The following is a 63,715-nucleotide window of genomic DNA, read 5'->3' as shown; positions in this document are numbered from 1 at the left end:
GAGAGGGCTCTGAGTGCCACCTCTGGCACGCGTGCCATAGGTTCGCCACCACTGCTCACCCCACTTGCACCATCTCTTCCTCTGAGCTCCAGTGTTTTAAAGAGACACAGGCAAATGTCACAGCCCATTTCAGCCAAAAGGCAGATGTTTGGGAGCACCCCCCCTTAGGATGTCACCTGATGTGGTCTGCACTCCCCACACCTCTCTAGTGACATCTCAGTTCAGACTCTCCAACAAGACCCCTGAACAATTTGCTCTTAAAAAGAAACTTTCCAAATTCTAATAATATAGTACCTTGGGAAAGCCAGTGTCTGTCCGTTTCAACTAGCCATCTGATATCTGAGGAATAATAGTAATTACTTTTCAGGATTGTTGTAAGATAGGGAAAGTACTACCAAGGGCCTGTATTAACTCCCCACAGGAGCTTCAAGAGTTGCATCACAACCTCCAAGATCTTTTTTTAAAATGTTTCTCCTAAATTTTGCTTCCATACCCCTAGGGGAACAATTTTACCTCTTATCCCCGCAACTAGTTTAAGGCTAGAACAAGACTATTTTAAAACCAAGAAGTCAGCTGGAAGTAGGGATCCGGTTTATTTCCTGATTTTAAAAAGCCATCTCTTCTAGGTCTAAAACAGCTACAGAGGGACATGGCAACATTACTCCTACAATGCATCCCTTTTAGGGGCATGGAGCTTTTTTGAACACACACACACACAAATTAAAATGGAGGTTTTCAATCTTGGAGGCTGCATGTCATCCATGCCTTCCAACATTTTGCAGATGAAAACTGGGATGCATGGACAAGCCACGTCAATGATTTTGGTGGCAAACTTGTAAATGAGAAAATGCATAAGCTAATACAGCTTCAGAAGTTTGCTTTTGCCCAAGCCTACTGAGAAATGCAAGGCTCCCCTTTCCATTCCGTTCCTTTCCTTACTCCACCCACTGAGTTAATTGAGTGTAAACTGCTACTGCACTTTGAACTCAGTTTGCCACAACTAAAATAAGCCAAGGGGAAAATGGGAAAGTTGAAGAAAGAAACTTGAACATCTAAAAGCATGAGATGAAGAGGACTGTCCCAGTTGGGGCAGTTGGAGGGGATGGTGGTCTGCAGAATCTGATATACTCACTTTGGTTATAAGGTTGCTACAGGAGATAAGAATTTAAAACAAATGAAAAGGAAGCAGAGAAGAATCAACCAGCACCTTTAAGGCTAACAAATACTCTAATGTGCTATGCAAATTGTAAAGATTACCTATGGCAGTGATGGCAGGCAACTGTGTAGACATGAGAAATCCATCTAAGGATTCTTTGTGCCCAAATTACCATAGCAGAATCACATCTTATTTTTAATTTGAATAATTTTATAACTCAAAGTAGTTTTAGCAGTATTCATGACTGACAGCTGATCTATTAAAAAGCAGCAGGTTGCCCCAGTTACAGGGGAAACTAATCAGATCTCCATGGACTATCTTGATAAAATCCCTCAGCTCCCTATCTGAGTATATGCTACTATACATATAACCTCCATCTAAGCATGAATCACTGTCTAAAAGCAGCTCATGAGTACCTGTGAAGGAATTAGAAGGACAGGTATATCAACAGCTGTCAGCTAAAACAGATGAATGTGTGTTTGAAGATATTCTGCCTTTGTAGCAGATGATGTGGCCAAACAGTGGGAGATACATGGCCGTTAAGTTTCCAAAAGCAGTTTTGTTACAGATCAGTGCACTACAAAGCTTGATCCAGAAGAGCAATTGTTATGAAAGAAGCTGGTGAAATATCACATCTTATAAACTGAATTAAATTCTATTGCTTCACTATAAATTATATTTTTTGTACATAACAGGTAAGTCCTTCTGCCCATGTGTTCCCATGCCTCTTCTGTATAAAGGTAGTCACTCTTTGGCTTGTTCTTTGAGCAAGCGGATATGTAGTATTAGTTCAGGTTCTCTCTCTGCTTATGGTGTGAGAATTACATCTGCTTGCCCTTAGCTTTGCCATAATCTCCCACTGTGTGTCTTCTGCCACTGTCTCAGTGTGGGAAAAGTGCCAGCCCAATCCTGCTTGCTAACAGAGAGGTGGGCAGCTTTGATAAGGAGGGAGAAGCACAAACAGAAGTTGCAGTAACATGGACCCTCTCAGTGCAGAGTGGTGCAATTTGCCACTCTGATGTTCTGCCATTTAATATAGCCACTGAGGGATTCCCAACCCTGTATGTGAGGGCTGCACCTTTTATAGCAGTAGCAATAGCAATTGCTTTTGGATTCCCCCGCATAATGGGAAATCTGCTTATGTTCACGCACCACTGGAAACAATGGGGTGTGCGTGCATGGCATTGCTTCTATCGGCGCACAGCTTCCGTGTAAACTGGAAACTGCGTATAGTGTGCCCGCGTATGGCGCGGGCACACTGTACATTTCTATACTGCTTATCATTGCACTTAAGCACTCCCTAAGCAGTTTACAAAGTATAAGCTAATTGCCCCCAACAATCTGGGTATTCATTTTAGTGAACTCGGAAGGATGCAAGCCTGAGTCGAGCTTGAGCCCCTGAGCTAGTATTGAACTGTGAGTGAGTGGCTGCACTACAGGCATTTAACCACTGCACCACCAGGGCTCCTTATTTCACCATACTGCCACCAATTGTGGGGTTTTCTATGGCCAACCTGTCATGGGGCTTTCTTGCCAAGATTTGTTCAGAGCAGATTTGTCCTTGCCTTCCTCTGTGGCTGAGAGAATGTGACTTGCTCAGGGTCACTCAGTGGGTTTTCATGGCTCAGTGGGGATTTAATCCCTGGTATCCAGACTCATAGTCCAGCACTCAAACCACTACACCACACTAGCTTACATACACACATAATAAATCAAGCAATACTTTTACAATGGGCCCTCCACATTCGCTGGGGATAGGGGTGCAGGACCCCATGATAGTGAAAAAAAATGCAAATTAAAAAAACACTTTTTTACCTGAGAGAACACATCTCTAGGAATCTCTTGGTCCTCCAGTGCAGCTCTATGGCCAACATCTAGCAGAGGCTGACCATATAACTGCCCTGGAGGACCTACAAATGCCTAGAGTGTTTTCTTTAGGAATCTCTAGGTCATCTGGTGTGACTCTAAAGCAGGGGTAGGCAACCTTTTTGAGCCGGGGGCCGGGTTTCTGTCCCTCAGACAACTGGGGGGCCGAAGCCGGGGGGGTGGAGCTTCCACCCTCTGGGGGCGGTGCCACACACTGGGGGTGGAGCTTCCACCCTCCAGGGGCGGGGCCAGTGCTGGAGGCCTCGCCCTCTTTCCGGGCCCCTGACGGGCCCCAGGCCCTATCAGGGGCCCGCAAAAAAGCCAACGGCGGGCACCAGCACTAGAGGCCTGGCCCTCTTTGCCAGACCTGCCACCCCCCATCTCACATTCATTCTCTTTTCTTCCTCCCTTTTCCTTCTTCCATCTCCTTTTCTCATTCTCCCACTTCCTTCCCTCACTCCCACTCTTTTTCCTTCCATCTGTCTCTCTCTTCCTCCCTTTTCCTTATTCTTCCCTTTCTATTTCCCTTTCACCTTCTTACTACCCTTCCATGCTTTTCTTCCTCCATTTCCTTTATTCCCCCTCTCTCACTCTCCCTTTTACTCTTTCTTTCTTTCCTTCATTCATCTTTCTTCCTTTATTTCCCCTTTCTTCCTTCCCTCCATTCCACCTCTTCCTTTATTTCCCTCTCCCTTTCTCTTCCTCTTTCCTTCTTCCTTCCCTCCTGTCTTCCTAGCTCCCTTCCCTTCCCCCCATCTCTCTCTCCACACCTCTTTCCTTCCTTCCTTCTTTCCCTTCCTGCTGGAGGCAGAGGTCCATCCCTTCTTCCTTCCCATCTCCCCTTCTCTTTCTCCTTCCTTCCTTCCCTATGTCTCCCTTCACATCCCCCTTTCCCTCATGTCTGTCTTTCTCCCTCCCTTCCCCATCTCTCCCTCCACACATCTTTCAATCCTTCTCGCCTTCATTTCCCCCTTCCTTTCTTCTTTCTTCCTGGCTCTCTTCTCTTCATCTCTACCTCCACACAGCTCTTTCTTTCTTTCTTTCTTTCTTTCTTTCTTTCTTTCTTTCCATCCCTTCCACTCTGTCTCCTTCTTTTCATCTCTTTCCTTCTTTCCACCCATCTCTCTCTTCCTTTTCCTTACCCCTCCCTTTCTCATTCTCCCCTTTCCCTTTCTCTCCCTCCCTCCACCTCTCTTCCTTCCTTTCTTTCCTTCCATCCATCTCTCTCTTCCTTTTCCTCCCACCCTTCCTTGCTCATTCTCATTCTCCCTTCTCCCCATCTCTCCCTCCACACCTCTTTCTTTCCTACTCTCCTTCCTTCCATCTCTTCTTTCCCTATCTTTCTCCCTTTCTTTCTCTCCCTTCCACTCTCTCTCCTTCCTTCCTTCCTATCCTCACTTCCCTCACCTGCTGGAGGCAGAGGTCCAGGAAGGAGGAGGCCAGCGGCTCCCCAAAGGCCCCGCCCGCTCATGTGAGAGACCTTTGGCCTCTCGCGTGAGCGGCCGCTTGCGCGACAGGGAGGAGGCCGGCGCCCCCCCAAAGGTCCTGCCCGCTCGCACGAGAGACCTTTGGCCTCTCGCGCGAGCGAGTGGCGCCTTTGGCCTCTCGCGCGAGCAGCGGCTCGCTCGAGAAGGAAGAGGCCAGCGGCCCCCCCAAAGGCCCCACCCGCTCACGCGAGAGACCTTTGGCTTCTCGCGTGAGCGAGCGGCGCCTTTGGCTTCTCGCGCGAGCAATGGCTCGCGCGAGAGGGAGGAGGCTGGCGCCCCCCCAAGGGCCTGGTGCTGCCTCCGATTGCCGCCGCAGCGGCAGCACCGGCCGCGGGCCGGTCCCTTGGCCTTGGCGGGCCGCATGTGGCCCGCGGGCCGGGGGTTGCCGACCCCTGCTCTACAGTTAACCTCTGGCAGAGTCACACTGGCAGACCTAGAGATTCCTAAAGAGAACATATTAATCAAATCCACAAATAATCAAATCTGAAGAAGTCAAAGCTGCAAATGTGGAGAGCCAACATACAAACCCATGACATCACAGCCGCCTTCATTGGCTAATGGTAAGTCTGGTCCTAGATATACAGTATTACTCCAGAGGACACTTGGGCCATACATGTCATATCCCTGCCTTCAATTATATTGTTGTGTGCCTATCACAAAGTTTTCTGGGGCTAGGAGTATGTGACTTGCCCAAGGTCACCCAGTGATTCCCATGGCTAGGCAGAGAATTATATACTTTTGGTTTTGGTTTAGTCTTGCATGAACATGAAAATCTACCTTAGCTCACTGGTCCATGCAGCGCAATGTGTCAGTCTATCTTGATTGGGAGCAGCCTTTCAGGTCTTAGAGGTTTTCCTTCCTTCAGGCTTCTCTAACCTGAACTTTTTCTAATAAGAGATGTCCAGAAGTGAACCGGGCATTATGTGTTCTGCCACTCAACTTTGACTTTTCAAGACAAGAGCTGGAAACCGCCTAGCACCACATTATAGATGTCAACTGATCTGATATGGCCCTTGGCTTTATCTCAAAAGCTCAAGTTTTTGCAAGAGCAACCTGTCTCTTCTCAAGCAGCCTGCCAGATATTGACAGAGAATGAAAAAAGAAAGGGGTGCCTACTTTTGCCTTTCTCTTCAGCCACCATTCCTTTGCCACTCCATTTCTAGCTTGCCAGTAAATTATACCCTACCATGCAGCTCTCAACAACAATGATTGCTCACTCAGCATAAGACAATGAGAGAATTGCAGTGTGTTTAAGTCTCAAATTCCTTTCTATTCCTGTAACACTACAAACTTTTCTTCAACCCTGTAGTAACTTTTGATATCACGAATCCTCCCTTGTCATTGCTTCTTAGAAAACTGTACAGCAATGGAACTCAAGTAATCTGAGCAGGAATATACTGGGACCTTGATATCCATGGGGGATTCATTCTGGAATCCCTCCCCCCTGTTGATACCAAAATCTGTGGATGCTGAAGCCCACATTGTCCTCAATAGTGGTGACTGCACATAGTCATGCTGCCATGGGAGACAACAGGCTGCATGCACGCACCACCACTAGGGACAACTGGGACTATGTGCATGTGCCATCATTGGGGACAACATGGGCTTGCCATCCACAGATGCTCAAATCTGTGGATAGCAAGTCCGCAGATACCAAGGTCTCACTGTATATTCAAACCCTTGTTAGGCAATATGCCAGCAAGCCAAACACTCCCATTAAAAACAAAATTGGTAGTGTATCTGTATTTACAGAACAATCCTTAATATGTCTACTCAGAAGCAACTCCCACTCAATTCAGTGTGGCTTACTCCTTGGTAAGTGGATATAGAATTATAGTTTTAGGCTGTATCCACACTGTAGAAATAATCCAGGTAGACATTACTTTAACTGCCATGGGTCAATGCTATGGAATTCTGGGATTTGCAGTTTGGTGAGATATTTAGCCTTCTCTGTTAGAGAGCCCTTGTGTCACAACAGACGACAGGATTCCATAGAATTGGGTCGTGGCAGTTAAAGTTGTGTCAAACTGGATTATTTCTGCAGTGCAGATGCAGTCTTAAAGTAGTGGATATAATTCCATCTGAATGAAACAATAAATATAAAGAATAAATGGAGAAACAAGTATCCACAATTTTCTTTAAAAGGCAACTTAGAAACAAGTACCCACAGTTTGAGTTAGGTTGATGGAGAAATGCCAAAAACCACAAAGGATGTTATCTAAACCCATTTATTGATGCGAGTTGAAACCTACAGATAGTGTCACTGAGTTGCATATTAGCTTGAAACATGGACAGGGCAAAGATTGTGGTACAAAGAGATGTGTGGCTACATGGAACTGCAGAAAATTTATTTACGCACATATAGTTGCAAGTTTAAACTTCTCTTTTTGTTCAACTGCTATGCTCTGGAAGAAAATCTTAATATTTTCAGATATTAAGGGGCAAAAAAACAAACAAACCCTGAATGATCACACAAGACACCCTAGACTTACATGGCCAAATAAATTAACTATTTTGGACCATGGACAGCAAAGCTCATTTCCTTCAGGGAATCTGTGGAAGCAGCTCTCCAGACTCCTTGGCAAAATGGATGTGGGATGTGCTGAATTAGTTTACAAGATAGAATTTTCCCAGCAGCTAGGCAATGAATTTTTCAGTATGGCAGGAGACCATTTCTGCTCCTTTCAATACAAGCAACCTTCTCAATAGCACCTACAGAGACTTCATATGGGTATCATTAAAAATAGACTAGGATGTCTCTGCCCAATCATCCTTTTGTAGTGTTCCAACAAGTGCTCAAATAACAGGAAAGTGAGACCTGAGATGATCTGGCCACCCAAAAGATGGCTTACTGCTTTTGACATTCTATTTCTCACTGCCTAGTGTCATTGAATGAGAAGGGAAAACAGGATTTAGCACGAACTGCTGATAAAAAAAATAAATTAAAGTTTGGAAAATTTATTTTAGGACTATAACTCCCTGAATCCTACAGCTAGTAAGATACAACTAGATTTTTTAAAATTGTTTTTCCTGCAGCAGACTAACACAGCTATCCTCCTGGAATGTTTTCCTTTGGTCATAATAAAGGAAAGACAATGGTCAGTAACCAGCAGTTTGTTTCTAAAAGAAACTTGTTTCATTCACCAAAATCCCCAAGGTTACCTGGAGTGGTTTCTTGGCAGCCATATCAAACTTGGGGCCCATTCACATTACAAAAAAAAATCGGTTCTGAAACCGATTCAATCACGTGAAGTTCCTACTCACCCCGAATCTCACACAAGCGAATCCGGGGCTTGCACACCCATTCCGTGTTAAATGGCCCCTAGCGCGGTGTTTTTGAAATCGGCGCAAATACCGTTTCTTTTGGAAAACCCCAGGTCCTGGGAATGAGAACTTGGCCTCGATCACGATCGAGGCAAATTGAGGGAGGGATTTAGGTCAGAGGGTGGGCAAAGGGCAAGGCATTTCCTCCCCTCATCGGAGGGGAGGGGGAGGAGGAAAGAGTCCTGGGAAGAAGAGAGCAAGGGAAGGCATTCTTTAGGAGCCTCTTTTCCCTGCATCCCCTGCCCAAAGCCCTCTGTCACTGGGCATTCCTTCCCTTGCAGGAGGAAAAAATTCAGGTCACGAACGGAGCTCATGTCAGGCAACCCCCCCCCCCCCCTTTTCAAATTCAAACAATTTTTTTTGAGCAAATATGCGCATTGAATACATTATGTTTGTATTCCAGAGGCAGATGGAGCTGGGCTTGCACTTTATATCCTTGGATCTCCTTGCCTTCTGCAGAGGGGGAAGCTACAAATGTTGCAAACAATCAATGTTACATTTTTAACAATTTTTTTGGAGCAAATATGCACATTGAATACATTATGTTTGTATTCCAGAGGCAGATGGAGCTGGGCTTGCACTTTATATCCTTGGATCTCCTTGCCTTCTGCAGAGGGGGAAGCTACAAATGTTGCAAACAATCAATGTTACATTTTTAACAATTTTTTTTGAGCAAATATGCACATTGAATACATTATGTTTGTATTCCAGAGGCAGATGGAGCTGGGCTTGCACTTTATATCCTTGGATCTCCTTGCCTTCTGCAGAGGGGGAAGCTACAAATGTTGCAAACAATCAATGTTACATTTTTAACAATTTTTTTTGAGCAAATATGCACATTGAATACATTATGTTTGTATTCCAGAGGCAGATGGAGCTGGGCTTGCACTTTATATCCTTGGATCTCCTTGCCTTCTGCAGAGGGGGAAGCTACAAATGTTGCAAACAATGTTACATTTTTAACAATTTTTTTGGAGCAAATATGCGCATGGTTTGTCTTCTTGAGCAGATACAGCAAGGGAAGCAAAGGGAAAGCTAATGTTGCTTTTAAAAGCATAAAAAAAATGCATGGCAATCCCATCCTTTGCCTGGGACAGGGGCAGATCTGACCCCAAAGCCCACAGGTTTATAAAAAAAGAGAGAGAGAGAGAGGCATCTCTCTCCCTGCTTCAGCCGCTGAAACCCGTGCCTGGCTCTTTAAAAAGGGAGGACACTTTCCCCGATGCCCTGCAAACGTCACCATGACGATAGCTTGATTGGCAGCAGCCACCTCGCCAGCAGACACAGAATGCATTCGATTTCTAATTTGCAGGTCAAAATGCATTCGATTTCAAATTTGTAGTGGGCACTTGCTAACGGAGCGATTCGGGGGAGGGGCATCCGGATCAGCCCAGTTCCTTCCAGGTCTTTTAGACCAGTATGAATGGGGCCTTGGTATTGTCTACAAAATGATCTTGTAGCACCTTCCAGACTGAGAGAAAGAAATTGGTGGCATAAACGTTCATAGATTTAAGTCTGCTTCATCAGATGCACGGAGTTAAGTGCCTATGAACAGACTGTTATATCCATGAATTAGCTGGTTGCATGTGTGAATAGCAATAGAAATGCAAATTTGTATTTTGGTGATCAGGTGACAAATTCAGTTTTAACTATGGTTGTTTGGGGACAAAAGCAGGAGGAAATATGTTGTCTAAAGCCAAGATGAGTAGATAAAAGTATGAATGGTGGAGGGAGTTGTTGGAGTGTGGTGTGATGCTGTCTGGGAACCAGAAAGGAGATGTGATTAACTGGCCAAGACAACCCACATGAGGCTGGGGGTATTAACTACTGTTATAATATGTGCAGTGTGTCAGGAAACCATTGCCTCTGTTCAACCCACTGTCAATGGACTGGAGTTTCTGGGTATATTCCAATTCTGTTGTTTCTCTTTTCAAACTTCTTTGTTTTTTGTTTTGTTCAAGGACCACTGTCCTGAGGTCAGAGATGGAATGCCCAGGAAGACTGAAGTGTTCTGCAACTGGTTTTTGTATATTCCCATTCTAATGTCTGATTTATGTCAATTTATCCTCTGGCACAGAGACTGGCCTGTTTGCCCAGTGTAGAGTGCTGAAGGACATTGTCGACAGAAGATGGCATATATCATATTAGATGATGAGCAAATGAAAGTACCTCTAATATTGTGGGTGATGTGATTAGGTTCTGTGATGACATTTCCCAAGTAGATGTTTGAGCAGAGTTGGCATCAGGGTTTGTGGCAAAGTCTTATAATAATCTCCCCATTCATATTGTATGTCCTCCTATAAGTAAGTAACTGCTTGAGATTTGTTTGTACACAAGTAAAGGCCTGCCACCAAGAGCCCTTGAAAGGGCAGCATTATTGTCAAAAATGGGTTGTAGTTCATTTATACTTCTGAGTGGTCTCAATTGGGAGATGTACGTGACCACTAGTGAAGTTCTGCCATTTCCTGTCTCTAGTCTGTTCTGTAATAGATTAGTCCTGGGTACTTCATATAGTGGGTACTTTAGCTTGAGGAATGCTTGTTATAATTCTATGAGTTTGGAATTCTTTCACCCTACCATCAATTTCAGCCTGGAACTGTAAACAGAGGAAGTTCACTTTCTAGACACCACCGTACAGCCACACTATGGACAGGTAGGCACCAAACCATATTGCATAACCAGTGATGGCTATGCATACTTGCATGTCTCCAGTTTCCACCCTGGATGCACTACCAAATCCATAGATTATAGCCAAGCCCTCCAATACAATCACATCTGCTCAGGCCCACAAGACAGAGACACCAAACTCATGGAATTACAACAGCCATAGTTAAATTGAACTTGTTACCTCATCACTATACCTACAAGTTTTGCATTTCTATTGCTATTTACACATGCAACCAGCTAATTCCCATCCTGAAAGATAGTCAAGGAATACCTTGGTCAATGGTACTGAAAACAGCAGCTAAGTGTTATAAGAAAACAAGCAGAATTATACTTTGCATGATTATGGTTGAAGCAGCTAGTATGATCCATGTACCCAGGGGGATCATTTACACTCACTTTTTTGTACCAAGGAGATGCGTATCTGTGCAATGATGTGATAAGGAAATGATTTTGACAGTACGTTTAGCGCGAATGAATCTCTCCAACCTGGTCCGGCATTCACACTGGCACCACTTTCAGATCAATATGGCAGCGCCTCATAACCAGAAATGGATCCCCAGGGATCTGGATCAATTCAGCACCGAATTTCACTACTGAAGATGTGAGTTGCTCCAGCCCCCCCCCCCCCCCCAAAATGACACAGTTAGTTACCTGGTGCTGAATAAACTGGGTAAAGTTGCTTCTTCACTGCCCCCCCCCCCTGCACACCACATCATGTGTGTTCAGGGCACAGTGTGAATGACACTGAAATAACCTGGTTTCCACACTGAGTTATTTTGTAGTGTGAATGACCACCAGAATGAGGCAATCACAAAATTGGTCCTGAAAATGGATCCAGATTATCCACATCACCCTGAAGCTCCTCATTCTTTTCCCAAGATACAACGCATTTCCTTTTAATCCAGACCTATTCAGTTTGGCTGTACAAATGCAGGGATCACACATTTTTGTATCTTTGAGATCACTGGAGCGAAGGTTGGATATAAATGTTAATAGTCACTTTCAAGAAAGTCAAATGCATTCAGCAGGGAAGGGAAAATTTGTCTGAACTTAACTGAATGCTCTTTGTGCAAAACTATTTATTAGTTGTCATTAAATAATAAAAAGAAATGCCAGTGAAGGTTGCTGAATTAGTCGCAATTTGTTGCCCGTACTGTAACCATGGAACAGTGCTTCTTGTCCTTTGCCCTCAAAAATTTTATCTCATATATGAAAGTTGGCTGGGATCAGACTGTTTTACATTTGAAATCCAGTGATAAGATACTGTATACCTGTTACCACATGTACATGATGTAATGGAACAGGCGTATTTATGAGAGTGTTTATGTGCATATATTTACTTTATGTGTATGTCATTGGTATATGTCTGGTGGGGTTACACATATGGACCCAGTGGCCACAATATGCAGTATTGTTGGATTTCAAGAGAGTGGAAGGGAAGAACTGAAGGGAAGGCACTTGGCTGCACATTGGAATGCCAAGGTCACTTGTCACATTTACATCCCTTATGGGGAAACAATGGGAGCAATGGGACCGGCCAGTGGAAATAATGGGAGCGGCAAACGCTCATTGACATGACAGGGCTCCTCTGAAGTAAATGCAAACTACAAACAAAGGAGGGGAAGGTTCACGGAGGTAGATTACATTAACCACATTGATAGGGAGAAACGATCAGGGAATAGCCATGTCAGATCTTGGGAGACGGAGTCCCAGGCCTGTCATTCTAGCCCCAGGGGCTCTCACTTCAGAGCCCTAGCTCTGTCATGCCACTCCATGGGGTTGTCATTCCCCTCCCAGGGGCATCCATCCAGTCCTAGGTCTGTCATTCCACTCCCAAGGGCTGTCATCCCAGTCTCTCAACGCTTTGACAGGGCCATTCCTCATAATTTCTCCCTATCAATGCTAAACTAATGTGGGCCACTCCATTCCCTCTCAAGATCCATCCCTGGTGTTCTTTGTTGTTGTCTGCATTAGTTACTGCACCCACTCTCCTATCAACTGGCATTCATGTCCCCCATAGTTTGTAATGGCATTTATTTTAGAGCATCCTCTTTAGGAAACATGCCCAGAAATGGGATGAGAGCCAGTCTAGAGTACAGTAGTGGTTTGAGTGTTGGACTCTGACTCTGGAAACCAGGGTTCGATTCCCAGTTCAGCCATAGTAATCCACTGGGCGACCTTGGGCCAGTCACACTTTCTCAGCCTCAGGAAAAAAACAATGGCAACACTTCTCTGAACAAATCTTGCCAAGAAAACCCACTGTAGGTTCACCTCAGGGTCATGATAAGCTGGAAATGATTTAAAGACGCTCAGCAACAAACCCAGAAATGGGCACTAGCACCAAGGCTAGGAATTCCAGTCTTTGTGTATGTGCTTCTAAACTGCCTGTTGACTAATGGCAACCCCATAGACCTGATAAAGCTTCTGTCATGTTAAAAAGAAGTAAAAATATTTTCTGTTTTATATTCTATGGTTTATGCAACGTGTTGTATTTTTCTTATCAAGGATGTGAAAACTATTTTAATAACAATTATCTGGGGGGTAAAAAAGAAAGAAATCCTCCTGGACAGAAGGCTGAAATGTAGGACGTGTCCTGGAAAAGGAGGACGCCTGGCCTCCCTGTTCAGAGAGAGGGAAGGGAAAATAATCCTCTCTGAGGCTGAGAGAGTGTGACTTGGCCCAATGGGTTTCAATGGCTGAGAGAGGGACTAATTCCTTGTTCTGAGGGGTGTGTTTATATGCTTTGTTTTTGTGGGGTTATTAATTAATTAATTAATTAATTAATTAATTTTGGTCACTCTCTTTGCCAGTAAGTGCCGGCTCTGTTTCCTCCTCTCCCTGTCAGCCCTGAGGAGGAGGAGGAGGAGGAGGAGGAGGAGGACGGGCTCCATGAACAAAGGGGTGGAGCGCTGCCTAGGAGACTAGCGCCACCAGTACCAGCACTATCCCTTTTGAGCGCTCATGGAAATAGTGGCTGAACAGCAGCAGCAGCAAAAGCGGGAGCAGCGGAGGCGCCCCGCGGAACTCTGCCTGCACGAGCCAGAGCGCGTGAGTCTGGCTGTCTCGCGCCCATTGGATGGGGAGGAGGGGGGGCTGCGCGCGCGCCCCCCGCGGTTCTCAACAGCTCTACAAAATGGAGGGAGGGAGCGGGTGCGGGGGGGGGTCTGCCTCTCTGTCTGCGCATGCGCCGTAGCACCCGCCCTAGAGCCCTTCTCTCTCTCGCTCAGCTCTTTCCCTCCCATCTTTTCACAGCTGCTTTCGCTTTTCCTTCCCGTTTTTTACAAGAGCTTTGCAGGTGCTTTTTGGAAGGGAAATGAGAGGGAAGGGAAAGTGAAAGGGGGCCTGAGGGATATAAAGGCAGACCTAGTGGCCCTTTTGCTATATTATTTTCTTTACGATAACTATGATATAGGTATAGATATAGATATACATATTATATATATATATATATATATATATATATAAAATCATAATAGCTATAGTAAAAATTATTAATATAATATATCAAATAAGAAGTAATCACATATTAAATAATTGTATATATATATATATGTTATAATATAATAACATTATATATATATTATGTTTTATTGTAACCTATATATACAATTATTTAATGTTATTTAATATTTAATATATTATATTAATATATAATATATTTAATGTATTATAATGTATAACATGTTATTATTGTATTGTAGCATATATATAAATATAATTATTTATTATTTAATATAGTATTAATATTATATTAATATATAATGTTATTTAAGTAATATATATATAGTTATGTTGTTATATTTTAACATGTATAATTATTTAATATGTTATTTATTATTTAATATAGTATTAATATTATATAGTATTTAATGTATTATATATTATATTATATTATTGTTATTATTAGATTATAATATATAATATAACATTTCATATATATATATATATAATATAATAAATAATATGTGATATTATATATTATAATATATTAATATAATATCAATAATATATTAAATAATAAATTATATATATATATATATATATATATATATATATATTATAAAGTTTATTATGTTATGTTGTAATTATCATGAGAGGCAGTGTAGTGTGATGATTTGAGCGTTGGACTATGACTCTAGAAACCAGGGTTCAAATCCCTGCTTGGCCATGGAAACCCACTGGGTGACCTTGGGCAAGTCACACTCTCTCAGACTCAAAGGATGGCAATGGCAGACCTCCTCTAAGCCAATCTGGCCAAGAAAATCCCCATGATAGGGTTGCCTTAGGGTCACCATAAGTATGGGAGCCCACCAGGCAAGTGGGTTGGAGGGAGGGCAGAAGGAAGGTATGGGACAAAAATATATTCGAAACACCACTCTGCAAAGGGATCCTGGAGAACCTCTGAGAGTCACTTTGCCAAAGTAAAAGTACAATAACATCCAAAATCCACAAACTGATATCTTTATGAGACCAATCAAAATGACAAAATATATGATACAAACGTTCGACGCTCCTTCTTTGCCTTCTTCATAAGGCAAAGGTGTTAGGAATCAGATGTACGAAAGTAGTTGTGGCTCCATCAGCACTGTAGAAATAACGCATCATGACACCATTTTAATTGCCATGGCTCAATGCCAAGGGATTCTGGAAGTTGTAGTTTTGTAAGACATTGAGCCTTCTTTGTCAGAGAGCTCTGGTGCCACAACAAAGTTCCCAGAGTTCCATAGCATTGAGCCATGGCAGTTAAAAGTGGTGTCAAACTGGGTTATTTCTGCAGTGCAGATACAGTCTACTTCATTAGCTGCATGGACCAAGAAGCAGAGATACTTTTGAAGATGCATGATTCTCACATGGAAACAGGGCCATGTTATTCTGAAAAATCAGTATTCAAAGGGGCCTTGTAGCACCAAACTGATTCAGAAACCTTGATGGATAGATAAGCTTTCCTAGGTCCAAAACACTGTAGGAAAAAAAATCCAGTTTCAGACCTTCCTAACTGCCCTGGCTCAATGCTAGGGAATCCTGGGAATTGTAGTTTATTGTGGCACCAGAGCTGTCTGACAAGAGAAGGCTAAATTTGTCTCAGAAACACTACAGTTCCCTGAATTCCCTAGCATTGAGCCAGGGCAGTTAAAGCGGTCTCAAACTGGATTATTTCTGCAGTGTGGATGGGACCCTAGATTTAACACTTGTCTCAAGGGACGGTGAGAGAGAAAAGTTGGAAAGAAAACTTGAAGAAAGAAGGGGTGCCCCCAATCCTAAGCAAGCTGTCCTCAAAACTACCCACTGGTTGCAATAGGAACTAGCAATTGAAAGCAAAACAAAGCTTGCCAGTCTTTCTGCCAGCTCTTTCCCTGGCATGGCCTTGTAAGGAAAGGCAAAATGCCCAGGCAAAAGGGTTCTGTCCAAGAGCGAGGAAGACACAGATGAAGAGTTGCCAATAATGGCGCTTTCAATAGCGGGAATATTTAGCAACTTTCCTGCGCAAAAAGGGAGGCCTAACTTTGGTGTTTGGCCTTCCTCTCATAAATGTACTGGGGGCGGCTTAAGGTTCTCCAAGGCAGTCTCTGCTCTCTCTGTAGTCCAGCTTTGTTTCTCTTCTGCTTGTTGGCTGCATCCGCAGTGCAGAAATAATGCAGTTTGTCACCACTTTATCAGCCATGACTCAATGCTATGGAATTCTGGGATTCATACTTTTGTAAGACATTTAGCCTTCTCTGTCAGAGAGCTCTGTTGCCACAGCAAACCAGTTTCCAAAATCTTATAGCACTGAGCCATGTGGATGTCCTTGTTGAGGGTCATACAGCCCAGCCCTCATCTTGAGTTTAGGGCCATGGAGGATGCCATTGAAATTCCACTCCCTCCCTCCTTCAGCCCTCTTGCCACTGATCCTGAGCAGCCCCCCAGCCTTGTTTTCACTACCAGGTTATAGAGTCACAGCAGGTCAAGATCAGGGTGACCAGACGTCCTCCTTTTCAAGGATGTGGCCTACATTTTCAACCTTCTGTCCAGGAGGAATTCCAAAATGTCCTCCATTTCAAGCATAACTAGTAACGTCCTGCATTTTTCTTGAACGTCCTACATTTTGCAGCGCCTTCTCCTTTGCAGTGATAGCATGTGGTCATCTTGGTCATGATGGTCACACTCACCTGTTTGTATATTCTTCATCTGGGAGAGCTCTGCCACAAGGGCCAACTGTCAGGGAAATGTCTAATTAACAAATTGTAAGCCGCTCTGATAGCCTTGGCTGAAGAGCGGGGTATAAATAAATAAGTATAAGTGCGTGTGTGTGTGTGTGTATATATATATATATAATATAATTCCCTGTATTCTTTGATTTCCATGTCCACCCACAGGGTCAAGGGTGATGGCAAAGAGAAAAGGGGATTACTAGCATCATGTGGAGATGTGCCTTCAAGTCACCTGTCAGCTTATTGCAACACTATACATTTCTTTCTTTTCTTCAGGCAGGGAATACTCAGAGATGTTTTGCCATTGACTTTCTTTAAAATATAGCCTACAGCACCTAGTATTCTGGGGTGGTCTCCCATCCAAGTACTAACCAGGGATGCTTAGCATTCAAGATCAAATGGGATCTGGTCTTTTGGGGGTATTTAGACCCTTAACTGGCAGTTACAACCAGCAAATCACATTTTAGGGGCTTATTTTTTAATCAAGCCCCTAAAATTTCTTGTATCGCCATCAAAACAGTAAGTTGTTTGCCATGTCTGCTTGCAAATCCGTCATCAGTGAGGGCATGACCTGAAGTGCTGCCCTCATTTTTCCCCTTTTGGTGCATGACAGTTCTTCGTATTTTAAAAGACTGAAGCAAAAAGCTGTAGGCCTGAAGAAAAAAAGGAGAGGCCTTAGGTCATAAACCTCTGCCTCGTTCACCAGTTTGGGCATTTTAGAGCTAAAGTATCCCTGACAGATGCTTTTACTGCCTGTTCAAACCTTCAAGTGATTCTACATCACCTTCCTAGAGGGTTTCCTCATCCATCAGACCTTGCCACTCCTCCAGGAAAGTAGCAGATTCTGTCTAGGAAATTTCATGAGCTGTCATGGACGTGGGAATGGAGAAAGATGTAGCAGCCTGGATATACATAAATGTCAGAAACCATTACTTACCCATTTATAAATTTAGATGGTAGGTACTTCTGACACAACACCTTGACAGTTCAGAGAGGCAAGAGGATAAGGTGGATGCTGCAGTGGATTTTGTGCACCAGAGAGAAAGTGTGGCCTGAGGGCGGAAAAACCTACCATTGCCTTAAATTTTCACTGCTGGTGCATGGGAATTTGAAATATTAAACTGAAATTGTTTACTGCACCGTCTCTGAGGGTTAGCTGGATAGGAAGGATGGGAGAGATACCAGGATCTGGGAAGCTACCTGGAAGTATATTCTTCTGCATAAGGATATACTTCTTACAGGTATCTCTCTTCACTAATCTGTTTCTCCCCCCAAAGCCTTAAAAATCCCTTAGTGCCTCGTTTAAGTAACAGTCCCTGAAAGTTTACAGTGATTGTGCTGTACATTCTTTAAGCAGAGATATTTCTAAACAACTTTAAACTGAATTTTATATTTTAAAATATTTGTCTCTCCAGAGATTATAATTACCAGATAGAAAGTTTCTTTTTTGCTCAATAGTTAAACATTGTTCTGTCCTTTAGAGATTTCACAGGCAACTAAATAAAAGCTCTTAATATAATAAGGGCTTGTTGTTATTGTTTTTAAAAAAAATACTTTTAAGCAAAAGGTCCAGTTTTTTAAACAGAGACTTGGAATGCAGTTCAGAATCCAAATGCTCATGACCAAAACCTGAAATCACTATTTATTTGTTATACACTAATTTTGCAAAGCTTGGTGCTCTTATATCTTTTTCTTTGTTTTCCAGTGAGCTTTATAGTGTAATTAAACCTATCAGTGCAATGGCATGTGCTTGTTAAAAGACCCACCTTCGGTACTTAATTGTAGTTAGCCATCATTTGCTTTATTAAAAGGACATTTGCAAATATCCAACAAGGCAGGCAAATCCCCTAGGACTCTAACCCACTATCTTCAAAACCCACACACAGCTCTAACCTTCCCTTTGGCTGAACAGGGCTGGACATGTTTCCCCTCTAGAGCCTATTAAAACCACTCTGTTAAGTGACCAGAGGCTGTTAACGCATTAATGACATTATTTGCTTCTTTACCTTGGGGGACTTTGCACAAAGCTTACCCCTCCCCACTTTTTGGGGTGACACTAATAGCATTTCTACAGAGGATTGGATTTGTTGGCTATGCTGATCGGAATAATGCAAGCTAATGCCATCCTCATTTTCAGTGTCTGTCTAAAGGCCATCTTCTTTAATGCTTTATATTCAGTAGAGTGAGTTTTAATATCACCCTTAAGGGGTGATTGGTCTTATCTGCAGCTTTTGAGATCACAGTTGGTAATTGGTGTCTCCTTTAATTTTTATCCCACTGATACACTTAGCTAAGAAAGTGCTCCCAGCCATATGGTAATGCAGCTGTACCAGACAGTAAGTGCAGGTTTACCTTGCCCATCTTCTCCCTTGAGTCAAAGAGTATATTCAGGGAAGAAATAACCAAACCAGAAAATATCAAGTTGGGGACAAAGATGAAGGGTTTCATGAAGGCTTCCAGAGAAATAACACAGCAAGGTCATTGTATACACAACATAAGCAAAGAGCTACCAATCACTGTTACATAATCCTTGGGCCTCAGCACACACGCCATTGAGTGCAACTATGTTTAAGGCATTGTTTGGATTTTAAAATAAAAATGTAATACTTAGAGGCTATAAGATGGCTATTACTAAATTCCGCTTCCATAGCTCAGGAAAAATAAAAGCTGGAATGGAAATGGTTGGTAAATAAGGTGAATCCAAACAATACAATGTAAAGAATAACTGTTTAATCCACAAAATGATTTATTGCACACATTTTAAATAACTAATATTAGCCTGTTGGACTGTGGTCCTCACTAGAACAAACAAGAACCTCTGTAGACATACACCTGGGTTTAGTATCACATTCAGGATATGTTCTCAGATAGTACCCCACTTTTAGGAACTGTCTGGTACTGTGAAACCAACTTTCAGCTCAGCCACTCCTCTCATATTTGCCAAAAAAGGACTACAAATTATGCAGTAATGAGAAAGGGGGGAAAAACCCTCCATACAGCCAATTTCCATAATGGGATTAGTGTACTAAGTATCCATGCCATAATGTTTTCATTCAAGTTATATCCTGAAGCATATCCCACATTTATACAGCAGGAGGGAGGTGTAGAGGTGAGCCAGGTGAATAATTACTGGGCCTACAGGAGACATATCTGAGGCTATAACTGTGTGAACACATACCTGAGGGTAAGCCCCACTCAGTGGAGTTCATCCGACAATGGGCTCACGCAGGTCTGCCAGCATGCTAATGAATTCAACTCAATGCATGCTGCCTTGTCCACAGCAGTGCACAGAAATACTGAGGTCACACAGAAGCCCTCTACATTAACATGACTTTAGGCTTCCATCTTGCTTTTTGCAAAGTGATTTGATGCCACAGAGTCACACTCTGATTCATAACTTGTCAGTAAAGATTCAGTCATCTGAATACTGGGCCTTAAAAGCCAATCCACTTTGTTTCACCTGAACTGGTTGGTTGGTTAGGCTCCAAAGATGTTTTCTGAGAGCAAACCAAGGATTGTACAATTTTCTGTTACATAATAATAGCAATTTAGCTTTAACTAAGATCAACTGCACATATGCTTTCAGCGAGTTCATTAGCACAGAGTGTCTTTTTACCTCTCTTTTTATTTCTGCCAAGGTGCTAGTTCAAACAAAACTAACAACTGTGAAATTCTGTTCTCTGTATTACTGGTTACTTCAGGTATGATGTCCAGGACAGGGTGCGTGAGGATCTGTTCAGTAAACCTTTTTTTTTAAAGGTATGTGTGATCACCAGCAAGCATAATCTATAAGTGAAAAAGTAGTATAATCACTTTTCTTTTTGTCATTTTTGTGCACAAATGATGTATGCAATTGCCAAGCTCCACCGTATCTCACATTCAGAAACAAGATGTCAAAAATCAACTACGGTAGGTCTAAGTAGCAGGAGGATAGATTTCAACTAAACATTAGGAGGAACGTCTTGACCGTGAGAGTGGTTTGCAATGGAACCAGTTGCTTAGAGTGGTGGTAGAGGTCTCCTTTGGATGCCTTCAAAAAGAGGCTGGATAGCTACATGTTGGGGATGCTCTTGCTGGAGATCTTGGACCTGATGGCCCATAGGGCTCGTTCCAACTTTATGATTCTGTGTTACTAAATAGATAATAACTTTCCTTTCAATATCATGGCAAAAGTTGAAGCTTCAGCATAGTTTCTGTACATTACACAGTTCTCCAAGAGTGTGATGCCTCAATTGCAATGTTCTAGAAATATATTTCTAGCGTTTTGTCTGTATGCCACTCATTCTCACACATTGCAGTGCACACAGACAAGAAGTGTAGCTTCCACTGCCTTGTCCAGTTTCTTTCTGAATGCTACAGCAATAGTACCATAAGAACATTCTTGGAGGAATTGGAAGAATTGTCTGGATAAGTCCAAAGTTATAATATACAGAGGAGTAAATTACAAAAGTGTAATTAAAATAGTGAGAGCCAGTGTGTGTAATGGTTTGAATGTTGGACTATGACACTGGAGAACAGGGTTCAAATCCCCACTCAGCCATGAAACCCAGTGGGTGATCCTGGACAAGTCGCATTCTCTCAGTCTCAAAGGAAAGCAATAGTAAACTGCCTCGAAGAAACTTGCCAAGAAAATCCTGTGATAGATTTGCATTAGGGTCAGTCACTATAAATCAGAATTGACTTGAAGGTACATAACAACTGCAACAATTAAAACTGTATATTTCGAATATCACAGTTTATTGTTGAAATAAAGGTTTGTTGTTATTTGTTGTCAGATTAACTTTCAAGGCCATTCTACAACCTGTATGGGATCCTTTATCATGCCTTCACACAAGAAAAAAATTAGGGGAACAAAAATTGAACTTTTGGCCCTTTGCATTTAAGAGGCTATATGGATGCTTTCCCTTCCCCTGCAAAAAAACTAATGGAATTGGCCGAAATTAAACAATTGGAGGATTACAATCTTATTTAGTGGAATTTAGGATTAATTTGGTCCAAGAAAGTTTTGCATACTGTAGTCTTCTTTGTTCCTTCTTGTCATTAATAGATTACATATTTTAGTGTAGCATTTGTAGAGCTCTGTTTGGTTTTGAGAGAAACCATTCACATGTTTTTCCCTTCGTTTGTCTTCAGGTTTCTCATTGGTTTTTGTGTGTTCCATGCATACAACACTGTTGCTTCTGTCTAATTCTTCCTTGCATTGTAAAATAAAACTTGGTGGATGCTACATTTTAAAAAAATAAGCAACACACATAAGACAAAAACAAGTTACTTTGGATCCTAATTAATATTGGAATATGATGCAAAAACCTAACATAACATAAATGCATAATAGAAAACTCAAATCAAAAGGGTCCTTGAGGTTAAACTTGCCTCCAGTGACATGAAGATTAAAAGATGCATTATGAATGTAAGGCACTAGGGCAGTAGTTAATATTACCAAAAATACCAGCCACTTCTGTAATTAATGATAAGTTCCAATTCTGTATATACATTCTATACATTTTGTTAATTCTTTATGCAGAATCCACTACATGCACTTTAAACCATATAGATTTTCCAAATATTGTTCATCTGTCCCATAGAGTAAAATAAAAAATGCTTTCTCTGTTCAGGTCAGCAAAGGTGAAGGTGAATCTACATGTATACGTATATATCTATATCTGGAATAATCTTTTATGCCTTACTATACAGGTGAGACACTCTCCTAATTATACAATCCCAAGTTCTAGTCTCTATATCAGATAGACTAGCTGGCATATTTAAGCTTTCAAGCCCTGTTAGAACAGGGCTGGCACATTTATACACACCATTTTGATAAATTCAGTAAGAAGAAGAGGTCTCGAAAGGTATATGAACCCATTGGGCCTTGCCACAGACATGCTAGGCATTGTTATTAATGCAGTATTTGCAATCAGAATTCAATGCTGGTTTGTTGTTGCAGTTCCTTGAGATGTTTCCAAAGCCATCGAATTTCAAAATAACATTGAATTCTCTATAGAAGAAGGTTATGCTTGCATTAGTATAAGATTCTTAGCCAGCTACTCTGTATGTTAAATTTTTGTCTATGATATAAGTACGTTAGACTCAAAGCAATACTCTGATTTTATTTTTGATAAGAAAGATTTCTTCTGATGCATAGCACTAAATCACTTTTCTCTTTTATCTCTTCCTCTCATGCATCTTGCTAGTTATGCTGCTTGTACTTGCATGCCATAGCTTTTAATAAAGGACAAATTCTGCAATAACAAAGGAGGTGGATGTTTTTTTGATGGAAAGCAGCCTGCCTTCAGGGGGCCTTCTCAGATTTTTATTATTACATTTTGCACACTCTTAGTATAATACATATTTTGTTTCTGATTCACTTCTTTTAGATATATCTTATTTCCTTTTTCATCTCTGTTCTTGTGTTAGCCTTTCTCCTTGGAGATACTTCATGCATTCATCCGCTGTGTTTTAGCCTAACAAATTTTGAATTTAGTTTCCATACATAGCATTTGCAAGAAAGTATTATAATGCATTTTGGGGCCTTCATTCAGCTTGGAACAACAGCCTTGTTTCTGTGATTCAGGATGAGAGTGAGCAAAGATTTCAAGATGGTAATGACACCTTATTTATTTCCTGTTTTCTTTGCTTCTTTCCTGTCCTCCAGAAACCTTTCTTCACTATACAGCACTGAAGCAAATCAGGACAGTATGTAACTTGCAAAGGTTTCTAACCTCAGGGTCTATATATTGAGAGACTAAATATCTCACAAAACTCCAGTTTCCAGAATTCCATAGCATTGAGCCCCGGCAGATAAAATGGTGTCAGTCAGCCTGGATTATTTCAGCAGTGCGGATGCAGCCATAGATAGTCCTTTACAGTTTTTTATTACACTGTTCCTCACAGCAATGAGATAGTTAATAGTTCATTTCTTAGATAGGAAATTGAAGAATAATTAATGGTTCATTTCTTAGGTAGGAAATTGATTGTGAACTATCTGTGTCCACCCAGGGAGCAGGCAAGTTAAGAGTGGGCTTGTGTTTTTGATCTCCCATGAACAAGTCACTCTACACACTATGTGTGTATAATAGAAGTATATTTCTGCATCGTTCTTAATTTATTTTTCTTCCTTCATCCCCCCCAACAGAAACGAGTATGTAGAAGTTTGGAGATGATCTGCACTTCCCACCCACCAAGCAAGTGTGCTGCAGATTTTAATGCTATGGAGCAGGATTGGAGTCAGGATGATCCCACTGAATTTCTCAACCCTCAGATTATGAAGGAAAAACTGAATTGCACTGTAAGTTTTATGCAGCCTAATGCATGTTTTTAAGAAGATGTTAATATATTTCATAATAAAAATGTCAAATAATGGTGGTAGTGGTTTTTTAAAAAACAATTTTGTGTGTATGTGCTTGTTAATCAGATATTTCCGCATAATGAAACCAGAGCTCCTGTTCAACCTTGCCCAAGATGTATTGCTGGAGAACCTGTAAGTATATTAACCTTCTTACTGTGACATAAAAGATAGGCTTGTTCTTAAATATTAGAGCCATAAAACATAAGGTTAATAAAAAAAAAAAAACCTGCACTTGCATTGCTTAGGGATAAAGCATGTAAATAAAAGAGGCAGATTGATTTAGGGTTTTTTTGGTATGCTAGCAGAGTGCAAACGAATATGTTTCCTGCATTACACTCAAAATATTGGGACTGCAAGCTCATTTTTCAAATCTATGCTAGAAAGCAGAGTTTAGTCACATAAATTAATCTCAATTCAAGTTTTTTAAAAGGCACAAATTACTCTATTCAAGGAGTGTAACTAATTAGAAGATAGTTAATATTTGTTGACAGAGTTTGAGAAACATTTCCACAAACATTTGGGAGAGGGTTTCTGGGATACTGATTTAAAAAAATGGGGGGGGGGGAGATAAACCAAGCTACTCCTGCCCCACCTAAAACTATATAAGATCATATAAGATTATATGGGTTATGACCAGGCAATTTGAAGAACTGGATATTCCTGTATGAAACTGTTTGGGCTCTGAATTCTTCAAGAGAGACTCTCAGTCCTACCACATCTGGTGGGTACATGATAGAGGGCCATCTTAGTGGATACTCTAAGGTTTTGGCACTTCCGAAAAAAGACCGAGAGGCAAAAACTCTTATTCCAAGAGGCTTGCAGGAGTTGCTTCCTCCCTCCCCAGAAAAAGTGTTTATTAAGGTGCTCTACTGCTTTTTAAACTGCTTTTTTATTTTTAATCCATGTTTTAAAGTATTTTAATATTAATGGTAGTTTAATCATATTTTAATGATTATCTTTTCTAAGTTTTTATGCCTTATATTGGTTTTAATATGTAAGCTGCTTTGAGTTTGGGGGCAGGATATAAATAAAGTTAATAGTATGTCCAAGTGCTTTCAGTGGATGTGTAGGCTTTCTCAGTGAGTTCAGTGTTAGGGGGATGAATTACTTTACCAATGTAATACTGTGCTTTCTGTTAATGTGAATGGGTTGTTCCCACTAACAAACACCCTTTTTCAAATACTTGGAACACTCCAGATTATCTTAATTAATTAATGAATTTCACTTTGTGGTAAATCGGGATATATGCAGTGGTTTTTGATGACCAGACCCATTCAATTGGCATAATTGTCAATTGCTGTTCCAGTTGTTTCATTAAATTAATTTTATCCATTTTATGGACAATGTCTATATTTTACATGCTCTCTTGATATTTCTTGTAATGGGTGAATAAACACCTCCCTCCTTTCTTGTTATCATGCTAAGGGTTTATAGGGTTAAATTATGGCCCTTGCCCCTAGATACTCAGCTATCAAACACATGCTGGTTTATCAGATATAGTGCTACATCATGTTGGCTTAAGCATCACAAAGTCAAGAGATGGGAAGGTAAATGCAATGCCTTGACAGACATATCCCTGAAGAATAACAACATTGTGTAAAGTTAAAAATTATGGGCCAAATCCAGATGGGGAAGATAGAGTTTAGGAACCAGCAAAACTTCTCCAAATTGTCCTGATGGTATATCACTCCATGAAGTGTCTGAACCTTATTGCATCACAAGATGAATCTTCCCGTGAAATGAGCCATTTTTGTAGCTTAGGTAGCTGCAGGATTCATTAGAGCAGGTCCTGCTTCATCAGTCTTTTTTGTTATCCTGATAGCTCAAGGAAGCCAGAGGAAGTAGTAAGGATGAATGACATGGGAGTTCATGGTTCTGATTCCCAATCTGGAACTGCAACATGGATTTTTTTTTAAAAAAAAAATGTTCAACGTCATCTTGAGGTTTTCACCTGTAGGCACACTGCAAGATGTCTACAGTTGCTTTGCAAGCAGGGATCCTTGTGGGGATAAAATGGGCTGGGCAGTAAGTATTGTGTTTGTTTTTCTAAAATATGAGTAGAAAGGGGAAGAAAATTCTTCCAATACATTATTTCTTTGCTTCATAGTGTACCCTTCTAACAACCTCCCTGTCACCACAGAAAAGATGTGAGCTCAGTGATTTATCTTGCAACTCTGTGTAAGTCTCAATAAATACCATTTAGAGGAGAAGCGGTAATGGTCAGAGCATCTTTCTACCACTGCTTCATTCCACATGCCATTACATTCATTTATTTTAGATTAAATTTCCAAGTTCCATCCTACAGAAGATTTGGGAAGACTTCAAAATAAAACATTTTTATTTTAATTTTTTTGGATACTAAATCTAAAACTTCCCAGGCTTGCCAAGGCTGCTAATTAATTCCTGGTGTGATGCAAATTTTGATCCTTGTAATAACCCCAGAACTGAATCAATATATGGTTCTTGTTGTTTTCATTTCAGGGACACTTTGGCCATATTATGGGTTTATAGAAGATCAGAGGATATTGATGCACTGATAGACCATAACAAAATGTGTATGGACTAGTTTGAGCTCTGAAATATTTTTGCACTCCTTTTAAATTGTATGAATGTAGTTTTTAGTTTATGAAATATCTTTTTTTTTAAAAAAAAATGTTTGTCACAGTAGAAACCCATTCACTATTTGCCTTTTTATGTCCTAAGATATGTTTTTACTTCAACAGACTGCTCACTTTGATGATTTCTCCCAATATATGCACATACATACACAGTAGAGGCACATTTTAATGAATATGGGGTAAGTGGAGATAAACTAAGAAGTGGACATAGATGTGGTGTGTGTACACATATATGATAAATACACTAGAGTGAATGTCTGCAATTTTAGTGACTTGAAATTCACATATGAATTTTTGCACATCCAAAACAAGTGTTGTGAATGTTGCAAAACAAGTACATATTTTCCTACTCTTAAATCACACACAATATACAGTGTTTAATTGATAGTATTCACTAACGTGTCTCTAAATCTTCAGTAGTTGAAAAGATTTTTAAAGGATTACCAATATGACTAACCAAGATGTTAAGATCATGAAGATACTTGATTGTTAAGGATATCACAAATGTCAAGGATTATCTGATTCAGATTTTGGATGTTTAAGGTAACATAGACAGGTTCACAGTTGACATTAGTTGTATTGCTTTGTTTTTCTTAAGCTGATCATGGGATGTTTTCCCTTAATGAAATTGCCATTGCAAAGTCCATTTGACCCAGATTGTGTGTCCAGAGGCTGTTATCCAATGAACCAGGTGTAACTAGCTTCCTCTATTATCTATGGAAGTCAAAGTTCTGCATATACAGTCTGGTTAACCAAAATTGGGAAAAAATAGCAATACGCTTTCTCTACATTGCACCTCAATTCTATACATGCCCTTCACTGTGTAAGACCTTACTGTATTATTAGCAATCACTGCAGAGCAGCATCAGGGAAAAAATATCTTAACTTTAAAGCTGTGTGAGAACCATGTTTGTTAGCATTTCCATAAAAGGACATAAGAACCACTGTAATTATTGTAAAGCACATGATATATATATTTTTTAAAAGTTCATCACATTTCATAATGTTTATCATATTTCATACACTTTTCTGTTTTGTTATTCATATTTCATTATGTACAAGACTCACAAATTGTCAAGTTGGGAGGCATTGAACATGAATGACATTTCCCCCTTTAGGGCAGCCCCCTAAAGTCTTAAAATACAGGAAGCACAGTGAGTATGTCGGGACGAAGGCTAGTCACTTTGTTACTCTCTTTGGCAGATAAGAGAAGGCAAGAAATAATGAAGGGGAGAACAACATCATGCTGATCTGTTCTCCACCCACACCTATGGAAGTCATATGTTTTAGCTTGCCCATAAATCCAGATAGTCCAAGGGAGCTTTTGCATGCAAAGCATGTCTCCTACTTCTTGAACCAAACCATATTCAAAGTCCTAACACAGCGTGTGTTTTCTTTGCTTCCCAATGCAGAGAAATGTTTCCTACTTCTCTATATAAATAGCATTGATTTTTTTAAAACCCTGCACAAGTTTTGGAGTTGTTAAACTTCCAGTAGAATTTTTTATGAACAACATCTACAGAAATGTCACTGTGACCCAGCCATTCCAGTTCTGCAGTTGTAAGATTTAAATGAAAGGGCAAGCACTGTTATATTCTTATACAAAACAACTTTGTCTGTTTCAGAGTTTAAAATTCACTCCACACATTCTCACCCTTCAATAGATTTTGCTTTCAAAATTCTTAATGTAGTTTACAATGAAGTATAAAAGACAAGATATGCAGTAGGTAAATATATGGCGTTACAAATAGCACTTATATTCTGTCTCAGGAATCCAAAGATGGTGTTGTTCACTCTACTTACACAGAATACTTCCAATAAAATCAGTCAAGTAGATTCAGAATAAATTACTCCAGTACTATGTAGGCTGTAATCCTGTGCATGCTTACTCCCTGTGCATGGAAGTAATAATTGAACACAGTGGGAGCTGCTTCGGAGAAAACATGCATAGCATTGCAGTGTTAGCAAAGCAACTGTTCTTGCGACCTCTTAACCCCATGTAAGTTAAGCAAATAAATTGTCAAGCATGTTTGGGACCTTCCAGGCCTACCTAACGTCCACACATTGCACATACTATGGAACAGGGTTTAGATGTACAGAGTCTAGCATATGTGAGCTCAGTCTACTCAGTCATTCCCACTCAAAACTGGAATAAAACAAAGAAGAGCACATGTCTCATTTATTATACTGTACTGTACATTGGGCTGGACAACTCTCAGTGGTTAGGGCTCCCCAGGAGGCCTTAGAGGGCTGCTTCCTTGTATCCCTTCTAGGAAAAAATCACTTCCAGTCCACTCCCTGTCCTAACTGAAGGCCTCTCTTGGCCCTAAATAGTCAGGGACCAAAAACATGACAATGTTTTTCCCACCACTACTATAAAGGGCATTTGAGAACACATTTCTTTGAAAACATTTTTGAATATTGAGGGCTCTGAAACCACATCGGACCATTGTTGCTCTTTGGCCACCCATTCTATATAGGCATAGGCCTTCTTATAGTGTACTTACATTCACAGAGGTCAAAATGGAGTGAGTGGATGCTTGAGACTGGCTAGTAGAGTTGGGTATAAAACACACTGCAGAAATAATCCAGTTTGAGACCATTTTAACTGTCCTGGCTTAACGCTAGGGAATTCTGAGAACTGTAGTTTTGTGAGACATTTAGCCTTCTCCGTTGGAGAGCTCTTGAAAGTAACGGCCCTGTTCATGAATTTAAGATTGTCTCTTATATAACAAAAGAAAGGACATCATAAAATTTTAATCAGTCTCTGTGAACTTTAGTTTAGTTATGTGTAGGATGCATTGTGGCACTGTAGCAGCTGATGAACCTTGAGTTGAGTGGTAAACTTTCACTTGTGTTTCTGGAAAGACCGAGACTTACAAAAGCCAATATCATTTCCAAAATGTTCATTTTGAGGGGAGGGAAATAGATAGGAGTCAGCCATAGGCACATATCATAGGGCTGGTGGAAATGGATCACCCCATAACAGTGTCTCTAGACCACCTCCTTTCCCAACCTCTCCCCTCTCATGACTACATGAGAGTGAGGAGATCCTGCTGAAGGGGGTACATTGTGATGTTCCACTCACAGAAGACCTCCTCATTTAATGGGAGGAAGAATCCTCTCAGTCCAGAAGTTAGCATTTTTCAGGAGGCCGAATGAGCTGTTGAGCAGATGAGGAAGGAGTATTGGAAGTCCACTTCTGCCAGCTCTATTGCATGCACTTAAATCTTGACCCAACCCAATAGATTTTCCTCAGGTTGGCAGCATAGACAGTATGATTAATATAAACCGTATTGGAGGCTCTAATTACATTTTTTGAAATCTATGTATTGCTTTTCAAGCACTTATGCACCTACTTACTTTTTCCCCTAATGACCTTAGAACATGTATGTAGGCCAGTAGCTAGTGTCAAATTGTGATCTTATATTAGAAGATACTTTATTTTTTAAAATAAAAAATAATAATGCCTTACAAATGTGTAATATATTTTATTTTTTAAATCCTGAAATCAAATAGGAAAGTGTCGTAATCACAGAAGTCTTGTTCTGAAAAAATCAACAGTATTGCTTTTTTTACTGTACTTTAAAATGAAAATTTTTGTAAACACATATCAATCTTTTTGAATAGAAAAACTAATACTGTAAACAAGATAGGTTTTTATTGCGCTGAATTCAGAAAATGTAATGCATTGTTATTGGAAATGTAAATCTTTGTATTTTGTAAATCATTATATATTAAATAAAACATTAAATAGCACCTTGACTCTAAACAAGTAGCATTGTTCATGTTTCTGTTTCTTCCTTTTTTATTTTCCTATGTTTAAAGCCAGGTCAAAATTGAGAGTAACCTTCCTGTTAAGTTTGCCTTTTAAATTTTAATAGAGATAAGTACTGGTTTTTGTCTTACTACAGAACACTCGAGTTTGACTGCACATCACTGAAGGTGTTGCTCATACACAGTTCCATTATTGTGGATTGAGAAAAATATGTAAAAAAACTCCTGTACTTTGCTCTATCACTTGCTGATTTTTTCCAGGTACATTAAGTTTCTAATGGAAAGGACAGCTGAGTAACAGTAAGTTTCTGCTTCTTGCCTGAGGGCTTCTGCTATGATACTGTCCTAACAGTATTTTGAGTTACAGATCCCAACATCCCTAGCCATTGTCCATGCTGGCAGGAGCTAATGAGAATTGTAATTAAAAATATCTGAAAGGTGTTCAGTTAAAGCAGGCTGTTCTGTACTGAGCCAAAATTGAAAAGTAGCTCTCTTTCATAGTTGGAAATTGCCACGCTTGAAGAAATTAACTTCAAAAACAGACTCTATTGTGAATATACTGAATTAGGAGTGCATCTGCACTGTAGAAATAATGCAGTTTGACACCACTTTAACTGCCATGGCTCCATTTTACAGAATCCTGGGATTTGTATATTTTGTGAGGCAGCAGCATTCTTTGGCAGAAAAGGCGAAAGACCTTGTAAAACTAAAAATACCAGAATTCCTTACACTGCATCTAGCACTTAAAGTGGTGTCAAACCACACCCTGGGACTCCCCAAGAAATTCTTTTTTAAAAACATCCTGATTGATTCATAAGCCTGTTACAGACTGCCAAAATAAAGCTGCTTCGTGTCTCTTTGGAGGTATGCTGTTTAAATGATGCATGCATCCTAAGAATCCGGAAGCTGCACCAAAGCTGCACTCCAGTGCTTAGAAATGGAGTGTGGCTTTGGTGCGACCTCTGGACTCTTAGGACCCATGCATCATTTAAATAGCATACCTCCAAAGAGACCCAAAGCAGCTTTATTTTGGCAGTCTGTAACAGGCCATGTTATGGTTGCCTGGCCAACTACAGGCATTAATTAATATGATGATGCTAGGACACTGTTGTACATTATAGCCAGCTTGGTATAGTGGTTTGAGCATTGGACTATAACTCTGGAGATCAGGGTTCCAATCCCCATTCAGCTGTGAAAACCCACTGCCTGACCCCTGGGCTAGTCATACTCTCTCAGCCTCAGAGGAAGGGAATGGCAAACCCTCTCTGAGCAAATCAAGCCAAGAAAAAACAATGATAGATTTGCGATAGGGTCACCATAAGTCAAAAATGACTTCAAGGCAATCAACCACAATATTACAGCTGTTGGAAACTATGCTTATTTTGCATATTTGGGCCTGCATGCATTGAGCTTTAATATAAGTATCCTATTTTTTTTTCTCATTTCCATCTGACTTCACAGTTTACATTTCACCTCTGTATGGATATGTACCTGACAACTAACGAGTTTACTTCATAACTAATGCCACAATAACTTTGTTTTTAGGCACCATCAGACACTTCAGTGTCAAATTTCAAAAGATTTCTGTATATTCTCTAATCCATATCTCTTAAACACTGGGGACACATTCACAAAAAAGTTTCCCCATGGGACAAGAAAAGGAGAAAATAGCTGCATCTTCCTGTTTCTCTCACACATAGCATCAAAGTGATTATATGGTAGTGTAATTATTATATTTAAAACAAATTGCACAGCTTTAACAAAGGATGGTAACTACAGAACCCCAAAGTTACTGAAATGTAGAACAATCCATGTCTTCAAACCTGGACAGAAATATTTGTAAGGCTGAGGTTTACTTTTCATAATAGAGCCACTTCGTTCCCAGACTTATTCTTAACGTTTGTTTTTCATTTTTAGTACTTTCTTGCTTGTCTAGAATTTCTCTGTCTGCATTCCTCAATCCACTTTCTCCAGGAACTGACCTGTACAGGATTCCCTGGAGTAACTGGTTTGACCTCAAAGGTCTTTTTTCAGGATTTAAGGCTTCAGCTTTTTCTTTTGAGGTTTGTTTTGTCAGCATATTCTGAAGTCTCTTGATAGATCTACTACGGGCCAGTCTTTTTTTCTCCCCTTTCTTTTCCGGCATCCTGTTGAAGGGGTGTATACCTACACCTCCTCTGTGGCCAGGTGTCCCTAGAACAGTATTATAACTTCAGATATCATACCCTGATATTAAACAGTTGTACTCCATAAGTGAAACGTTCTAAAATCAGATGTGCAAAGAAAATGAAACTGTCAGTTATTTTATTTAACACATTCCTTAGCTGCCTTTCAAGACTGCAGTCTTCCCAAGGTGGCTTGCAAAGTAAAATATATAATTCAATGTCGATATAACAAGTTCATGAAATTATAAATCAGTTTCAAACAAGTCAAATCTGAAACTTGGGCAGAGGTTGATGGATGAAACCTTCAGGGATGTGGTGGTTGTAACAACCTGGTTGCTGTCATGGAGGATGAGGGTCTACAGAGAGAAGAGGGCATCATGTGGAGAAATAAGGGCATGATGCCTAAGAAAAGAATGATTCATTGGCAAAACATACCTTCTTATGCCAAGGATATTCCTGGGTAGAATGGGAGATAGTGTTTATAAGAGATTGGTTCATTAGGGATCTAGATAGCTGGGTATGTGGTGGGTATGTAGGCAGCATTGTGAATTTCATCCCTGTTATAAAAAATTAGGAATGTCATGCAACATCAAGACAGCTTTGTAGATAGTGCTGTAGGGGAATCTATGGCACTAATGGCATGATGAAATGTAATGATGCCTTGAAAACTGGAAGGTAGGAGATTGAAAACCAGGAATTCCAAAGTAGCTTCTTTGAAACACTCCCTGTTCCACATGCAAATTGGAATGTAAATGTGTTGATGGGATAGTTCTGTGGAAAGGATGGGTTAGGATGAACAACCCAAAAGAAAAGAAAAAAGAGGTGAGCTGCACTTGGAACTGCTTCCACTTAATACGTTAAACCTGGGAGAACAGGTTGGAAAAAGCTAATAGCAGTTTGAGAATATCTTGTTTTACTGGCACCAATGTCAGTGAGGTAGTGGGTCTACTCTGGGTTTTAGTCTTTCAAGGAGCCACCCAAGTCTTGAACCTATTTTGTGCATGAATTTCAGCACCCCAGGTAGCTCCTTTAAAATTTGGATTAAAAACCAGGACAGATTCAAGATAGGAGCCACCAAACATTCCTAAGACATATGGGAGAAATTGTTTTGAAATGCCTAAATGAGGATGAGAAGGGATGAAGAAATGGGTCTCAAGCTTAGAGTAATAGTCCATAGGGGGAAATGCACACACAAGATGTTGGGAGAGGAACCCCTTTTATATACTAATTTGAGCCAAAAGAGTTGGAATGCTTGACTTTAAAGGAAGAAATAGATGGTAGTGAACATAATGGAAATCTGGTGGAATAGGACACATATATGGGATATATCTCTGGATACAGAATTAGTAGGAACAAACAGGAAAGGACATGCTAATGGTGGTGTTGCTCAGACCTCGGGAAGGAACTTTTCCAACCTCTAATGTTGCTCGCTGGGTCAAAGGGACCCTTTGCCTTTTCTGAGAAGACTGAGGCAAAGAAAGTGTTGAGTAATTCTGCCTTTTCTCTGTCTTCTGTTAGCATTTTGCCATCTTCTCCACGCAGTGGCCCTACCGGTTCCTTCTTCTTCCTTTTGCTGCGGACATATCCCCAAAAAAAGCCCTTTTTGTTGTTCTTAACCTCTCTAGCAAGCCTGAGTTCATTCTGTGCTTTGGTTTTTCTGACCTTATCTCTACACTTGCTAGCTATTTGTTTGAATTCCTCTTTGGTGATTTCCCCATTTTTCCATTTCTTATACATGTTCCGTTTAAAATTTAGCTGAGCTGAAAGTTCCTTTGTCATCCGTCCTGGGTTCTTGCGACACCTCCCATTTTTCTTTCTCACTGGAACTGTTTTAATTTGTGCCTTCTGTATCTCCCTTTTGAGAAACTCCCATCCATCCTGAACTCCCTTCTCTTTTAGTATTCCTGACCATGGGATCGCCCCCAGTATTTCTCTAAGTTTACTGAAATCCGCTCTCCTGAAGTCTAGAAGGCGTGTCTGACTATGCCTGGCTTCTCCTTTCCATTGTATAACAAACTCCAGGAGAACATGGTCACTTCCACCTAAGGATCCCACCACTTGCACTTCATTAACCAAGTCATCCTTGTTGGTTAGGATCAGATCTAAAATAGCTGATCCCCTTGTTGCGAATATCTCATATTCTTGAGATAGAGAACAAAGATTAGTAATGTTCAGTTCAGTTCATCTTTATTATGGTCATAGACCAGCACAGGTAAAAAGGGATACAGAATAATAGAAAGTAAAAGCAAGGTATAGTGATGTACTCAAAGGATAATGTGTTGTGATAATGACTTGTGGCAACATTAGTTGATGCTGGATGGGGAAAATGTAGTGTGTTGCAGAAACATGGAAAAGTGAAGAGGAGATGAATACTTTTGTAAGGCACTGTTCATTTTCTGGTCACAGCAAAAGGTAACATTTCTACATATCCTAAATGACTGTCCAAGAACTGTTGTTCATTAAATCAACCAGAGATAAACAGACTCAATCTTAAGCAGAAACCAAGATGTGGTAAGAGGTATTGAACTAGGAAGTCCGGAATGTTAGATTTTGGAAGAAGTAGCTTCTAAAAAATTGGGAGAATGGTTCAAATGAATAAAGTTAGAAAGAAGAGTAATATTTCTTTAGACGTTCTCTAACTTCTCTGTAATAGAACTCAGCTAGAATGTCTAACACATCAGTTACAGCATCAATAAAATGAAGATTGACCAGTTTCCAAAAAATCTTCTAGGAAATTACAGATCAGGTGTGTACCTTCAAATAGTTTCCAACTTATGGCAATACTAAGGCAAAACTATCATGGGGTGTTCTTGGCCTTCTTTGTTCAGAGAGGGTTTGTCTTTGCCTTCCTCTGAGGCTGAAAGACTCACTTGCCCAAGGTCACCCAGTAGGTTTCCATGGCTGAGCAGGTATTTGAACCCGTGTCTATAGAGTCATAGTCCAGCACTCAAATGACTACACCATGCTGGTTCTCTTACAGGCCGGTTAACTTAATATTATTTCAATGGAAAGCATTATTAAAGACAATTTAGCAAGAATATAGAACAGGGATGGAAATCATGTTCTCTCCCCCGCCCAACTGTTTTTGCTGTCCTCAGAGCCAGTGGCATCACTAGGGGGTGTGGTGGTGCGGCGTGCACCAAGTGACATCCCAGAAGACATGACAACCCTGTGGACGAACTGGCAGCTCCCTTATAAAGGAAAATGACAATGTTGAGAGTTTTTCAGAATGGGAGGGGAAATGTTGGAAGATGAACACATATGATGGCAGTATATAACTTTATGCATTACGTTGAGTCCCTTGGTTGGGAAATATTTTTCTTCCATATCATAATATTAGAACCCAGGGTCATTCAATTAAATTGATGGTGGGAGATTCGGGACAGAGAAAAGGAAGTACGTCCTCACACAAGGCATAAATTTGACTTTGCTACCAGAAGATAGAACGATGGCCACCCCCTTGGGTGGTTTTACAATGGGATTGGATAAATGCATGGAGAATAAGGCTATCAGTGGCTCAGAGTCACAACAACTATGTTTCACCTCCAGTATCAGAGGCAGCACACCTCAGTCCAGGTTAATGGAAAACATGGACCGAAGGTTGCTATGCATTCCTGTCCTACTGACAGTCTTCCCATAGACATCTGGTTTGCCACTGTGGGGATGGGATACTACAGTGGTTCTTAAACAGTGGGGCAGGACCCCGGGAGAGCTCCTCAAGCTGGGTGAGAGACTTGGAGACCCTGATCCCTATTCCTCTTCTTCCCATATCTTTTCTGTCCTGGAAGGGAACATAAAGGCAAGGAGGGTGCTTGGAACCTCTGCCTGAAGAAGAGCTATTTCCTTATAAAATGTTAAAATATGGATATACACGAATATCTGAACAAAAATGTGCACACTAAACAAGAAAAATATTTTTATTCATACATTACATCAAGTGGGCAGGGGGCATGCCATCCAAATGTAGACGCCAAGGTTTGAGAAAAGTTTGAGAACCATTGGGATACTGGATTACATGGGTCTTTGACCTGGCACGGCTACTGTGGTGTTCTAACAGTGTCAACAATATGTGACCTGAAATCCTTAAATGCAGCTTGAAAACAACTTTATTATTAAATACATTATTATTATTATTAAACAAATATTGTTTAACTTTTTATAAATTTTGTGTTTGTGCATTTGTATCATTTTTGAATTGTGTTGTTTTGAATTTGCTGTTCGCCACCTTCAGTCCTTATATTCGGAGAAAGATGGGCTATAAATAAATAAAACAAACAAACAAATTTCTGAAATAACCTAAATTATGGGATCTTCTTGATGGCTGGTTGCTCTTTTAAAAGAGATGCCATACCTTTAATGGACACATATGTCCTCTGCAGCTGTTTATTAATGAAGAAATTCTGACACTCTGCACATGCTTTGCAGGATTCTTCTTCACATGTGCTTCTGATTACATGTGCTCCTAGATTGTTTCCCTAGGCCCTAAAGGCACCAGATCCCACGTGAACTTGGAAGCTAGGCAGGATTGATTCTGGTTTGTACTTAGATGAGAGCCCACCAACAAATACCAGGTACCATAGGCTATATTTCAGAGGACCGGACTGGCAAAACCACTTCTGCGTATTCCTTGCCTGTCAAAACCCTGTGAATTTCATGGGGTCACCATACGACAGGAAACCTGAAGGCATATATACACACACACAGATTGTTTCATTACACTTTTCCTAAAACACAGACTGTTTAATTAGGATCCATTTCATGTCAAATTTTACCTTGTCTTGAGTGGCTTTTTAAAAAACAGGTTATATACCTGTATGTGATTCTGTTATTGTTACAGGAACAGTATAGAAAACACTGCATGATATTTGCTAGCAACACAGGGTGTCATTCATGAGTTATACATAAATGGCAGCATTACATATTTAAAGGAAACACGAACTGCTTCATATCTGAAGTATGTTTCCCAAGGGGTACGACTACCATTTGATCTATTTTTGATTAAAATGTAAAAATTAAAAATTAAATCAAATGGTAGTGTAACTCCTTAGGGAAAACATACTTCAGTTATGAAGTATTCCCTATAGCAACCTTGAATATCTTACAACTGTATTGTCTCATCTGTAGGTGGTCCTTTTATGTCACACATAATTAAAATGAATTGCTGTTAGAGAACCCATACTACTGCATACAGATTTATGAACCTGAAGGCACCTCCATTCAGATGTAAACAGTGATATCACAAAGTAACTGTGAGGGATAAACAGCATGAGGAGAGGTATCAGTGAGTAAGACATTTCCCTGTGCCATAAGAGGAAAGACCAGGTGCATGTCATAAAACATTATGTATATGTCTAGTAAAAAGTCTTTCCTGCAAAAGGATAATAATGCAATGTGATTAGCTTATACTGCCTTTGCTATGCAGCTCAGTTCTGCTTTCTTCAGCTGAAATAGCATACCAACTTTTAATGTATAACGAAATGGCTAATATGACACAGGAAAAAAATGTGAAATTGGATTTTCTCAGAAAATGTGCTTTACAAACACTAATGCTACTTGTGTGTATCAGGATGTGTGGATGTATATTTGATAAGATTAGAAGGTAAGCAGGGATTAAAAATGAGACTATAGAATTTGCATTCCACATTGTGCAGATCTGAAAGACCAAATCTCATGTGCAGTTTTCTTTAGGGGTGTTTTGATATATTTTTTTTAGTTATGTCAAGTGAGACCAGAATTAAAACTTCAACGTGTATTGAAAATACACGGAAACTACAAATAAAAGTTATAGAACTCCTCTCCTATCCACATCATCCCTTCAATATCTGATGCCCTGCTCATGTTTAGCCAAGTCTGGAGAAAAAATGTTTACAATCCTGCTTTCAACTGCCAACCATTCACCATGTCTTCTTCAAAGAGGTCCTCTCTTCAGGTTAGAAACGTGTTCTTCTAGAAATCTTGAGAGCCTGGTTAATTGCTTTCCAGTATCTTTGCTTCTATTTCCACTGTGGGATGTTGGGTTTTTTTTTTTAAGCAATCCTTGCTGACTTTATAATTTTAATGATAACTTGCTTTTAAATTGCAGTAAATGGAGTGTGCTGGACTACTGTGCTAAGCAAGGAACCAAAGAATGGTCCAAGGCAGTGACAGACACATATACACACCCACACACTTGAATATTTCTGGACTGCATCTCTTATCATCCCTAGCCACCACAGTCAGGGGTGAAGGATGATGGGACTACTCAGTCCAACAACATCAAGGGGACAAGTTGGCCACCGATGTGTTACATCAACAGTGCTTTGTTTTGTTTAGTATTAGAAAGGTCAGTGCTATCTTGGCTACCAATGACTGGGAGAGAGTGGTTGCTTGCTATCCACATGGCAATTACTGTGCCACACAAACACAGACACAGAGGGGTGAAAACAAGAAAAGCAGTACATCACCATGGGAAGTATATAGACTCCAACATTTCCATCTACGGTACAACCAAAATAGTGCTGCTCCCCTTCTGGCAGTGCTCCCTTTAGAGCTCATCAGCTGAGGCAACAGATTTCAGAATGTTAGTTCTGGCAGTCTTCAAGCCCAGGGCTATTCATTACATGATACCGTCTCCTGTCTTGGTTTACAAGCAGGGAGGATGCCTATTAGAAGACTTTGCAGGCTACCGTTTGTTTTTCCTCCCCATTAATAATAGGATCCATGTCTTTGGGTTATTTTAATAATTATGGCACAGAAAGAAGAGTAACAAGCAAGACCTGCAAATAACATCTTTGTTTCCACTTTCTGCTTTTGTTAGAAGAGCAAATGTCGGAAGTGCTTAATTCTGTTGAACAATGTGTAAATAATCTTCATGGAGGTTTCCAAATGTCTTATTCTGCCACCCTGGGGTCCTAAAATTTAACAATCTGATGTTCTTAATCAAACTCATCAGCAAATTCTTTAAAGTTTTTTTTAAAAGAAAAAGATAGGAGAATATTTACATACTGCAAATGTTTCTTAACATCTGCATGGTATGCTTGGCACTTTCTGTATGGCTCACAAGCATACATGTTTTGTGCTGTGTTTTGTTTCCATGCTGTGTTCTGCTGAATAGGGGTTTGACTATAAACCAATAGATGTATCTGTTTTGACATGATACAGAGCAACAGAAATGCTGTGTCAACAAAACAGTGTAAACCAATGTGATTTCAGACTCTTTGCCTGTTAGTTTGCAGCCCAGAGCCATGATGCCAGGAAGTCATTGGAGACGTACACTTTGGTCAATAAATGCATATGAGCTTTACTTGTATGTCTGTATTTTAATTCCATTTATCTCACTCTTCTTTCAGACTACTCAGAGCATCTTAAACAGGACTGACAAATGCTCTCATAGCCAAGCACAAAGCCCAGCTTTCATCTACTTGGCTCTAACCATGTATAACAATAGGCTTTTTGCCAAGGGCAAGCACCTTGTTGTGGCCCTCAACATATTGTTGGAATACAGTTTAAAGACCAAAGACAAATACAGATGGGTGAAAACAAAGGGCATGGATTATAGACTCTTCTCTCCAGCTGATCATTTCATACAAATGTTGATGCTTCTTTGCTTCCAACATGGAATATTTTCAACACTGACTTCTCTTGGGCTGCATCCTCAGTGCAGAAATAAACCACCGCTTCTGACATTGCATTAACTGCCATGGCTCAATGCTATGGAACTCTGGGAATTGTAGTCTTGTGAGACATTTAACATTCTCTGTCAGAGAGCTTGGTGCCACAACAAACTACAATTCCCAGAATTTCATAGCATTGAGCCATGGAAGTTAAAGTAGTGTCAAACTAGATTATTTTCATACCCTTGGTCTAATATAGGAGCTGTCTGTGTCACTTGCATCAGGTAAGGTGCCATACCCCCCTGTATTTATTTTATTTAATGTTTAATTAAAAACCTCCACATACCAGTTACTGGAATCTCTGAGGTCCTGCAAAAGCTGCCATTTCCCATTAATATCTCTAGAACAAACATGGGGCACAGAAACATTTTTAGGAGATGAAGATGGTGGATGACTGCATGGCTACACTTTGCCCCCAGTCACCAAGAAAAAAAAGTGGAAAAGAAAGGGAGACTCCTCTGGCCTTTGTTAGGGTGGGAATGTGTGGAAACACAGGGAAAGTACAACAGAGGGTTAGGAAAAACAATGCGAGGTGAGGGGCACAGAGGAATGACAACAATGACCCATCAAGGGGATGAGGTGGGAAAAGCATGAAGAGGACTCAAGGAAACCCAAAGAAGCCTGGGGAGCCTAAGGAGCAGAAGGTTAGTATATAATGTCCAAAATTTCAAAGATGAAAATCAGGACACATGTGGCCAAGCCATATCAGAGTGTGGTCAGGATACCAAACGTTATTGATGAGGAAGAACATATGAGTTAGGAGAGGCCGCAGCAGGTTGCATTTGCCTAAGCCTCTAGAGTAAGGTAAGATTCCTCTCCTCTCCTCTTTGCCGAGTTAGGGAGCCTGAACTATTTTTGCATTTTGAATTCAGTTTGCAGTTGAAATAAGTTGATAACAAAGAGGGAAAGTGGGAAGAGGAGAGAGAATCCAGGACATTTTAAAAACAGCTGGAGGAGTGGAATGACAGAGGATTAATCAGGACTGTCCCTGACAAACTAATGGAGGGCTGTGTGCTTCGGTAGCGGATGGAATTGATGGGAAAGGAGAAAGAAATGGTTTAGGGATGAATGATACAGATGAGGGGACACTATGTCTAGGGGTGGGGGGGAGAAGTTGTATGTGTGCATGGATGGTCACTCATAGTGTGCAAATGGATGGATAGGTGTGGCTATATAGAGTGTGTATGAGAGAAAATGAGAAAACAAGATAATTTTTGTTACATATATTATGTATGTGCAGATGGGATAACTCATATGAGATGTACTTGAAATCTATAAATGGTGATCCTGTGTGCGAGAAAAAGAGATGAAGGTGAGTTAGCCAAGAGAGAACAACAACAAAGAAAAGAGAGTTTGCCTGTTAAAGAGATTTCTGTTGACACAGAATACTAATGTCTAAGATGTTTCATTTATTGGCTGGCACACAAACCCCACTTTTTGGTAGTTTGCTTGTTTTCTTTAAGCTAAATACCCACACCTGCATGGTGAACATTTTGTAGTGGTGTTCAGGGCAATCTCACAAATTTCCAAAGGCCCCAGAAAGATGAAGCCTCAATGCAATATTTCAGCTTTCTCCACTGGATTTGCAAAACAGCCACAGAACTGAAGAAATTGTAGCAATATTTGTCACCACAAAAACTTGCCACATGATGTTTGGAAGAGACAGAGCAGAAACATGCTTTTCTTTTCTCCATACATCCAAATATTTGGCTATTACACAAGTCACATACTATCACCACAAGAGGGGGCCTTTCGTGTAGTACAGGTTTTATAGCTATTATTACAGATTTTAAAGTCTATAAAATGCATTATAGTACTGGGTTATTACTTCTCTTTTGTTATACCGGGAAAGTGAAGTAAGCTCAGACCAAAGCCCTAAACTATTCTCTCTCTCTATCTGACACACAGACACAAAAAATATAACAGATTTCCAAGTTAAAGAAGTAAGACTTGCATTTATATGTTGATATAGGCCCATAGAAAAAGAGGAGATAACTACACTTCTGCATATACACTATCATTTTCCTCACTGTAAATTATTACTACCAATATGTCAACACACTGTTACACCAAAGTCAAAATGGTTTCCAAAAAAATGAACCCATTAAAGTCCCATCAGCACTGTGATAGAGCCAGATCTTAAAAGCACACTGATAATTGATTTCAGTCCTCATTGCCTCTGGGTCCTACCGCTTGATGAAAAGCTGTATAAAATCAGTAATTTTAGTGGCCAAATGTTTGATTCATACTAGCTGCAAAATAGATCTAACAGATTTTTTTTCCCCTGCATATGGTATATAGAAGAGGATTGTGTTTCTGCAAGCTTGCCTGGTAATATTCTCTTAGGATCACAGCCCTGCCAATTAAAATGAGCTCTGGCCAATTAATCTAGAAACTAAATCAAGGAGGCTTTTTGCTGCAGATTTCCTGCAAGGAGTTGGACTAGATTATCTTTTAGTGCTTTTCTACTATACAGTAGTGTGAGGCCAATATTTTATATCAGCTAAACCCTAGAGATTTGAGTATTAAAAAAAACATTTCAAATACAAAATCCAATTATTTAAAGAACTCCATTTATTACCTTTTACATCAGGAGTGGGCAGAAGTTCTAGCTCTTGAGCTGTTGGATGAATTTCCCAGTATTCTTCACCATTAGCTGGCTAAGGCTGCTGGGAGTTGCAGCCCGACATCTGGAGAGTTGCATAATTTCTAGCCTCACCATACATATCAGTATGCTTGCAGCACCTGTAGTGAAGACCCCTTCACAGATAAAAGTACTTCATTTCTCCGTTGTCTCACCACAGCAAGGGTGAACAGCCTGCACCCTTTATTATTATTATTATTATTATTATTATTATTAATCTTTATGTATAAAGCGCTGTAAATTTACACATGCAATCTTTTTAATTGGACGGTTCCCTGCCCTCATGCTGCATATAGTCCCGCAGAGCTGGTAAGTATGCCCAATTTTCTCTGCTACCCAGCTACACAGCTGGGACAGTGGTAGGAATTGCTTTTCTGGTGCTGCCATTGGAGCATACAAAGCAATAAGAAATAATGGTTTGAGTGTAGAAATTTGACTCTGGAGAGATTCAAATCCACGTTTGGCCATGGAAACTTACTCGGTGACCTGGGGCAAGTCACACACTCTCAGCCTCAAAGGGAGGCAGAGGCACACACACACCCATTAACAAATCTTGTCAAGAAAACCCTGTGATAGAGTTGCTTTAGTCAGAAGTCAGAAATGACTTGAATGTACCCAACAACAACACAGCCATTGGTAGCACTGGGCCAACTATCTCAGTCAGGTAGGGAAGACTTTCATTTCTCCATTCCTTAAACTGCTCTGGCGCTTCTGACAGTGCTGCTGCTTCCCCACTGCTAAGAAAAGGGGTCAGCAACATGTGACTCACAGGCCACATGAAGCCTGCAGGGCTGTTTTTGTGAGTCTCCATGAGTCAAAAAGTGTTCCAATATGCCTTCAAGTACAGTACCTTAAATCCTGTGCTGGAAGAAAGGTGGGATATTAACTAATCATTTAATTAAATTGCACCACGTCTGAAGGCCCCCTAGGCCTCCCAGATTATTAAAACTGTATAATTTTCCCAAAATTATTTTGCCCTCGAATATCCTAGATACCCAGGAACGTTCAAAAACAGGATGAGTATGCCTCCCATATCTCTTAGAGAGTGTTTGGGGTAAAAAGAAGTGGTGGTGGTGGTGGTGGTGGTGGTGATGATGGTACAGCAGGGGATGCAGCCCTCCAAGGTCTCCTGGGGGGGGGGGGACTTCCACAGTTTACCACCCTGGCTAAGCACAACAAAGAAACAGCTGTCTTGGCTGAGATCAGTGCAAATCAGAGAGTCTGAAACAAGAGACTGAAAAGTGATTTGAGAAAGTAACATTTTAAAAGTAACTAATTACGTAACTAATTCAAAGCCCCCAAAGATACTCCCAACAAATTATGTAATAACTTATTTTGCTGCTTCACACTATTTCGTTAGTTTTTAATTCCTTGGGGGGGGCATCCATATCCTAAATTTGGAGAGCAAAGGCACCTCTCAAAGCATATTCCCCCAAAATAATAAGAAAAAAGTAATGAATAAACATAACTCATTCAACAAAAAAGTAACAATAACAGTCATTATTTTGCAAAAATAATATTGTTATCCTGTTGATTTACTCTCCCCCTCAAATATAATGGCCTAAAGCCCATTGTTAGTCCCAACCAGAGCAGACCCAAACAAGGAACACAAAAATGTTGATATAGCAAATTCCCATTGATTCAGTGGGTCTGCTCTAGTTGAGACTCTCAACAAGATATTAGCCAATGTATTATAGTTAATATAGATGCTTGTAATTTGCTGTTTTTAAACCCTGACTTTAACGTACCAGCATCAGTGGGCAGGAGAGGGAAGTGCATCTCTCTTGTGCCTGAGACACATTGGGATGTGTGCATGTGTGCACACCTCAACCCACCAGCCACTGCCAGCATTGCTTGTACTTGAAACAGCTGCCTATCCTTGCTGTAAGGGCTTTTCTATATTGGTGGATTTACCCCCAAATTCTCACTGGGCTTGCTGCATCCTGTTTATATGATACAAAGCCAAAACCCTGAATCAAGTCTGGACAGTCTTCAAGACGCGTGTACCGGATTCAGGGCTTCCTCCCCCTAACCGACATTTAAATAATTTAGCTTCTGCTGCCAGTTTTTGCCTCTTTTTAGAGATCATGGTGGCTGCCTTTTCACTCACAGTTCCTGTGAGCTTCTGGGCACGACCGCTGTGGGTGAGAGTCGCTCTAAGCTCAGAACAGTGCCCAGCATTGATAACATGGGTAGGCACCTGACCTCAGCAGCAAAACTAGGCAACAAATAGGGGGCATTTAATGCAAAAGCCAAAAATCCACAGCAAAAGAGAGGCGGTAAAAGGCAAATTGTGGGGGGGGGGGGGGGGGGGAATTCAGGGCCAGAATATTGCAGGAGCAGCCCAGAGTATTCTGGCAAGTGTAACCCACCCAAGGCCTGTGCCAACAATCTGCTTTGGGGCCATGCTCCATAGTTATCTGTGCAAGAACAGGCCAAGTACCATACCAGGAGATTAAGCAGTCATGTCCAAGCAAAGCAATTTGAAAGCATTCAACAAATTCAAGGGGCCAAAGGCAGAAAATGGCAAAAAGAGCATGCAGCAGAAGAGTGGTTCCAAACAGGGGATGCATCCCAACTAGAGCAGCAGTGCACTAGTTGATCCTAGAAGCAACATAGTGTTGGCTTGTTTCATAGGTGTAGACCCTTGCTGCCACTTTAAAAAGAAGATGCCAGCCAATCAAGCCCCGGGTTTCCTTGTTCTCTGTGGTTTGGGTCTACATGGGCATAACAAATCTGCTGAGCCTAATTTATTGCCAATGCTTCCAGTGCTTTCTGCTTCCAGAAAGGACCAGTTTGAATCCCTGTGCACTTAATCCTTTTAAAATCTCTCCTGCTCCCATCCGCCTATATTTTCTTTCTTCTGGGATGCAAGGCAAGTGATATACAGTTGCACTCCTTTAAGGCATAGCGATAACTCAGCAATAGTAGAATTGTGTTTTAGAAGACAGATGAAAAAGGGTTTGTGTTCAGTTAAAATGCAAACAGTTGTACATCTGTATGAAATTCCTTTGTGTCAGCTGTCTGATTATCTAGTTAAAGATCCATGCCTTTGTACATGAGCCTTAAAGAGCTATTTCTAGCAAGCAAATTAATCATACTTAAATTAAAATAAAGTGTGAACACATAAGGGTAAATGTGCAAATTTGCTGTTTTCACCCCCATTTCGTGCAGTGTTCTGTCATATGGCTCAGGTATGTATGCCATGTATATACCTGTCAGATGAGCTAAATCAGACTTGCTCTTTACTGCCAAGAAAGAATTAAGTACAAAATCTTCTGTAGGAAGCAATTGTGAAGTGTGGAAGTTTCTAGTCAGGCAAATAAATTGGATTTAAGTATATTACAGTCATAATCTTTTTCTGCCTCTCTCCAGACAGCCTTTGTACACGAAGAAATGAGAATGTATTCGCAGACAAATCTTGACCTGAGGGAGAAGGCTGAGGGAATCTGGATTTTCAATAACATAAGACAATAAAGCTCAGACTTCTAACCTGCTGCAATATGGTAAAAGTATAAAGAGCTTAGCAACTAATAAAAGGAAAGGGTCCTCCAACTCATATTTGAAGATCTAGACCCCAAAAGGACACTCCATAAAGATCATAATGGGTTAGTCAGTATCTAACAGATATGATGTACCTTGTTGACCAATTGTCTGACAGTTGTCTTCTGTAGAGTCTGGATATTAATAAGTCTTGGGTTGATTTCCTTTGGGTATTTGGCCTTATAATTGTACGTCTTCCTTTTGTGACATGGCAGCTTGCTATATATTTATTTAATGTGATTCCTGCAGGGGTTAACAGAAGAAGAAAGAGAAGGAGAAAGAAACAGAATGATGCTGTTGCATTTCTGTGATCATATGCACACATTGCAAATTTTATCTTCCTCTAAGGTACAGTGAATCAAAGCTATTATAGCGAAAGGGAGAGGACATGATCTTAGGGGCAAAGAGAAAACCCAGATGTGTTTTCGCCTTAGGTCAAAGCACCATCTTTCTCCCTTTCTATTAGATAGGGGCTGTAAAGGATTCAATTATTGTTACATTTTTTATTTTTTTATTAATGAAAGTTGCTGTAGAAGGCATCTACCAGCTAAATAATATTTTGACAGTTAATGCTAGTGTAAAGCAGGTGTCACTAACGCAGTAAGATCAAGGGAAAACAGATGCATAAGAGATCACCTGCTGGTTTATTCAGTGAAAATGAAGTCTGTTTTTTTTTTTAAATGGCTCTTCCTAGTGAAATAAAGAGCTGCCTTCTTCAGCTTGATCTTACCCACAGTGTTGAAATGCAGGCCCTTTATAAAAAGCAAATATTTAAAGATTACACACACCAGCGTAAAACTGCATCTCAGTTGTAATCTCAAGGCAAGCACTGTGTTTTAAGTATGCATTATGCAAACAGATTTTTTTTTTGCCAGTAGAACTGATACCATACCTTTGTACAGTCTGGATATATTAGAGAGCTTTATGGATATATAGCAAGGAGATGGAAGCTCTTTCAACCCAAACACTTTTGGGATGGGGATGCTGCATTCAAGGGTGGGGCCAAAGGCAAAAGAACTGGGCCAAAATGTCAATGTATCGTAGTTTAAAGCTCTTACTGCTAGTACTTAAACCTTAAAAGAAACATTTCAACCTTTTAGAACTGGGGAAAACTCAAGAGAAATATTGGGAAGCCACCAATGGTGTCATGGGGAAGCAGGTGAGGCCATGTGAAGAACCCCACTAGACTAGAAGGGGGCCTAGTAGGACCAAATGTGGACTTAGGACCTGAGTTCAAGATTGCTTCCCACCTATGGGTACATAGGAGACCATCTTATACCAAATCAGCCTGTTTCTCCTCCTAGCCCAGTATTGTCCTCTTTAACTGGTTGTAACTCCAGCAGAAGTCTTCCCAACCATTTTCTTTTTATAAAGGAAGTACTCCCTTACTATCAGTCTACTAGCAGGTTTTTTTAAAAAATGTTTTATTCCAGAAGGCCTGTAAGAATTATTTCCCCACAAGGGAAACAGGCCTTGTATAATGTGTTGCACTTTTTATTTGCTGTTACTGTTTTAATGTAACCAGTTTCAAATTTTAAAGTTAGTTTAATTGGTTTTTCTAACTTTTGCATGCTGTTGATTTTTAACTATGTTTAAATGTTGTAAACTGCATTGAACTCCACATTGGGAAAATGTGGGATATATAATAATAATAATAATAATAATAATAATAATAATAATAATTTGTATCCCGCCTCTCCCTGTATTGGATCGAGGTGGGTAATATATATATACTCAACTATAGGTTGACCTCATATATAACTTGTGGGCTGGTTTGGGGTCCAAAATTATGGATTTAGATATGACCCATGGATAAGTCAAAGGTAAAACTTAGGGCGATGTAAGAAAAGATGTAAAAGATGAAGCCCTTACTGTCAGGAAGTTCCTCCTAATGTTGAGTTGGAATCTCTTTTCCTGGCGCTTGCATCCATCTGGAGCAGCAGAAAACAAGCTAGCTCCCTCCCCAATATGACATCTCTTCAAATACTTAAACAGGGCTATCATATCACCTCTTAACTTTCTCTTCTCCAGGCTAAACATTCCCAGCTCCCTAAATCGTTCCTCATAGGACATGGTTTCCAGACCCTTCACCATTTTAGTCACCCTCCTTTGAACATACTCCAGTTTCTCAACATCCTTTTTAAATTGTTGTGCCCAGAACTGGACACAATATTCCAGGTGGGGCCTGACCAGAGCAGAATAGAGTGGCACTATTACTTCCCTTGATCTAGACACTATACTTCTATTGATGCAGCCTAAAATCTCATTGGCCTTGTTAGCTGCCGCATCGCACTGTTAACTCATGTTCACTTTGTGGTCTATTTGGACTCCTAGATCCCTTTCACATGTAGTCTCGTTCAAAGGGAGAGAGCTCAACTAACCAAATCCATGACAGAGTATATAGTCTCAGCCCCACTGGAGGAGAACATCAGCGTGGAAACAGGATGATACCCAAGAGGCTGGGTAGCTCTTTTACTCTGGCTTTCAGTTGTATTATTATGAGCCTTCAAGAAATTTCTCACTTATGATGACCCTAAGGTGAAGTTATCAGTTGTATATGGGATGTGAAAATCTGTTGAAAGATCTTCAGATCGAGCCATGGCAAAGCTCAGATTACATATTCTACACACATCATTAGCCTTTGAATGAATGGGATTCAGGTTGAATGACTGCTGGGTTCCATTAAATGTTTTTCTTCTACCATGAATCTATGTAGTTGTTACAGATGTGCAGATTACAAGATGTTACTAGTCCTCCAATCAAAGACTGGAAGAATTTAGCATCAAGAATTACTTTGATGCAGCATCAAAAATTAAAATTGCAGTGCCCAAGAGCATGTTCAGCATGTAATGTATGATGAAAACCCAGTGAAATGGACATTTTCTTAATATCTTTAAGAGGAAAGATTAGTGGGTCTGGTATACTATGAACAAAGCCAATGAACTTCCATTGGATTTTTGCCACTGGTATGAATGGGATCTGAATTAGATCCATACTAATTAGGAGTGCATTTCCTGAGGTTTCAAAGGCAAAGAAATCCAGGTTTTGTACCATTTGCCTGAGAGAGCACTAACAGAGTTTTGTGACATTTACTTTATTTCTAAGTATGTATGAAAGATACAGATAGGGGCACAGAGCAGATGCCACTATGTTACATATCATCCCAGAGAAAAAGAGATGATCATGCGCTCACAAGTTGCTTCCAACTTTAACTCACATTTTCCTTTTCTTTCTCCTGTTCTAAATGCCTAGTATGAGTTTGTGTGTTTGATGTTTTTTCTAATACACACAGTCACAAGTTAGAAAAGTTCCTTTTTGGAATATGATTCCCAGATTCCTCAGTCCAGGATGACTACTGAGCATGGGGGATTCTGGGCGTTCTTGTCCAGAAAATTATCCTTCCTAGGCACCTACCCATTTACCCACCATCCTTCCCTCCACACCATGGGGCTTGAAGTCTACTCAGTAGCCTCAGTAGCCTGTTCTTGCTGCACATCAGAGGAGCCTTCCAAAGCTTTTCGTAGGAGCAGCAGGAAAGGCTCAGCCCAATAGCATGAGGCACATTTCTCAGAGCAAAACAGCAAATGCCTTAGGTAATGAGCTTGAGGCAGGGGTCTCTGTACAACAAATATAAAGTACAGTTTCCATCATGTGACCAATAGGCAAAAAGCAGTGAGATGGAATTGTTGTTCAAAGGAGGAAAACCATTTTTCATTCCATAACATTTCTGGATGAGGTTAGGCCAGCAAGTCAGTCATTAAAAATATACAAGGTGCGAGTCGAGTCACAGCATGATTTATTGCAGAGTTGAGTCCAAGTCACATCACTGAAGTGACTTGTGTCCTACTCAATCGATTTAAATCTGTATCACTGACAATATTGTTAAGTTCCATATTCAATAGGTTGAAAGTAAAACAAAAAACAAAAAATAGAAAAAAATGTTGCTGCAGTCTCAACCCGCATGCTCACACAGTCCAGTGTATCCTAGGTGTACAGCAGCCTACAATACACAAGAGTATGAATACACATACAGACAAGAGAATGAATGTTTCTGTGTGAATGTTTGTAAGTAGGTGTGTGAAATAAGTATGTTTGTGAAATAAAGAATGAAAGAGCATAACTGACTGTGTGTAAGTATGTGTGTGAAATACATATGTGTGTGAAAGAAAGAGTGAAAGAGCATGGCTGAGTGTGTACATATCTGTGAAGATTTGTCTATGCAAGTGTGACTATGGAGCTTATACCATTAACAGATAAGCCGGCTTACCTCTTATGGCTTGAATTTAGGATCCAGGATGCCCCCCCCCCCATGTTATCATATCTAAACCATCACCAATCTAGGCAGGATGCCACCTCCCAGATGCATCCTGGGTTGAAGCCTTGCTCAGCTAGCACTTTTTCAAAGTCTGGGAGCATCCGACTTCAAAAAGATCCGGCTGAGCAAGGCTTTGACCTGGGATTGGCGGCAATTTAGGTATGATAACATCCATGGGCACCCTGGATCCTGAATTCAAGCAGGAAGAGGTAAGCCAGTTTATTTGCTAATGGGATACGTTCCTATGTGTGAGGCAGTTTGTGTAAAATTTACACTTGTAAAATGTTAAAATTTGAACATACATGAATGTGCAAATGAAAAGACGCACATTAAACAAACAAAATATTTTAATTCAGATACTATATTGAGCGCGGGGGGGGGGGTGACACACAATGTCTGCATGTAGATGTAAAAAGTTTGAGAACCACTGTGCTAGACAAATCTTACAGGTTCTGTGTTAGGAAAAGTGTTAATATCAGACACCAGGCAACACAAATGTACCTGCATTAGTAATCACTAGCACCTCTCTGCAACATGAGGTCTAAATCCCATTTCAGAGGGATTCATGGTGCCACATTTGGGTGGTAGACAGAAAGCCAAAAATGTGGGACCAAAAATAACAGCTTATTTAGCATGAAGGTTTTACACCCTCTAACTACTATAAGCCTTAGGACTGGAATTCCAACCTTTTTAGAATGGTAAAACTCCTACAAAAATTGTGGTGTTAACTCTTTTATGTTTATGTGTATTTAGACATCTAATTCTAATTACAAACCTGAAGAGGTAGAATCCTAAATCTACACATTTAACCCAAGCAATTTAGGAATAACTCTGTCAAGAGAAGTACTCAGAGTTGCATTTCAAAAAAAGGTTAAAGTAGCCTGTCAGGTGGCAATATGCTTCTTTTCTGTTCTACAGTATTTGACATTACATACCAGATCACAATCTGTTCAGGAAACAAAGTCTTTGAGTGGCATTTTTTATTTAGGGGCACAGGGGAACTCCAGATGGAACCATAAGTCCTAAACAGGAAGGTCTAGCTTAAATGTTTTGAACAGGAAGGGGTGTTTTTTTTTTTTTTAAATGAGATTTAGGGGAGATAGGAATGTAATAGTACCATCAACCACCAAGTTGCTAATATGTGATTCATCAGGGCTATACAGTACACAGTATTTTGGAAAACACAAATGGAATGGGGGCATGGCAGAAGAGTTGACCATCTGGGACCAGCTCCTAAAGAGGATTGGAGCCAGATGCCTCTTTCCATCTACTGCTCCTGATAGCAATTTGTACTTGTTGCTGTGGCTTTTGCCACTATTTGTCCATTTCAGATCCAGTGTAGCTGAAGTCAGTATGGGAGACAGCAGGGTAAGGGAAGGGTGCATTGCACAGAGACAAACCATTCTTGCCAAGAAAACCCCATGATAGGTTTGCTTTAGGGTCATCGTAAGTTGGAAATAACCTAAAGGCACACAGCAACAACAACAGCTACGATATAAATATCACTGAAGTACATGTTGCGGTGATCCCATTTGTTAAGCCTACCAAAATGAGCAAAATTTATGACACTAGCATTCAAAACCATCAGGTTTCTTTATCAGGCAAAGAAAGCAAAACAAAATAAGACAAAGCAAAACAAGAAAAACAAACCAGACATGAAAGGTGATAATACTTTTGTTTGCTTGAGCAGACAGTATGTGATGCAAGGTCACAAAGTTGTCTCAGTTCAAATAATTCAAAGATTCTCAGAGTTACCCTCATTACACAGGGACATCCCTTTGATCTCACCCTAACTGCCATGGCTCCATTGCATGGAATCCTAGTCCTTTGACATTACACAGTTATAGCACTATGATTCCACTTTAACTGCCATGGTTCTGTCCTATGGAATCCTGGGATCTGTAGTTTAGTGAGGCATTCAGGCTCTCTGTCTGAGAACTGTAAATGCCTCTGCATTACGCAAAAATCTTAGGATTCCAGTTAAAGTAGAATCACAGAACAACAACAACAACAACAACAATAATTTGTTTTATTTATATACCGCTATTCCAAAGATCATAGCGGTGAACAGCAAGTAAGCTAATTAGCAAGTAAGCTAATTTGCCCCCAACAGTCTGGGTACTCATTTTAGCGACCTCGGAAGGATGCAAGCCTGAGTCGAGCTTGGGCCCTTTTGCTGGTCTTGAACTCGCAACCTTGTGGTTTTGAGTGAATGGCTGCAGTACAGGCATTTAACCACTGCGCCACCAGGGCTGCATTGCCTCAGAACCTTGCTCAAATAACCACAGGAGACCAAATTGGAAGAAAGGCCACAACTTTATTAAAGCAAACCATTGGAAGGGTTGGCATAAAGCATAAGGTCAGGATCTGAAAATATCAGACAACCCCATGTTTGTCTGATAACAAAACCTGGTACCCACCAGGCATTTGGGATGACCTAGGGGCTAATGAACACCACTTGACCGCACCACTGCCGTGTGTTCACATATTCTCTAAGCCCCTGGTCACCGGGAGGCGTCCTTGCGTTATGGCCCCCGCAATGGCCATACGCCTGCCCAATTTGCCCCCGGGTCCTTACTGACTCCCAAACCAGAGCTCCGTAGCCCTGGTACCACACCGTGCAGATCCTAGCCTATGCTGCCACCACAAAAGCCATTACCACAACGGCTACCGCCAACCCTGCCAAGAGCGAATTCAATGCTCGCCACAGTGGTCCAAGTGCGGACGAACATAAACCGAATAGGCCTTTGACTTCCATCTCCCAATGCGCTTGATATCACGCACCTGCATGCCCGCGCGGGAGGCAGCAGTAGCCGCACCAATGCGGAAAGAATGTCCCCCAAAAGCATCAGCTGGGAGCCCCAAAGCATGTAAAGGCGGGATACAAACGGGCAGGGGAAGACGTCTTGGAGGTGTATTCTGCTGAATACGGAGCCTCCAGACCGCCCGCCCTGGGGGCGTAGCTCAGGAGATGGGGCTTCCACATGGGGGGCAGTGAAGACGCCTCACCTGGGGCCGTTTCTGACCCGCAGTTTCCAAACCGCCACCTCGGAGGATGCTGCAAAGAGAGAGGCAGCTTCCTCACGGGCGGCCAAAAACGGGGCTTTTTTTTTCCTTTGCCGGCTGGCGGATGCGCAGCTGCGCAGCTGCAGCACTAAGCAGCGGCAGCAGAAAGCCTATGGGCACATTTAAAGTGTCCAAGCCCCTTTAAAACTTTTTTCCCCGCTCTGCCCAAGAACAATGGTGGTCTCCTGCCAGCTGGTGATCAGCTGGTGTTGGCATCCTTGCCCTCTTGCACTTTGCCAGTGTCACCAGCATCATGGATGCCTCCTCTCCTTTGGTCCCCGCGCTCCTGCTGAATCTGCAATGCACAGCCACAGCTGTCGCCGCTGCCACCGCTGTCCCCCTGCCATCCCCCATCACCTCCCTTGTACATATGTAAATATTTACAGTTTTAGGGGTTTTTATTGTTAGGTGAAAATGGCACAGGAATGTGTGTAGGGGCTCACTTTAAAGTCCAAACTTTCCAAGCAGCGCATGCGTACATGTTGCTCTAGGGTTAGGGTTAGGGTTAGGGTTAGGGTTAGGGTTAGGGTTACGAGTCTTAAAATGCGCTGCAGCTGTGCTGCAGCTTCCACACCTGCATGGCAGCTGACGCTACAATTAAAGCCTGACTGCAAACTGCGCATGTTCCAGGACCCCGACTCATTATGCGACGCAGCAGACACGGAGCTTTTAAATGGGCAACTTAAATTAGCGGCGTAGCAATTCTGGCGTACCGGTGCAGCAGCTTACAGACGGAGCTGCGCAGCTGCGCATCAAATGGAAAAGAAGCGGAGAAAAGCAGCACCTTTTTAATGCCGCTTCTTCCCGCTTGGGGCGTGCGGGGGGCGTGTTCATGGCGGCATTCAGGTAAGGCCCGTCTGAAGGCTCTACCTTCATGATGTCATGAATACACCCCTTTTTGCCCGTCTGTATCCCGCCAAAGACTTCTTTAACACAGAAACAAATTGGTACCTAGTCAAAGGAGTACCATCCATGTGTACAAACAAAAACCTGTCGACCAAAGGCTGAATTTCCCAATAATCCCGCAAGGCTTTAACAGCGCAGACAGGAGAACCATGCATACGACGCAACTCCACTGTCTGTCCAGCCCCCAGCTGGTCGCACTTGGACCTGCGCACAGTTAAAGATACACAATGTCTTTCGAATGAAATGTCAGAGGCACAAAATGCCCTGCCTGACATATCGCTCTTGGACCCAGCCACCAACTCTCCCAACCTGAATGCCCCAAAAAACGCAACAGTATAAGCAACATAAAACAGTTTGCATTCAAAATTGGAAGAACAAATATCAGGCAATTGAAAACAGAGTTTGGATAACAGTTGATAACAAATCGGTCTGCGAACATCTTTGGCTGAAGCATAAATCCTTTTCCAGCCCTCAACAGCCCTTTTTACCAAAAAGGATGAGCAAGGATCAGCAAATCCACCCACTTTAGAGAAGAAGGTGATCCCAGCAAGGTGAATGGACATAGTCTTGGGAGCAACGTTGGAATGTCTGAGCCATACCAAGAAGCGTAACACCAGATCAGTATGCACCGGCCAAAGAGGCTGCATACCCACTGCAGCTTAAAATTCAAACAATTTCTTGATGGCATGCTTATATGTCTTAAGGGTGGACGGTGCAATAGAAGATAACACTCCATCCATTACTTCAGACATCCAACCTCCCACATGGAAACAGGAAACTGGGTGGGACACAGGTCGGCCTCTGGAGCCAACTGTCGAAATCGCTGTTCCTGGAAACAAGAAATGGCGTCTGCAATGTTATTTTGTAAGCCAGGGATATGACGGGCTGTAAATGAAATGTTATTGATGCGACAGCATAAAACAAATTTACGAACCAGACCCATAACTGTCTCAGACTTAGAAGATTGTTTGTTTATGACAGAAACCACGGCCTGGTTATCACACCAGAAACAAACCCGTTTATCTTTAAATTCAGAGCACCAAATGTGAATGGCCACCACAATAGGAAAAAGCTCAAGGAACGTCAAGTCCCGGAGGACACCAGTTCCATGCCAAGACTCAGGCCATCTCTGAGCGCACCAGTGACCCTGGAAATAAATTCCAAATCCGATGCTCCCTGCCGCATCAGAAAAAACCTGCAACTTGTCACCGAGGCACCACACTCTTTGCCAGATGGCAACGCCATTAAAACTTTTTAGGAATTGGAGCCAGATTTGAAGATCCAACTTAATGGGTCTGGTAACCCTAACATGATGATGTAGCAACTTAGGGCCAGCCAAGGACCTGGCAAGCCTAGCACAAAATGCCCTGCCTGGCGAAACAACTTTGCAGGCAAAGTTGAGGTGACCCATCAAAGACTGAACCTGTTTAAGCTTTGCAGAACCCAAAGCATGTTGAATTAAATCACACAGATTAGCAATTTTGTCCAAAGGCAAAGCAGAAAAGCCTTTTTGGGAGTCCAATTGAATGCCTAAAAAGGACATGGACGTGGAAGGACCTTCGGTCTTATTAGCAGCCAAAGGAACCCCAATTTCCTGAGCCATCACTTTAAAAGTGTCCAACACCTGAGCACACCTGGGAGAATTGGCAGGGCCAACAAAAAAGAAATCGTCCAGATAATGGGTCACCAAAGGCGAGGAAGCCCTTTTCTTTAATTCCCATTCTAGAAAAGTGCTAAAGGACTCAAAGGCTGCACAGCTGATAGAACAGCCCATCGGCATGGCCTTATCAAAATACCAGTTACCCTCAAACTGGAAACCCAAGAGATGGAAATCGTCAGGATGAACTGGTAGCAACCTAAAGGCAGATTGAATGTCGCACTTTGCCATGAGTGCACCTTTTCCACACGCCTTAACAAGCCTAACCGCATGGTCAAAGGAGGTGTATTTAACAGAACACAGCTCCTCCGGAATGGCGTCATTGACAGAGGACCCAGGCGGATAGGAAAGGTGATGAATAATACGAAATTCACCAGGCGCCTTCTTAGGGACGACACCCAGCGGAGAAATATGCAAGTTAGGCAACGGTATTTCAGAAAAGGGGCCAGCAACGCGTCCAGCCGAGATCTCTTTTTGGATTTTAGTCCTGAGAACCTCAGGCATGGACCTGGCAGACTGTAAATTTTTTGGAAAATTATGGGCCAGGGGAGCTGAAACCGTGATTCTAAAACCAAAAGAAAAACCATTGGAAAGGTAAGCAGCAGCCTCCCGATTGGGATAGCTAGCCAGCAACTTAATAAGGGCCTCAGGTTTTATAGGTGAGAAGGCCCTAGAAAAAACAGATGATGAAGAAGAGGCAACTGAATTATTTATGGCCCCCTGCAATACCGGCCTCTGAACCTCCTGATCCTTCCTTTCTGCCAGCAGTTGCTGAGGCAGGGCGCCCACTCCGAAAGGGCTGAGACGCCTGATTAGGCCGGGCACAAGAGGACTTAGCATGGGGCCCTTTACAATTCATACAACAATGGTCATATTTACACTGAACACGTGTGCAACGCCCCACTTTAAAGTCCCAACATGGTAAAATACGAGAACTCTTTTTTGCCGTATCCTTATGGGGGCCCTTGAATCTGGCTTGTGTGCCCACTTCTAGCAGCCAGATCTTGTTATGGAGCAAGTCCCATCGCTCCCGCGAGTTTTGTGATGCATGCTGCCGGAATGCAGCATCATAGGCGATGGCAGCCGCATCACCCGCAAAGGCTTTTGCCCGAAGCACATTCAACAGGTGACTGTCCAGGTGCCAAGCACGTTCAGGGAAGGCCATGGAAACAACGGCCTTAAAGACCGTAAAACCTTCCAACCAGTTGGCAAAAGTACGTTCTGCAGGAGCAACCTTAGACTCGTGCTTGGACTTTTTCGTCGAAGTCACCGCAACAGCCTCTTGACCCTTCAGCTGGAGAAGGGAAAAGACATCAACATAACACCCCCGCAGGATGTTCTTACGGACCTTTCTAGGCAAGTGAGCCCCTGGAGGACGCTCCCCCGGAGAGCAGATGGGGTAATCAGCTGCACTAGAATCAACCCACACGCCCTGAAGTCCAGGACGCCAAGCCCTCTTTTAATGGCCCAGCGAGGCAAACCTGGCACCAAAGCGTGCTCAACCCAAAAACCCTCCCTCCCGATTGGCACAGAGGGATGGTCGCCACCTTCGGACGTCGGCAGCAGCGCCCCGTCACCATGGGATCTGTGCCTCCTTTTCTTGGCCTTGCATTTCCGCTTCTTTTCCTTTCGCTGCGCAGCCACAGAAGATGGTCCCCCATCATTGTCGTCATCGGATGACAAAGTAGACGAGCTCGATGAAGAAGAACTGGACGAGCTGGACACACGACCTCTCACTGGTAGGGATGGTGACACGACACCGGCAGCTTGACTCTGTGACAGCTGTGATACAGGAACAGATGAGCTGGCCACATGGCGTCTAGATGGCTGACGCGAGGGAGGGACAGGCGAAGCCACACCAGAGGACTGACTAGAAAAAGTGGCTTGTTGAATCAGCTCTGCAATAGATCTGGACAGAGTATCCAAAGCCTCAGGCGACAGCCCCCCAGTCACACCACGTTGAGAAGAAGCCTCAATGGCTACAGGCAAAGCTGAGTGACTCTGGTCCTGAACTGAGCCCCCGCTGAAACCAACTGATCGACCAGAGCGTGCTGACTCTTCACTGGTACTGGCAGTCGACCCCACAGGCTCAGGGGCAGGGGCAACCCTATCACCCCCAGTCTTCCTGGGCCTTTTGGAAGGCATGACGAAGCAAAACAGCAATTATTTGTCCACTAAAACTCAGTAGCAAAGATGAACAAAGACAATAGTCCAACCGGCAAAACTCCAGCAGAAAACAGCCACAAAGTTCACTTGAAAGAAGCAAAAAACAACCACCCAAAGAAAAAAGGTGGGGGCTGCTGAGAACACAGCTGAACAGTGACAAAAAAGGTGCAAATCACCTAAAAAAGATGGCAGTTCCTGCCTAAACAAGATGGCGGTTCCCACCTAAACAAGATGGCGGTTCCCGCCTAAACAAGATGGCGGTTCCCGCCTAAAACGGGTGGCAGTTCCCGCCCAAACAAAATGGCGGGCGCACCCAAAGAGGGCAGCCACCTAGGCCTAAAAAGACCTAACACACAGCCCCAAAAAGAAAAAGGGGGCCTGTCGGCAAGGCTGCCGACCAGGGCAAAATGGCCCTAGTGGCACGGGGATGGGGGGAGGAACAAACCGCCCCCCACCTGCACCGCCCCACTTACCCCGGTCCGCCTTGGCCTAAAGGAAGGGAGAGAGAGCGGCGCAGAAGCACTCAGCTGTCTGCTCCCTTCCAGCTTGGCTCCTTCCTCGCTGGAGCCAAGCGCTGACTGGGGGCCGGCGCCGGCCGCGCGGCCTTATATAGGCCCCGGCTCCGCCCCCAGATCACCCGATCCGGGAGACTCCTCCTCCAGGGCAGCTGGCCAATGAGCTGCCCTGGAGGACCGGAACTCCCGGACCATAGAGCCCGGCACCCAGAGCGTCACGGGGCGGGAGCAGGACACTTCCGCCCCGCGCACCAATAAGGGGCTGGGGCAAGCCCCAGAGGCATCTGAGGCTTGTAGTTTGCGCCGCATCTAGCGGCAAAGCGGCCTGCCTGCCAAGCCAGGCGGCTGCTTTTTGTGTATAGTGTAGTTAGAACCATTTGCCAGAGAGCTCTAGTGCTGTTGTGCAAGTGACAGATCTTATGCTGTCTAGCAGACCAGTCTCAGTGCTGTTAATACTGTAGTGTGGATATCACCAGGTGTGCATGCGCTACATAGCTTTCAGACCACTTTCATGGCTTGATCTTCGTTAATTGTGAGCTTGTAGAAACTGCAGAGTAAAAAGTGATTTTTTTTTCTAAATCGCATTAAAGTCTAAAAGAAGCACTTTCACAGTGGAAATGGTTGTATGTTATGTGTTCCAGCAACACTAGAGTTGAAGTGAGTACAGATATTTTTGCTAGTGTGGATCCAGCCTAAGACTGTATCTACTTTGCAGAATTAATGAAGTTTGATATTGCTTTAGCTGCCATGGCTCAATGCTATGGAAGAATGAGCCCCCTACAAATCCCAAGACTGCATAGGATGGAGCAATGGCAGTTAAAGAGGTGCCAAACTGCATGAATTCTGCAGTGTGGGAGCAGCCTAAGTCTTTCTGCAACCTAGGACCCATTCACATGACACAATTATAATGCTGTTATTTCACTTTAACTGCTATGGTTCTGTTAAAATGGAATCAAAGTGCTACACTTGTGTAGTGTGAAATCTCCAGAGAAGATTGATTCGTGTCTCTACTCCTACTTATGAACTTAAGCAGAGTCACATGAGGTTGTGGGTTGGCTAATATATTGTAGGCAACTTTGCAAAAAAACCAAAGTGCTCACAAGTCAAAATCACTGAGGGAGAATTTTCCTGAAGACAGTGTGAAAATTATTAGCTAGCCTCTTACATTTGTTTTGCAAGTTACATTTAAGCCTTTCCTTTACTCCAAGCTCTTCATGATGGTTTACACAAGTCATTTCCTCCTCCATTCATCTTCACAACAACCCTGTGAGGTAGGTCAAAGTGAAGAGAATGACTGGTTCAGAATGTTCCACTGAGTTACTTATCTTCTGGGAAAGAGCTTCCAAGTCCCTACCCAACTCTTCTAACCCACTACACCATACTGGTTCTCCTTTGCACAAATGGCTTCATTATGTGCTCTGTCTTGATGGTCATTCTAGCGTGTGCACAGCCTTTTGTTGCTCCTGTGTTTCCCCAGACTGAGATGGTTGCTACCTATTTTCTTATTTGTTTTAACATTTGTATGTCCTTTTAATATTGTGCCAAAATTGCCACCTCACTTCTCTCATCCAGCTAGCGATATTCTTCAAATCTAAAATAGCTCATAAAGATTCTTTAGGGCTATAGGGAAAAAGAGGAATGCTCAAGTTGGACAAAATGTTCCAAGTAATTGGAAAAACTTGAAATCCCAGTGGATTTGAAAACATAACTATCCCTAATTGCATTCAGAGAAAAGTGCAGAGGTGTTCTCAATATGAACGTGTTATTTACAACTCCTGTAAAAAAATACCAAGTCAGAAAAACATCTAACATGTTTATTATTGGAAAGAGGATTCTGACCAGTACATAGATTGATGTTTTGTGTAATGAAGTGTGCATAGGGGCAAAAAGAGTGTATTGCCACTTCAATGGCAGTACTTATTGAGGGCTCTGTGAGTGTGTGTGTTTGTAATTATTTAAATGGACTGCAAGTAAAGATAATGAATGCATGGTATTTTACAACATATTGATACTTTAGTAATTAACAGAGCTAAAATCAATACAAAAGTGTGCAAACATAATTAAGAATATGCCACAGTCGCTCTCCAGTTGCATTTACATTTCTGCCTATGGTTGCAAGCACAAAGAACACTTACTGGCAGTTTTCTGGATGCGCTTGTGAAATGTCTCTGTGTAACTACAAAATATAAAATACACAGGTGCCTTTAGTCACGTAAACATTGTAGATCTTTAATGATAAACACATAAGACCCAGGACGACTTTTGTGATTTCTGATGGGAATACATTAAACCCAGAGTGCTGCTTCCCTTGTGGATTGTACTTCTCTTCCAGTCTCACTTTACTGCTGCTTTCCCTCATCATGTGATAGACAGGCTGCCATTTCGTTCTCTTGAAATGAAGGTGGAAACATCAGTAAAAGGAAACCTTAATGGTGGTGGAATACACTGGGGGGACATGGTTCTGAATGGTTCAAGAACCTATTCCAGTTTTTAAGCAGACTTGGGTTTGTTTGGGTTTTTCAACCAACACACACACACACACACACACACACACACACACACACCTTGAAATGCTGACACCTTCAAGTATAAATGTAAAAATGAATGTATTGCTACCTCTGGCAACTTTATTTCTATTTCTTACCAAACAGATTAACTGAAGTTTTCTGTGCTCAGTTTGGAACTCTTGTTTTACAAATGCTTTAGAAGCTCCATGCTATAGATCTGTTTAAGCATAAACACATAAACTGCTCAGGTGGTTTCAAGATAAACTAAGCAGAAGTCTCCCAACTGGAGTTATTTTTCTTAAGATGTGTGCACCTGCCAATAAAATTGGATGATATGTAGTTTGGTCTCTCTCTCTCTCTGTGTGTGTGTGTGTGTGTGTGTGTTTGTGTCTGTGTGTGTGTCTGTGTGTGTGTGTGTGTGTCAAAGGCTGGACAAAGTGATGCAGAACAAAATGAGAGCCTCAGTAAGATACTGCATGTGTTTGAGAGACAGACAGACAGAGACTTCAACTCACCTGTCAATTATGGTGACACCATGAATTTCTTAGGGTTTTCTTAGGCAAGGAGTACTCAGAGGTGGTTTTGTCAGTTCCTTCCTCTGAAATATAGGCCTGTTACAGACAGGCCAAAATAAAGCTGCTTCGAGTCACTTTGGAGGTATGGTATTTCAATGATGCATGAGTTCTAAGAGTCTGGAAGCTACACCAAAGCTGCACTCCAATCCTTAGAACTGGAGTGTGGCTTTGGTGCAGCTTTTGGACTCTTAGGACGCATGCATCATTGAAATACCATACCTCCAAAGTGACTCGAAGCAGCTTTATTTTGGCCTGTCTGTAACAGGCCATAGCCTACTATTGTTTGGTAGTCTCCCATCCAAGTACTAACCAGGAATGATCTTGCTTAACTTCCAAGATCAGATGGGATCTGTTGACTTTACTATTAAACCGCCCCGCTGGGCAAGTCAGACTCTCTCAGCCTCAGAGGATGGCAATGGCAAACTCCTCTGAAGAAACTTGCCAAGAATACCCCATGATAGAGTCGCCTTAGGGTCGCCATAAGTAGGAAATGACTTGAGGCCATACAGCAACAATAAATTGCATTACGGAGGTTTCCAGAAGCATGAATTCTAATGCTAGCTGCTAGGAGGCACTGTGCAGAGAAGTGGTCTGCCTTCACATTCATGAAATCCCACTGGAGAACTGGGGTTAAGTAAGAGACATGGAGTGTGTGCTTTGTTTTAAAGATTTTTAGGAGGAGAAAAATTTTCCAGCCTCATTCTGAGACATTTTCCCAGCATCAAGTAGCCACTCACTCACCATTGAGCTCTGTCAGAACTTGAAAAACTAAGTTTTTCAATTACAAGTCCCAATATCTGGGAAATTCTGAGAATTGTTGTCAAGCAAGCTAACTTTTCAAAGCTGTCTTCTGTCTTTGCATGATTTTAAAAAAATAACACTTAAGTAACTGTACCTGCTCCTGTCAAAACAAGGTTGGATATCAATTACGTTGATGAGAAAATCCCTTCAATTTTATGATATGATACATGTTCATGGAACAAGTTCTGCCATTGTCCGTGGATCTTACTGTCAAGAAACTGGTACAGGACTGCAGTCATTATTACTCTTAGACAATAACATTTACTACTGTCCAAGGGATAACAGGTTGAGGGCTAATATCCTAAAACAATTATACATGGCTTATAATAATTTATTCATAAAATGTACAGCAGAATATATTGAATTTAAATGCATTAAACTAAACATAGGGCCCAAACAGACAGGCCAAAATAAAGCTGTTTCAGGTCACTTTGGAGGTATGCTGTTTAAATGATGCATGCATCCTAAGAGGCCAGAGGCCACACTAAAGCCACGCTCCAGTCCTAAAGACTGGAGCGCAGCTTAGGTGCAGCTTCTGGCCTCTTAAGATGTGTGTGTCATTTAAACAGCATACCTCCAATGTGACCTGAAGCAACTTTATTTTGGCCTGTCTGTTCAGGCCCATAGTGTAACACTAAAATAAATTGAAGGAGCCAGCATTGTACAGTGGTTTGAACACTGAACTATGACTCTGGACACCAGGGTTCAAATCTGGTTCAACCACGAAAACCAATGAGTGACCTTGGGCATGTTACACACTTTCAGCCTCAGG

The 63,715-nt window shown here is 41.5% G+C and overlaps 1 protein-coding gene across 1 annotated transcript; it reads left to right on the top strand.

Annotated features, from left to right (window-relative positions):
• The first annotated feature begins 13,461 nt into the window (after positions 1–13,461).
• On the top strand, positions 13,462–28,803 carry CUNH10orf143 (chromosome unknown C10orf143 homolog). The gene is made up of 4 exons (XM_089508340.1): positions 13,462–13,548; positions 23,824–23,976; positions 24,103–24,168; positions 26,518–28,803. The coding sequence occupies exons 1-4, from the start codon at positions 13,462–13,464 to the stop codon at positions 26,545–26,547; spliced, it is 336 nt and encodes a 111-aa protein (XP_089364466.1). The 3' UTR covers positions 26,548–28,803.
• Positions 28,804–63,715: the final 34,912 nt, after the last annotated feature.

The sequence above is a fragment of the Sceloporus occidentalis genome, unplaced genomic scaffold, assembly GCF_023333645.1.
Source record: "Sceloporus occidentalis isolate IW3139 unplaced genomic scaffold, rSceOcc1.0.p SCAF_2, whole genome shotgun sequence".
Taxonomy (NCBI): Eukaryota; Metazoa; Chordata; class Lepidosauria; order Squamata; family Phrynosomatidae; genus Sceloporus; species Sceloporus occidentalis.
The sequence above is the reverse complement of the archived record's forward strand: the minus strand, read 5'-3'. Positions and strand labels throughout refer to the sequence as shown.

What these genes read in the sequence shown, in the direction of transcription:
- CUNH10orf143 (XM_089508340.1), top strand. Translation starts at nt 13,462, where the DNA reads ATGGAAATAGTGGCTGAACAGCAGCAGCAGCAAAAGCGGGAGCAGCGG. An exon ending in GCCTGCACGAGCCAGAGCGC is followed by an intron (nt 13,549 to 23,823) that starts GTGAGTCTGGCT and finishes CCCCCCCAACAG; the next exon opens with AAACGAGTATGTAGAAGTTT. An exon ending in AGGAAAAACTGAATTGCACT is followed by an intron (nt 23,977 to 24,102) that starts GTAAGTTTTATG and finishes CTTGTTAATCAG; the next exon opens with ATATTTCCGCATAATGAAAC.